This window comes from Papio anubis, chromosome 11 (assembly GCF_008728515.1).
Source record: "Papio anubis isolate 15944 chromosome 11, Panubis1.0, whole genome shotgun sequence".
Taxonomy (NCBI): Eukaryota; Metazoa; Chordata; class Mammalia; order Primates; family Cercopithecidae; genus Papio; species Papio anubis.
In genome coordinates, this window is record NC_044986.1 from 103,819,050 (window position 1) to 103,891,138 (window position 72,089).

General features: G+C 39.4%; 2 long non-coding RNA genes and 1 other non-coding gene across 3 annotated transcripts; all 3 read left to right on the forward strand.

Moving 5' to 3' along the window:
- The first annotated feature begins 231 nt into the window (after positions 1 to 231).
- On the forward strand, positions 232 to 26,473 carry LOC108587525. Its single transcript, XR_002524200.2, has 2 exons — positions 232 to 3,024; positions 26,075 to 26,473. It is a non-coding gene; the product is annotated as an uncharacterized LOC108587525 (long non-coding RNA).
- Positions 26,474 to 49,480: 23,007 nt separating this feature from the next.
- On the forward strand, positions 49,481 to 52,227 carry LOC108587524. The gene is made up of 2 exons (XR_001906210.3): positions 49,481 to 49,532; positions 51,266 to 52,227. It is a non-coding gene; the product is annotated as an uncharacterized LOC108587524 (long non-coding RNA).
- A 571-nt stretch (positions 52,228 to 52,798) lies between these two features.
- Positions 52,799 to 52,872, forward strand: TRNAN-GUU. Its single transcript has one exon. It is a non-coding gene; the product is annotated as a tRNA-Asn (tRNA).
- The last annotated feature ends 19,217 nt before the right edge of the window (positions 52,873 to 72,089 follow it).

The window sequence follows — 72,089 nt, forward strand, 5'->3', positions numbered from 1 at the left end:
ATACATACGTAGAAGGTTTTTTTTTTTTTTTTTTTTTTTTTTTTTTTTTTGAGACAGAGTCTTACTCTGTCACCCAGGTTGGAGTGTAGCGGTGCGATCTTGGCTCACTGCAACCTCCACCTCCCGGGTTCAAGCGATTCTACTGCCTCCCTTTCAAGTAGCTGGGATTACAGGCGCCCACCGCCATGCCCAGCTAATTTTTGTATTTTTAGTAGAGACGGGGTTTCACCATGTTGGTCAGGCTGGTCTCAAACTCCTGACCTCAAGTGATCCACGCCTCAGTCTCCCAAAGTGCTGGAATTACGGGTGTGAGCCATTGTGCCCCGCCTGTAGAAGGCTTTGAATGCAAGATTGGAAGTTTGGATTTTGTCACAGTGGCAGTAGTAGTTATTTACAGATTTTCAGCTCGGGAGTGACATGCTACTTGGTTATTTCATTCAATTTATATAGTCTTTTCACTTTTAAAATACATAAATGGTTTAAGCTTAACCAGGAGATTGCCATTTCATGATGAGTTTCATAGGACTATCATCATCATCATCATCATCATCATCATCTGTTATTTTGTGCCAAGCACCATTCTGTAGTTTAAGTATATTTACTCATTTAATCCTCACACAACCCCATATATAATTACTATTATAATTATTATTCCAATTTTATGAAGACACTAGGCACAGAGAAATTAAATGCTTTTCCTTAGCTTACACAGCCAACAAGCAGAGAAGCTGGGATTTGAACACAAGCTTCAGTCTGTGCTCTTCAACAAATATTCAACTAGATTCAATATTTATTGAATATCTACAATATGACACAACTGTGTTAGATGATGGAGCCAAAAAGAAGGAAAATAGCCAGGCATAGTTGCTCACGCCTATAATCCTAGCCCTTTTGGAGTCTGAGGAGGCAGGATTGCTTGAGCCCAGGTGTTTGAGGCTGCAGTGAGCTATGATTGTACCACTGCACTCCAACCTGGGTGACAGAGCACGATCCTGTCTCGGAAAAAAGAAAAAAAACAAGGAAAAGGTATAGTGACAGCTCTTATGGAGTCTATCCTTCATGAAAACATCCTTGTTAATTATATTTTCCCCTAGTTAGTCATAAATAATCACTATTTACTTATTTATTAATTTAACATTAATCTGTTGAGCACTTACTTTATGCCAAGCTTTGTTCTAGGTGTTTAAAGCCAACGAAATTATCTGCCTTCATGGAACTTACCTGCTAGTGAGGGGAGACAGACAATAAACAAATAAATAAGTAAAATATATATCTGAAGATGAGAAGTGCGATAGATAAAAGAAGGGACGGAAGATACTGCTGGGGTGAAGGTGGGAGTTGCAATTTTAAATAAGCTAGTCAGGTAAAGACTCATTGAGAAGGTGACTTTTGGTCCAGGACCTGAAGATATCTAGGAAGATACCTGGAGAAAGAGTATTCCTGGCAGAGGAGCAACAGTGGCAAAGATCTCCAGGAATGAGTACACCTGGAGTGCTGGAAGAAGAGCAAGGAACCCCGTGTGACCAGAGCAGAGGCAGAGCACAGCAGGGGACCAGACAGAGCACAGTGGGGGACCAATCCAGGACTTTTGAGACAGCCATGAAGACTTTGACTCTATACCAGATGGGAATACACTGGAAGGGTTTGAGCAGAGGAGATTTTAAAAGGATGCTCTTGGATGCGCTATTCAAAGTAGGCATTAGGTATAGGGGTTGGAGGAGAACCTGAAGTAGGAAAGCCAGTTAGGAGACTATTGCAAGAATCTAGAGGAGAGATTATGGTAGTGTACGTCATGATGGAGGTGGTAAGAAGGGATTGGAGTCTGGATAGGTTATAAAGGTAGAACCAATAAGACCTCCTCACAGGTTAGATGTGGGGGTGCAGGAGAAGAGAGAAGAGCCAAGGATGACACCAAGGCTTTGGACCTGAACAATTTGGAAGGATGGAGTTACCATTTATTGAGATAGGGAAGAGAGTGGGATTTACAATTTTTATCTAGGGGGAAAAAGTCAGAAGTTCCATTAGGGACACATTAAATTTGAGATGCCTGTTACACATTCACTTCATGCTCTATAGGCAGGGAGATATTTGAGACTGCAGTTCAGGGAGGAGGTGTGAGCTATAGGTATAACATTAGGAGTTGTCAATACAGAGGAAGTTTGTCAAGCCTAGAGATTACTTGAGAATAACCTAGGAAAGAGACCGACTGAAAGACTGAGCCTTGGGGTGCATCAACATGTAGACTTAAAGGAAAAAAGCATCAGGAAGAAAATCAGTAGAAAATCACTGCCATGTTTGGAAGGAGCACAGGAAGATCTTGTCGCATTTTTAAACTAGATTCATCAGTTTCCCAACACCATATTCTGTTTGTTTATTGAAAACTTGGCAGCCGTGTGTAAAGTGGCATTGTTTCTTTTCACAAACAAATTAGAGCCCATTTAGTACTGTGTTTGAGTGCTATTAAATATTTAGGTAATCAGTTGCAGGACTAATTGACCTTTGGGGAGGTCTTTGTAGCCCCTTCTAGAATGTCAAGTGTTTTGTTTTTAAATAATAAAAAATTGTTGCTTGAGAGTATGCAAATCAAATTCTCAGTCCAATTAATTACATATTAATGTTTCGTTAAGTAAATCTGCTTAAGGTGAAATTGCTCTACGGTCAGTTTTAGCAAGTAACCAACTGATATTCGGGGTCATAGAAGGTCTTTAATGCAGGAATAATGTGAATCAAGGGAAATGTCTGTGAATTATATGGTAAGAGTTGTCTGTTCTCTTTGCATGGAGGTTTTCCAGCTAATTGAGTTCATTACTTGTCCCATTAAAGGAGATTAAGTATGTCAACACTGTAGCTGGATAATAGAAGGTCTGTAGCAAAAGTATGGCTCACGCTAAAGTTCAAATCTTTATTTCTAGGGAACAAGATATAGAGATAACAAAGGAAATGAGGAAACAGAGGTTTTAGCATTCCAGACTGAATATGAAAAGAGGCTCGGCAGGCGACAGGGCGCAGCGAAGAATGAAAAAGGTGGGGGAAATCTCACAAGATATTCTCCACTTCTTCAGGTCTGCCCCTCTGCTAGATACATTTCTGTTCTCCTGTCTTCCCCATCTTGGTAGCCTTATAACACATTCACCATGAAGCAGGAAAATAGGATCTGAAGGCAGGGAACCTAAGGCCGATTCACACTTCAGCTGTAACAGGAAATATCCTCTCCATAGGGCATACACTGAGAAAATGACTTTGTAACTTCACTTCATCCTCTTCATTTACATAGGGTGTACCCCAAGTAGAGGGAATTTAAATTCACAAAAACTGTGACAGGGCCTTTGTGCCCCTATGCTCAGGCCCGCTCGAATACTGTGAAGCTTACTTTCTTTTTTTTCTTTTTTTTTTTTTTTGAGGCAGAGTTGCAGTGAGCGCGATCTCGGCTCACTGCGAGCTCCGCCTCCCCGGTTCACGCCGTTCTCCTGCCTCAGCCTCCCCAGTAGCTGGAACTACAGGCGCCCGCCACCACGCCTATCTAATTTTTTAAAATATATTTTTAGTACAGACGGGGTTTCACCGTGTTAGCCAGGGTGGTCTGGATCACCTGACCCCGTGATCCACCTGCCTTGGCCTCCCAAAGTGCTGGGATTACAGGCGTGAGCCACGGCGCCCGGCCGGAGTGCACTTTCATTTTCCGTAAATCCCTTTATTCCTTCCTTGTTTTGTTTGTGCGTTTTGTCCAATTCTTTGTTCAAGATGCCAAGAACCTGGACACCCTCCACCGTTAACAGCCATGCTATCCCACCTGAGCAACTATTTTATTTTACTAGCCAGAATATTCCTGCTAAGGAGCTATACTAAGGACTCACATGTATTGTGCATCGCAGCCAGATGTTGCCTTCCTGCTGCAGTCTGTATACATATGAGCCAGGTGTGGCAGACACTGCTATTGGCTCCCAAATCCATTCACTCCCTTTCTCTACAGTAACTCTGGAATTTTAGCAGACACGGACCACACAAAATAAACATTAGTTTTTCCAGGCTGTTTTGCCATTCCATTCTGACAACATACCCATTTTGAGATTTGCAAAAACTTTTGCCTCTTCCGTGAAACCTGATCCGAATCACGTACCTGAAAGATGATTTTATTCTCCTGTGAATGCTTACAGGATTTTACCTGCACTTCTGTTATGACATTTATAAAAATGTCTGATATACATTCCTTAACACTTTTTTTTTTGAGACAGAGTCTTGCCCTGTCACCGAGGCTGAAGTGCAGTGGTGCACGTATAGCTCACTGCAACCTTGAACTCCTGGCTCAAGTAACCTTCCTGTCTCAGCTGCCTGAGTAGCTGGGACTAGAGGCATGGAATCCCATACCCAGCTCATTTTTAGTTTTTTTTTTTTTTTTTTAATTTTGTAAAGATAGGATCTCTCTGTGCTTCTCAGTTTGATCTTAGATTCCTGGCCTCCTTCTACTTTGGCCTCCCAAAGTTCTGGGATTACAGGCGTGAGCCACTGCACCAAGCCACATTCCTTAACACTTCTATCTTGTAAGCTCCTTGGACACATGAATTGGATTTTGTTTATGTTCCATAGCCTCATATCAAGTACTTTGCAAGTAGAAGGCATTCAATCAATATTTTTTGTGTATGGCATTGTGGAAATAGCTCCTTTGTTACTCTCTTCCCACTTGTTTTGGACTTCACTCTCCTAATGTTTTATTTTCAAATCTTTATTATTATTGCTTTTTGAGATGCAGTCTCGCTCTGTTGCACAGTCACGCGATCTCTGCTCGTTGCAAACTCTGCCTCTTGGGTTCAAGTGATCCTCCTGCCTAAGCCTCCCAAGTAGCTGGGATTACAGGCACGCACCACCATGCCTGGCTAATTTTTGTATTTTTAGTAGGCACGGGGTTTCACTGTGTTGGCCAGGCTGGTCTCGAACTCCTGACTTCATGTGGTCTGCCCACCTCGGCCTCCCAAAGTGCTGGGATTACAGGCATGAGCCACCGTGCCTGGCCATCTTTATTCTTTTGAATGGAATACAGACAACATAATTAAACTTGAGCAAACAGAAATTAAGTGGTTCTACTTTTATTTTTCTGTCATCTTTTAACATCTTTGCCAAATAAGAGGCTCCTAATTATTTCATTAATTACACTTCTATTTAAGACAATGGTGGAAAGCTTCCTTAAAATATACTCTCACTGTTACTCTTTTGCTTGAGAACCTGTCGTGGGCCTCCACTCCTTTCTGTGTCAAAGCTGAATTCTTCTGAGTCGTTTTTCAGTGAATTCCTCCCGTGGCTATGCAAATGTAATTTCTGCCACTCCCAGGAATAGCCTCCAATGCTGTCTGGTTAAACTCCTCACTGTATGGAGTGAACCCTGTTAACTCCCACTTCTGTTATTTCGTTTTTTCTCTTCCTCCAGCTGATACCACCTTTTTGCTCTAAGTTTCTTGCGGAAATCCTATTCATCTCTTAACTGCCTACTTGAAATTCACCCTCTCCTTGTAATTTTACGGTAGTACATTAGCACTTATTAATTGCTTTCTTTCTTAAACTGCATTTATAATTTACAATGCTTTTCTTAATTTAATTTCATTTAAAATGACCTCTGCTGTTTAATTGTTTGTACTCAACTAAATTATAAGCTGTTTGAATTCAGGAATATATATTTATATACTGATATTTAATTATGGTTAGTTATAGTTACATAATCACCAAGTAGCCACCTAGTCAAGGGCTGGGTACATAATAGATATTCAATAGGTACTTATTGATGGATGGATTTTTTTGGGTACAGAAGCATATTCTATAACCCTGAGTTAAATATAAACTAATTTTTTAAAAATTTTCTTTACATAATATATACATCTAATTTTATTTTTCATATCATTTTAAAATGAACTGAATGCCTATTGTCTACCTATATCACTCAATTTTATTTTTATATTTATTTATTTATTTATTTTTAAAACAGAATCTCACTCTGTCACCCAGGCTGGAGTCCAGTGGCATGATCTCAGCTCACTGCACCCTCTGCCTCCTGAGTTCAAATGATTCTTGTGCCTCAGCCTCCTGAGTAGCTGGGTTTACAGGCGCCTGCCACCACACCCGGCTAATTTTTGTGTTTTTAGTAGAAATGGGGTTCTACCATATTGGCCAAGCTGGTCTCTAACTCTGGACCTCAGGTTATCCCCCTGCCTTGGCCTCCCAAAGTGCTGGGATTACAGGTGTGAGCCACCGCGCCCAGCCAATTTTAAAGTGATTTCTGGGGATATGATCCCTCTTCAATGAAAATAAAAACAAAACCATACCTTGATAACTCTTTCTTGAAAAGTCACTTAACATACAAAATCAGCTTAAAATTAGAAATTAAAGACAATTTGATAAACTTAATTTTACCTATTTAGAAAAGCTTAGCAATCCACTTTTGTCTGAAATGAAGCCTTTTTTGAATTATAGATTTTGTCAACATATTTTATTGAATAATAATAACAAGTTTTTGAGAAAATAAAACCAGATAAATTATGAAGAAAAGATTATGAAGAAGGCTATGCAAGACTCCATTACAACGTAAAGAAATGCATCTTCACTAAGATAGTTTCTCTCAGTGCTAAGTTGTAATTCTTTGGAAACTACTGTATGCTGCAAGCATAAGTACTCCTGAATAAAATACTTACAGAGTCCTAAGAAGTTTATCTGAAGTATAAAAATTTTTTTTTTTTTGAGCAGAGTCTCACTCCATCACCCAGGTTGGAGTGCAGTGGCGTGATCACAGCTCACTGCAGCCTTGACCTCCCAGGGCTCAAGTGATCTTCCCATTTCAGCTTCCCAACTAGCTGGGACTATGGGCACACACCACCATGTCCAGCTTTTTTTTTTTTTTTTTTTTTTTGTATTTTTTAGAGATGAGATTTGGCCATGTTGCCCATGCTGGTCTCCAACTCCTGGGTTCAAGCCATCCGCCCGCCTCAGTCTCCCAAAGTGCTGGGATTACAGTCATGAGTCACCATGCCCAGCCTAAAAACATTTTCATGTGGAATCTAATTTATATGTAAGAAATAGTTATAAGCCCTTTTAATAGATCATTGAAAGGTGAAAATAGGCCGGGTGAAACAGCCTGGACAGAAACCCCGTCTCTACTAAAAATACAAAAATTAGCTGGGCGTGGTGATGGGTTCCTGTAATCCCAGCTACTTGGAGGCTGAGGCAGGAGAATTGCTTGAACCTGGGAGGCAGAGGCTGCAGTGAGCCAAGATTATGACACTGCACTCCAGCCTGGGCGACAGAGTGAGGATCCGTCTCAAAAAAAAGAAAAAAAAAAAAAAAGAAAGAAAGGTGAAAATACGTTTATAATAACAATTATAGCAAACTCAAAATTCACAAGATGTAAATTAAGGAGGCTTCCCATGACTTGATATTAAAAGCAATAAAGTGTTCAACATGTAATTCTTTTTGATTTTCCAAATAGTTTTGTAAAATTTTCATTGCTTTTATAAAAGATGACTATCTAATTAGGTGACATAAGGAAGAGAATATTTTGTTTTCCTGCTAAAGACTAAGTCTAAATTTCTATTATCATCGTAAAAATATTATTATAAAAATGACAAATTTTTATCAGCCTGGAAAAGCCTTAGTTCAGGTTTGATTTCTGGAGGTCACAGATGAAGTTGAAAAAGCTTACTGTGTTCTAGGTGCAGCATTAGGTTCTGGAGTTGCAACATGTTTATAACGTTTACAATACTGTTCAGAATTTCGTAATTGGAACAAATTATGCTAACAAATTTTCTGCAACAGGAAAAAGAAAAGAATTATTTTTTGACTTTAGGGTTCATGGGTTACACTTACATATCAGTTGATAATAATGACTTACTGATTAATTAGAAAAAATTCAGAAGCGTGTATAATTTTCACCTTATAATAAATCAAGAGCTGGCCAGGCGCAGTGGCTCATGACTGTAATCCCAGCACTTCGGAAGGCCAAAGCAGGTGAATCATGAGGTCGGGATATTGAGACCATCCTGGCCAACAAGGTGAAACCCCGTCTCTACTAAAAATACAAAAATTACCTGGGAGTGGTGGCACATGCCTGTAATCCCAGCTACTTGGGAGGCTGAGGCAGGAGAATCACTTGAATCAGGGAGTTGGAGGTTGAAGTGAGCCGAGATTGTGCCACTTACTCCAGCCTGGCATGAGTGGTGTGATCAAAAAAAAAAAAAAAAAAAAAGTCAAGGGCAAACATCCTATAGTCCCTTATAGGGACTCATGCATCCACACTTATGAATGAGATTCATGCTATTCCAGATCAGAATTTTAAGGTTTTTCTTCATGGTCATTAATAAAGTTGCAGAACAAAAGATTCCTTATTCTGATAATGTCATTGTAAGTTATAGAGACTGCGTTTCCAAGCATGAAAATATGTGACATTCCCAAGTGATTTAAAATTTGGAAACATCACCATTTCATTTTAACTACTAGGTTTAAAGTGTGTATTTCTCTTATCTTTAAAACAACTAATTTAAAATACCTTTAAAAGGATTAATAGTATTATGTAAGAGCATAACACTCCTATTCTCAAATTTATCTTAAATATATGTTTCTGAGATTGTTCTGAAGGAGTCTCTGCCTTGATACTTGTCATACTGATTTCAGAAATGAGTCAGACATAAAGTAGAAGTACGAGAGACACCCAATTATATCCAGAAATTGACACCCTACAGTTATTTTAAAGTGCTCTTTGCTTATTTCTGTGGTCTTTTGTTTGGGACCGAATATAGCTGGACCTACATTTGAACTGTATGAGGAGAGAATGGGGCTGGGTGCAATGGCTCATATCTGTAATCCCAGCACTTTGGGAGGCCAAGGCGGGAGAATAGTTCAAGGCCAGGAGTTTGAGACTAGCCTGGGCAAATAGTGAGACCCTGTCTTTATGGAAACTGAAAAAAAAAAAAAAAAAAAATTAGCTGGGCGCAATGGCACACACCTGTAGTCCCAGCTACTTGGGAGGCTGAGGCAGAATGGCTCAAGCCTAGGAGTTTGAGGTTGCAGTGAACTGTGATCATGCCACTGCATTCCAACCTGGATAATAGCAAGACCCCATCTCAAAAAAAAAAAAAAAGAAAAAAAAATGGAAGGCAGGATAGAATGTAAAATTTGTGAAGAAATTTACTACTGTTGTGATGTAATTGTGAATTTAAAATATTTTAAATTTTACTTATCTTTCCAATCTTGTCTTCTAGTTAAAGGGTTCTTTCGTTACCTAAGATTTGTCTTTGAAGTCTAATTTTTATTTTATTTTATTTTATTTTATTTTATTTTATTTTATTTTTAGCAAGACTCTGTTGCCCAGGCTAGAGTGCAGTGGCACAATCTTGACTCGCTACAACCTCTGCTTCCAGGTTCAAGTGATTCGCCTGCCTCAGCCTCCCAAGTAGCTGGGATTACAGGCGTGTGCCACCATGCCCGGCTAATTTTTGTATTTTTAGTAGAGATGGGGTTTTACCATGTGGCCAGGTTGGTCTCCAACTCTTGACCTCGCCTTGGCCTCCCAAAGTGCTGGGATTACAGGCATCAGCCACCGTGCCTGGCTCTAATCTAATTTTTAAATCATTTGATTAAAGTGAAAAAGCCAATAAATGGAAACCTAGAACTTAGCAGTGAAACTAAGACATTCCTCTCTTCTTAGCATATTAAAGCATGTGGGGGGCCAGGTACAGTGGCTCATGTCTGTAATCCCAGCACTTTGGGAGGCTGAGGCAAGAGGATCGCTTGAGCCCAGGAGTTGGAAGCTGCAGTGAGTGAGCTACGATTGAGCCACCGCACCCCAGCTTGGGTGACAGAAGGAGACCCTGTTTCAATAAAAAGAGCATGTGTGGTAGGCAATCTCTAGGATGACTCCCTGTAACCCTCATCTTCCCGTAGTCATGCCTTTGCATAATCCCCTGAGTCAGGGCAGGACTTTGTGACTCAGTTCTAACGACTAAAACAGAATAGAAGCCGTGAAGCATCCCTTCAGAGACTGGTTTACAAGACTGCTGCTTCCTTCCCTTTTGGCTGCCCAGTCTCTGGCTGCCTCAAGGATCACTCAGAGGAAAACCAGCCTCCATGTTGTGAGCTGCCCTATGGAGAGGACTGTGCTGTAAGGAACTCAGGGAAGTCTTCCTCTTTGATTAGTTTGGACCCCAATCCAACATCCCATAAGGAATGGAGGCCTCCCAACATCTGCATGAGGGAGTCATTGAGCACCAGTAGACCCTTGAAATAGACTTGACCATCAGCTTGACTGTAACCTCACAGAAGATTCTGGGCCAGAACTACCCTCCTGGTTATGCGGCCCCCAGAGTCCCCAGTTTCAAAAGCTGGGAGATAAAGAATGTCGTTTTAAGCTGCTACATTTTGGAGGTAACTTGCTTTGCAGCAGTAGATAAACAATATAGAACATAATTTCTAATACTTTCATAACTAAAACCCATTGAATGGAATCCAGAAAACCCAATTTTAGACCACGTTCTACTCAATAACTGGTAGTGTTATATAATGTACAGAGTAGGAGTTCACCAAAACTCAGATGTAGCTTTTTTTTTTTTTTTTTGGAGACAGGGTCTTACCCTGTCATCCAGGCTGGAGTGCAGTGGCACAATCAGGGTTCACTGCAGCCTCTAACTCCTGGGCTCAAGTGATCCTCCTGCCTCAGTCTCTCAAGTATTTGGGGCTACAGGAGTGTGCATACTGTCATGCCTGGCTAACGTTTTTATTTTTATTTTTGGTAAAGATGGGGTTTTGCTATGTTGCCCAGGCTGGTTTCAAACTCCTGGACTCAAACAATCCTCCCACCTTGGTCTCTCAAAGTGTTAGAATTACAGGCACTGCACCAGGCCAGCATCTTATGTTTCTTAATGTGAAATTTCATTTTCTAGAAGTCAGTAAAGATCTAAGCTCTAATGTCAGACTGCCTGGGCTTCAATCTTAAGTCTACTAGCTATTGAGTGTGCACAGGTGCATGAATCTTTTCTCCAAAACTTATTTTTTTGTCTTTAAATGAAGGTAATCGTAGTACTGTTGTGAGAACTGAATGAAGTAATTCAGTAATTTAAAGTGCTTGGTAACTAGTACACATTTAACAATGATAAATTATTATCATCATCATTATTATTACCGTCAGGTCAGATAAGAGACTGACAGCTTTGATTCTTGATATTTTTCTTCCCAGCTTGCAAAAGAGCCCTTCATTCTTTAGAAAATAAAAATACAACTAGTTTGCTTTTTTTTTTTTTTGAGATGGAGTCTTGCTCTGTTGCCCAGGCTGGAGTGAAGTGGTGTGAATTCAGCTCACTGCAACTTCCACCTCCCAGGTTCAAGTGATTCTCCTGCCTCCGCCTCCCGAGTAGCTGGAATTACAGAAGTGTGCCACCACGCCCCACTAATTTTTGTATTTTTAGTAGAGATGGGGTTTCACCATATTGGCCAAGCTGGTCTTGAACTCCTGACCTCAAGAGATCTGGCTGCCTTGGCCTCCCAAAGTGCTGGGATTACAGTTGTGAGCCACTGCACCTGGCTAGTCTCCTATTCTACAGGAAACTATGACTAAGAGTTGTTTCAAGTTTTAACTTAATAGCGAGCTCTATTTAGAAAGTATTTTTATTCTTTAAAAGAATATTTTGATTTATAAATTTCTCATTTAAGCTATGATGAAGTTTTCATAAATTTAACATGGGACAAAAATGCAAGTAGTAGGATTACCAACTTGCATGATACTTTTTAGGTACTTATTAGGAAACCTGAATATTGATAAGACATAAATTGTGTCCATAAATTAATGCTTTCTTCACTGAATACAGCAAAACTATTCATGCAATTATAATGTTTCCTTCAGAATAATAGCTTTCATTCATTCAACAAATACGTATTTAGCACCTCCTGTGTTCCAGGGACTCTTTTGGGTGCTAGAGATGTAGTGATAAACATAACACAATCCTAGCTTTTAAGGAACTTACAGCTGGAGCCAGAAGTACACAGACAACTTTAGGACAGCTTAAGGAATACAACTGAGTATGGGATACAATGAGGTACCAAAAAAATAGGGGTGAAAGGAGGTTCCCTGGTGGAGGTGAAGATCATGGGCCTCAGTCATCAGGCAAGAAAAGTGGACAGAGGAGTTGGGCTACAGTTCTGGGGTTACTGTGTAGATACCTAGAGGCCAAAGAGTGTGTGGCATATTTATGGAGCCACATGTAATTCAGTATGGTCCCATCTTGTAGGGCAGTGAGGAGTGACCAGAGATGCAGCTAGGGAGAAGAACAGGGTTCAGATAATAAAAAATCATGTATACCATACCAAGGGTTTTGGATTTTATTTTATTGCTATAATTTTTGAGAAGGAGTCTTGCTCTGTCGTGCAGGCTGGAGTGCAGTGGCGTGATCTCGGCTCACTGCAGCCAAAACCTTCTGGATTCAAATGACTCTCCTGTCTCAGCGTTCCGAGTAGCTGGGATTACAGGCATGCCCGGCTAATTTTTGTAGTTTTAGTAGAGATGGGGTTTCACCATGTTGGCCAGGCTGGTCTCGAACTGGCTGGTCTCGAACTCCTGACCTCGTGATCTGCCTGCCTCAGCCTCCCAAAGTGTTGGGATTACAGGCGTGAGCCACCATGCCCGGCCGGGTTTTGGAATTTATTGTGAATGCATTGGTGAAGCAAGGACTGGTTTTAAGGAGGGAAGACTCCAACAGGTTACTCCCTTATTCAATAATGTTCCTTTACTCAAAACTTAGATTTTCTCAATTTAAGAGAATGCCTCTTAAATTGCCTTCAGCTCACTCTTTTGAATGGACTCAATGCTAATAAATGCATTTGAGAGTGAGCTTGAACTGAGAGTGGAATGGGAAACAGAAACCTTGTAGAGGAACTGTGTTTAGTAAACAAACTTGATGATGAAGCAGGTTAATTATTATTTGGGGTAAAAATTTTGCTCTGATTATAAAGCCATGAGGCTGAATCATTGCATCTTATTACATTTCATAAAACAGACATTTGTATGCATCTGAATTTGTTAATTGAATGGCCAATCACGTTTTTAACTGGCTTGATAACAGCAGAATACCTCAAAACTAGAATCTCTTCTAGTATCTCTTCTAGTTTTAAGAAAATGGCAGCCTGGGAAGCTTTTGGTTGGGGCCAGGATGCTGCAGTCAGAGCAGGGCTGTGAGCAACCACTGCCTGCTTCCCACACATCGCTCGGCAATCTAGGTTGTGGTCCCACTCTCAATCATCTCAGATGTCACCACCGTCATTTGGGTGTGGGTTTCTCACCTGGCAGTGCTGTCTACCAGTGTTCGGAACATTGCTATATGCATTTGTCTTCTTTAAAGTGTTGGTACAAACACGTCCAGTCAAATTCCGTGATGTGTGGAGTCTTTCTCACTATAGTAAGATGGTTTAAGGCCAATACTGACCATCTTTTACACTCATCCTGTTCATAGTTTATGGCAAGCATATGGAGGAAAGTCTGTATTTTTTTTCTTTTTTTTGAGAAACAAAGCAGAGATTCATGTTTGAGACCAACTTAAAATATTCTACTAACATTATTTTATAGCCATAAAGTGTTTATTCCCCAATTTTTACTTATGATATGTAGCATTAATGACAGTTTTTCTAATTTGAGAGATCAGATGTCTTCACTTTTTTGTGGTTTTATAACTTTATTTCATGTATTCGACAATCAGTGCTTAGTTCTCATCCATATTGATTGTAGATTATTATTATCATTTTTTCTTTAGACAGGATGTGGCTCTGTTGCCCAGGCTGGAGTGCAGTGGTGCCACCTCGGCTCACTGCAGGCTTGACTTCCCAGTCTCAGACAATTCTCTCACTTCAGAATCCAGAGTAGCTGGGATCACAGGCATGTGCCACCATGCCCAGCTAATTTGTGTGTGTGTGTCTGTGTGTTTTGTTTTGTTTTGTTTTTTTGAGATGGAGTCTTGCTCTGTCACCCAGGCTGAAGTGCAGTGGTATGATCTCGGCTCACTACAACTTCCATCTCCTGGGTTAAAGCGATTCTTCTGCCTCAGCCTTCCAAGTAGCTGGGGTTACAGATGCGTGCCACCACACCCGGCTAATTTTTGTATTTTTGGTAGAGATGGGGTTTCACCATGTTGGCCAGGCTGGTCTTGAACCGCTGACCTCAGGTGATCCACATGCCTTGGCCTCCCAAAGTGCTGGGATTACAGGCGTGAGCCACCACACCCAGCATTTTTTTTTTCTTTTTTTTGAGATGGAGTCTCACTCTATTGCCCAGGCTGGAGTGCAGTGGCGCAATCTCGGCTCACTGCAGCCTCCGCCTCCCAGGTTCAAGCAACTCTCCTGCCTCAACCTCCCAGGTAGCTGGGATTAAAGGTGTGTACCACCACACCCAACTAATTTTTCTGTATTTTTAGTAGAGATGGGGTTTCACCACGCCCGGCATTTTTTGTATTTTTTTTTTTTTTGTAGAGGTGCAGTTTCACCAGGTTGCCCAGGCTGGTCTCAAACTCTTGAGCTCAAGTGATCCACCTTCCTCGACCTCCCAAAGTGCCGGGATTACAGGCATGACCATCGTATCCTGCCTGTCTGTAGACTTTTGAAAGTGGCAACAGGTGCATAGGTAACCAAAGTATAGAGCTCATTTGGTGAATCTTCATCCTCATTACGTTTTCTGGATAACCACACATGGATGGGTATGGAACACCCTTATTCCTTTAGCCTAGACAGCTTTGTCAAGCCTGGTATCAACAAGCACATCTGGAGTTCCCACCTCCTTCACAGCAAATTTCCAGATCTCTTTGAATGCCCGAGGGACATACTTCTTGAAGCCTACTCCATGGATGCATTTCTGAATGCTGATGGTGTATTCTTGGGTCACCACCTTGCTGATGGCAGAACAGCCTTTCTTCTCGCCACCCTTCTTTGCAGGAGCCATTCTGCCAGGCCCAAGTTGGAAAGGAAGCCAGATGTCTTTACTTAATAGTTTTTCTCCTTTAGCAGACATAGTCTTATAATCCTATTTATTTCCAGAAAGAGTTTCTGCCAGGTGGAAAAAACATATGCAACAAAGTGAAATAAAAATAAGTAAGGAAACCAAGAAAAAGAGAAATACGAGTAGAAAAGACAGAATGAGAAGAGAGGTTATCACACAAAATATATACAAAGAAGACTATGCTTTCAGGAAGAAAGCCATGCATTTGCCTTAAAACTTCTTAAGGGTCAAGAGGGAGAAAAAAAACACCATTAGTTGTAATTCCCAGTGCCCAGGTGATTTAGAGAAATCACATACCACCACCACCATTACCATCAGCAGCAGCAACTGTGCCCTTGGAGAAGCCTGGTAATTTGTGGTTCTGAGACCAAAGAAATTTTTCTTGCTCCAGGCGCCACTCATCAACCATATATGCTATGAAGTGCTCTATTGTGGGTTACTTAATTTCGCAACACTTTTTATTGAAATAGCAGGAAACAAAAGCCAAAATGTGACAAACTTAATGGAGTTAATAATGACTCAAATCATTTTACAAGGAAGAGGCAAAGAAGCACCTATTTAATTGCTCCAGTACCACTCTACCTCTGCGAATTGACATCAACAAAATAGACAGGTGTACCCTACCTTTCTCCCCACTCCGCTCCATTCCCTAGCTGCAGGGGAGCCTGGGAAAGGTAATTTTTAGCTTCTCAGTACAGGAAGGCACAGTAGAAGAAGGCTGGGGGAGATATTGTGTAACGAGTCTACTATATCCACCTGTATTAGTCTGTTCTTATGCTGCTGATAAAGACATACCCAAGACTAGGTAATTTATAAAGGAAAGAGGTTTAATGGACTCACAGTTCAGCATGGGTGGGGAGACCTCACAATCATGGCAGAAGGCAAGGAGGAGCAAGTCACATCTTACATGGATGGCAACAGGCAAAGAGAGAGAACTTTTGCAGGGGAACTCCTCTTTATAAATAAACCATCAGATCTCAGAAGATGTATTCACTATCATGAGAACAGCATGATAAAGACCTGACCCTATGATTCAATTACCTTCCACTGGGTACCTCCGACGACATGTGGGAATTGTGGGAGCTACAATTCAAGATGAGATTTGGGTGGGGACACAGCCAAACTATGTCACCACCCCAGTAATTTTAGTCCTTTGGATATTGGTTGGTCTAAGAATTGGTTTGGACCCCATTTCTGGCTGATAAGATGTGAGGTGGTATCTTCTGGCAAGGGCTTCCCTTCCTGAATAGACAGAAAAAAACTTCTGAAGGAAATCATTCTCTGACCTTACCCTTCTTCCTCTCTGGAGCCCAAATGCAATGCCTGGCTATGTAGCAGCCACATGGAGACCGTGAGGTGACAAGTATGAGAACAAAAGTCAACACATTAAGGATAATAGGAAAGATAGAGCTGGGTCCCTCATAGTATTGTTGAGCCATTGCTCCAGACCTGTATTGACTTACCTTGGACTATTTTTATTTGAGACAAATAAACATTCATTTGTTAAAACAACCAGAGTTGAACTTTCTGTTTGCTGCTGGATGCATTCCTAATCTAGAGTCTGTTGCAGCAGCCAGGCTAGGACAGACAGCTGTGAAGATGCAGAGACGTGGTCAGACTCAGGATATATTTTGGAAGTAGAACCATCAGGACTTGATGACAGGTTGGCTGAAAACAGGAGAGAAGGGGATGGAAAAAATCAAAGATGTCATCTATGTTTTTTGCTAGATATGACTGATGGAAATGTGTAATCTTGTTTTAATTCAGAAGGTGGGAAAATTCCTACTCTCACTGCTGCAGAAATACCTAAGGAAGATAAAAACACTTTTGTTGCTCCCTTGAAACCTGTTTTCCATTGAGGCAAACAAAAAGTTGGGTTAGATTAATGTTAAATAATGCAGAAGACAGTTGGAAATTCCTAACATCTATTCTGGACACTGTAGCTGGAACATATTGCAGCCTCTCCATGCCTTCTCATCTCCCAAGCCTCTTTTCCATCAAAGTCCAGGTGTACAAAACAAAATCCTTACATCAACTATTATGTTCTGGTTTTTATTGCTTGCAGGAATAGACTATTAGAATACTAATACTTCTAAAGAATATATTAACTTCTCGAGTCAGTAAATAATGCTCCACAGCTGGATCAAATAAGCATTTCAAATCAGAGCTATTTTTTTAAAAAGAATATTTTTTTTTTAATGAAAAATTTTTTTTAGAGATAAGGTCTCACTTGTAGCCCAGGCTGGAGTGCAGTGGTGCAATCATAGTTCACTGCAGCCTCGACCTCCTGGGCTGAAGCACTCCTCCTGCCTCAGCCTCCTGAGTAGTTGGGACTACAGCTGTGCCTCGCCATGCTTGGTATTTTATTTTATTTTTGTAGAGATGGTGGTGGGAGCGGGGGTCTCACTGTGTTGCCCAGGATGGTCTAGAACTCCTGGCCTCAAGCAATCTTCCCTCCTTGGTCTCCCAAAGTGCTCAAATTATAGGCATAAGCCACTGCATCTAGACCATATCTTTCTTTCTATCTATCTATCTATCTATCTATCTATCTATCTATCTATCTATCATCTATCTATCTATCTATCATCATCTATCTATCTATATCTATATATTCTATAATCCTAGCACTTTGATATTTAAAAATTTCAAGTAAAACAGTTACATGATGTGTATATTTTGTATCTATTCTTACATTGCTAAGGCTTTACTTTTGTTGATGAGAATAAACTAGGAATGTCAAATACATTGCCTGCTATAACCACAGTTACTTTTAAAGAAGATGCATCACCCCCCTATACCTCCTGAAAGGGCAGCCTTTAGGTACACATATTGCATGACCTCGTCATCCCCTGTCCCAACCCCAGCTGGAAGGATAATACATAAGTTGGCATGAGTAGGCTTGGAAGGGTAAATGGGTCATTGAAATCCCCCTCCTCACCTCCTGTCAGAGAATTGATATAAAAAACTTAAGTGAATGAAGCAGTCTTCAGCAGAAGGTGAAACTTGAAAGATATGAGGTAAGCCTGGCATGGTGGCACACACCTATAATCCCAGCTACTCAGGAGGCTGAGGCAGGCAGATCGCTTGAGCCCAGGAGTTCGAGACCAGGCTAGCAACATAGTGAGACCCTGTCTCTACAAAAAATTTAAAAAGCAGCCCAGGTGTGGTGGTGCACCTGTGGTCCCAGTGACTCAGAAGGCAGAAGTGGGAAGATAGTGTGAGCCCAGGAGATCAAGGGTGCAGTGAGCCGTGATTGCACCCCTTCACTCCAGCCTGGAGTAAAGAAATGCCATGAGAGCCTCCAGGTAGGTCCTGAGTGGGGAATGGCAAACCAAGTAACTGGCTTGAGCACAGAGAGCCAGGTCACGGTCTGTGATGGTAGAATATTCCCTCCATGTGCCTCTTCTCCTGCCTAGCACTGGGTGGCAGGAGGAGGAAGCCCGGGTTGCAGCAGTGGCAAGATGAGCCTCAATAGCCAAAACCAGTGATAGCCAGGAAGTCAGCAAATTCGTCTGAAAGACCTTCGAGGACAAAGCCAACGTGGCCTCTGTCTCCTGTAAACTCATACCTCAGTGAACTGAGGGAACTAGAGCCAGGCTCTGCCTTTTACAACAAAAACAGCCCAACCAAAGCAGCCCAACCAAAACCCCAAACAGAAACAAATTCTACTATCTTTTATACTGTAAATACAAATAATTACACTTTTGTGTTCTCTCCAAGCTTATGCTACATGAGAGCAAGCCTTTGGGGCTCATGGAATACTTTCATATGAATAATCCCAGACATTACATTATGATCTAGCTTCCTTCCTTCCTTCTTTCCTTCTTTCCTTCCTTCCTTTCTTCCTTCCTTCCTTCCCTCCTTCCCTCTCTCCCTCTCTCCCTCCCTCCATCTCTCCTTCCTTCCTCCCTCCCTCCCTCCCTCCCTCCCTTCCTCCCTCCCTTCCTTCCTTCCTTCCTTCCTTCCTTCCTTCCTTCCTTCCTTCAACAGGATTTGTTCTGTTGCCCAGGCTTGAATGCAGTAGTGCAATCATGGCTCACTGCAGCCTCAACTTCCCAGGTTCAAATGATCCTCCCACCTTAACCTCCCAAGTAGCTGGGACTACAGGTGCATACCACCATGCTCAGCTAATTTTTAAAATTTTGTATAGAGATGGTGTCTCACTGTGTTGCCCAGGCTGGTCCCAAACTCCTGATCTCAGGTGATCCTCCCTCCTTGGCCTCCCAAAGTGTTGGGATTACAGGTGTGAGCCACCACCCCACACCTCAGACATTATTTTCTCTAAAGGAAAACCTAAATTGTACATGAGGCATTTCATTCAAAAATCCCACTGAAACTGAAACATTCTGTGAAACTAAAGAAGGATTTCTAAGGAAGATACTTTTGCAGCCTTCCTCCCCAGTCACCTGGCCCATGTTGTGTGAGGTGGAGGAGAGTAAACCAGGACCCAGGACTTCCAACAGCACATCTCTCTCTCTCTCTCTCTCTCTTTTTTTTTTTTGAGATGGAGTCTTTGCTCTGTCACCCAGGCTGGAGTGCAGTGGCACGATCTCCGCTCACTGCAAGCTCCCCGCCTCCCGGGTTCACACCATTCTCCTGCCTCCGCCTCCCAAGTAGCTGGGACTACATGCATGCACCCACCATACCTGGCTATTTTTAAAAAAACTTTTTGTAGAGATGAGGTGTTGCTATGTTGCCCAGGCTGGTCTTGAACTCCTGGTCTCAAGCCATCCTCCCACCTTGGCCTCCCAAAGTGCTGGGATTACAGGTGTGAGCCATTGAAGCTGGTCTCTGTTTGACATCTCTTTTCTAATTCTTCCACTTTTCTTGTTAACCAAATTTAGCCAAATCAAATACCCCCACAAATTGTGTGTGTGCACAGTGGCTAAAACCTTCTTGTGACTCTTGTTTGCCAAGCTACAAAAGACACTGTACCATCCCTGATACACAGAAGCCGTGTCCAATGACAGGAGGGTGGGATAAGTACATGGGATATGATGACTGTGGAAAGCTCTCTGGGGCAGTAATGTTTAAGGTGAGAATTTCAGGAGAAGAAGAAACCAGCTATGCTGGAACTAGCATTGTAGCAGAGGAAACAGCATATGCAAAGGCCCTATGTCAAAGCATTTGGATATTTCTTGGCATATCCAAGGAATAAAAGAAGACCGAGATGCCTGTAATCCTAGCACTTTGGGAGGGCGAGGTGGGTGGATCACCTGAGGTCAGGAGTTCGAGACCAGCCTGGCCAATATGGTGAAACCCCCGTCTCTATTAAAAATACAAAAATTAGCCTGACATGGTGGTGGGCGCCTGTAATCCCAGCTACTTGGGAGGCTGAGATAGGAGAATTGCTTGAACCCAGGAGGCGGAGGTTGCAGTGACCCGAGATCACACCATTGCACTCTAGCCTGGGCAACAGAGGGAGACAAAAAAAAAAAAAAAAAAGACCAAGTGAACTGGAATATATTGAGAAAATGGGAGAAATGACAGGACATGAGCCTAAGGAAGTATGTAGAGGACAGATAGTATTGGGACTACAGTAACATGTTTGCATTTTACTATCAGTGTAAAGAAAGCCTTTGAGAGGTTTAGGCAGTAAAAGTGTCATAATCTGTATTTCAAAACTGTTGATACCAGTTATACAATGTTCACAAATGGGCAAAACTGATGGCAATAGAAGGTAGAAGAGTGGTTACCTTTGGGGGTGATGACTGGGAGGGAGAAGGAGGGAGTGCTTTTGAGGTGCTGATCTATTTCTTGATCCAGGTGTTGGGTATACAGGGATGTCCAGGTTATAAAACAGCACTAAGCTGCATATTTATGATTTATGCACTTTTCTGTAAAATGTATTCTGTAATATTTTGGTAAAAATTTAGCTAAAAAATGGAATACATGCTTACAATAGTTTGAGGAAGAACAGATTTCAGGGACAAGGCAGAGGGGAGACCCCTTCAGAAAAGGATGTTGGCTTGAACTAATATGGCAGCTGTCAGGCCAGGTGTGGTGCTTCGCACCTGTAATTCCAGCATCTTGGGAGGCCGAGGTCAGAGGATCACTTGAGTCCAGGAATTCAAGATCAACCTGGGCAACAGAGTGGGTCCCTGTCTCAACAAAAAATTTAAAAATTAGCCAGGCATGGTGATGCATGCCTGTAGTCCCAGCTTCTTGGGAGGCTGAGGTGGGAGGATGGCTTGAGGCCAGGAGGTCAAGGCTGCAGTGAGCTATGATCATGCCATTGCACTCCACCCTGGGCGACAGACTGAGATCCTGTCTCAAAAAAAAAAAAATCTAGTAAATTTTTTAAAAAGGTACAGTTGTTGTCAAGATAGAGAAAATTAGACAGATAGGAGATATTTTGGAATGAAATTGCTGGAACTTGCTGATGGATCAGATACTGGCATCTTAAAGAGAAGAATGACTTCTAGGTTTCTGACTTGCACAGCCAGGTGAAGGGTGATGCCATGCCATTCAGTGCATTGTAGGCAGAAGGTCAAGGATTCAGCTTTGGAGATATTATGTGATTTTTAGACACTCCTGAAGCATCTACCAGGTGGTTGTAGCTTCAGGTAGATTGTTGGATCACTAACTGATGCTCAGAGAAGAGATCTGTGAAAGAGGCATAAGTGTTGTTATTGTAGGCATACAGATTGTAATAGAAGCTATGAGAATGTTTGGGGTCATCCATGGAAAGAGGGTGGAGAACACAGAGAAGAAGACCAGGACTATCTTAAAGAGCTGCTTCCTTTAGAGTTGGTTAAAAAAAAAAAGAGAGAGAGAGAGAGAGAGAGAGACAGAAAAGAAGATCAAGGAGATAGGAAAAAAGCAAGCAATTGCGGTGTCAGTCAGAGGGTTGCCTGGTGCTAGGTGGTTAAGTAAGATCATGATAGGGAAGAATCCTTTGGATTTGACAACATGGAGACCACCAGTAACATCTCTAAGTATCTGTCACTTTATTAATGATCCCAAGCTTGTCTTCCTCTGTGAAATGCCCTAATAATTTACCTACTTCCCAGAGTTTTTGTGTTTAAAGCACTTTGCACACTTTGTGCAAGACCTGGCTAAATATGAGTTGTTAGTTTAGCTGAGAACAAATGCTTGCATTGGTATAAAATAAGGTTTGATAACACCCTCCTAATAAACCTGTTAAAGGAATACAGAAGTAATGTTACATTTTAGAAAAGTAGATTTTAAAAACAGGTATAGGAAGTAGGTCTTCCTCATACCTCCATCTGAATCGATTACAGCTGGTAAATCTGAGAATAAGAGGACCAAACCACATCTTCAAGGAAGTGGAATACTCAGTGGCAAGGTTAGGCCCTGCCACCCATTTATTTAATTAAGAATCCTTTAGAGAGGTAGTTTGAGTATTGGTAAAAACAGAGAGATCTGTGTGGCAGAAAACATGATGATAAATTAAATCACCAACATATATTTCAGTTTCTATACAAAACAGTCTAGAATCGGCTCACTATAATTGTATGGCTGGTGGAGATGCTTCAAAGACATGCTGCAATTCAGCAAAAGCTGCCACAGGACCAAACAAAGCCAGTGGCCCAGGATTAGGGGACCTAATACTAGTAAAGATAGAGTCACAGTGCTCCCTACAGTTTTTAAGCCTGAAGGCCAAGACGAGGCCAAGGATGCTGATGCCTTTCTCCAGGTCTTTCTAGTGTTCATATTCTACCACCCAGAAATCTAGTCCTAAGAAGGGAAGTTACCAGTCATTGCCAGGGCTAGCACAGCACTGGGACAATGGGAATATGCAGGAGATAGTTCCTCTATTGCCTTTCAACTGAAGATGGACCAGGCTGGGTGCAGTGGCTTATGCCTGCAATCACAGCTCTTTTGGAGGCAGACAGAGATAGGAGGATTCCTTGAAGCCAGGAGTTCAAGACCAGCCTAGGCAACATAGCGAGACCTCCCCCCGACCCCCTGCCCCCGCATCTCTACAAAAAATTTGAAACAAAAAACAATTAGCCAGGTGTGGTGGCAAGCACTGTTAGTCCCAACTATTCGGGAGGCTCATGTGGGAGGACCGCTTGAGCCCAGGAGTTCCAGACTATGGTGAGCTATGATTGCACCACTGTACTCCAGCCTGGGTGACAGAGCTGTCTCCAAAACAAAAAAGATGGACTAATTGGCCAGGTTCTCAGATAAACCTGGTGGTGGAAGGTAATCTTTGGCAACCAACAAACTGGAAAACATATTACTCATTTTTAATCTAGTTAATAAGAGAAATTGAGAGAAGTTCTAGCACAACTGTCAGGTACTGCAAAGGCACTATTTTTCCTGGTCTGTTCTGCTGGAACTCCCATTCCTAGACAGCCTGGCGTCAGGCACAGCTGAGAGGGAAACCCTGTCAACAGAGGACAGGTCCCTATTCTTACTGAGGGGCAGGTGATCAGGTCACCATGCTACCAGAAGAAATAGCATTGACTGTTGGCTGAGCCACTGGGTTTTCATGCACTGGGATCGGGAGGCTGTGATCAGAGAAACAGATGAGAATCTTTTCGAAAACAGACAAATATTAAAATGCAGGAGGTCTATTTACTTGTCAAGTCAACGTTCAGTAATAAGGGAGAACAAAGTTTACCCTGCTATCAGAAAATAAGAAATCAGAATCCAGTCATATGGGATGGGAGAAGCTCGCAAGCTACTAAAACTGAACTCAGGAAGCAGATAACCAGCTAGGAAAGAGGTACCCTTAAATGCCTGGCTGTATCTGAGAGTGTATCTCCCTTCTTCAGAGCCCAGAGTAGAAGCTAAACAATTCCTTCATAAATCAGCACACATCAGCTTCTAAAATCAGCAAGATGTCTCCAAACATCTTGAACTGACATTAAGAAATGCTGCACCATTGAGAAAATGGTTTCCAAGCATTTGAACTTAAAGAATTAACTTGTTGAAACACATTTTTGATCATTGATAAGTTACTGAATTCAAAGAGAAGTAATCAATAATGAATGGTAAACCAATTAACTAGGAATCATATTTCAATTTTTTTTGTTTTGGCAAACTTGATGATTAGTTGATATTTTTCAAATATTTAGGAACAAGGAACACATATAAATTTCACATTTGTGTCATTAGCATTTTGACCAGCAATTCATTTTTCAATTTCATGTGTGAAGCTAAACTTTCTGATGATCTGTTAATCTTCATTTGTTTGGAATTAGCCTGAAAAGTACTAAATACTGCTTTTTGGATAAAATCTTGAGTGGACCGGAACCAGTTTGTTAAGAAAAAATAAATCTGAGTCCTCTTCATGTTTGAAGTAACTGAACTATTACTTCAACTATTGCTTGGCTATCTTAACAGTTGATCTTGATTTCCACACAATGTGAAAACTTATTATTAATATAACCAAAGGGGAAAAAACCCTTAAATCTATTACAAAATGCTTTAAGAGATAGTATTTGGTCATGATATTTATTAACACAGTTCATAGTGAAGCTGAAATATGGCAATAATCTGGTTAGTTTGATTTATGTGGATAGACAAATTATCTGGTTGTCAAATACATTACAAAACTCATATTTTGCTTTCTATTTTATAGACCTGATTTTAATGATCTGTATATTTTACATTCATGTCACGTTTGTACCTGAAATCTCTAATTAATTCATGTTTTCCATTACACCTTGGAGTAATCATTGCCCAGCTACAGGGAACAGTATGAAATGAAGTGTGTTATGCATCATTAAATGTTAATGATAAAATAAGGTATTATCTAGTTAGTTAATTTAGACCAGGTAAAACTGTACACAGAAACGTTTCTCTCTGTTGCTCAGCAATTCAGCCGTTTCTCTGCACATCCTTCCCTCAAGTTCTCCTCTCCCATTCATATTAATTATTCGAGGTCCCGAAACTTTTTCTTCCAGCAACGTTTGCTCTGATACTCATTCAAAGGTATAAATAATTGATAACAACTTAGAATGTGAGTTTTCTCAGTAGCATTTGGATTTTACCGAGGTTCAAACTTTTAAGCTACAAAAATGTTGAATGCATCAGTAAATGGGTGATGGAAATATTTGGGGAGGATGCACTCTTTACAGTTGTCCTTGAAATTGTATCAAGTAGCCACTTGCCTACTCTGTCTGCTAGGAAGGCAGACAAGAATTCTGCACCTTCCTCTTCCACCCCTTAAAACTCTCCTTTGTTTTACATAACCAGAAAATGTTTATTTTAATTATCTAGATCTTCATTTCTAATTTTCCTTTTTTACTGTAAGAAATGGCATGGTAAAAGGTTCAATAAAACTATAGTATTTTATGCTCAATATTCTAAATTAAGAATTAAAGTCCTACTATCCAGATGCCATTCCAAATGATTAATTTTGTTTCACACTGTTCATAAAAATAATACATTACTTTTGGTGTTGTTTTTTCCCACCAAGTTGCTTAGTTAAAAAAAAAACCATTATTAATTGCTAGTTCCTATTATGTAAGTAGATAAAATATAATTAGAAAAACAACTGGATAGTTTCACTCTACGTTGTTCTCAGTGCAATGTCCAGTTTGCAAATGCTTTATTTATTTGTTAATTTTAGAGGACAGCATTTCAGTGCAATAATTGAAAATAGCTCATAGCCTTTTCTGTGAAGAAACAAAACATTGTTTGTGTTGGTGTCAAGTAAGTTAATTATGCTTTATCATCTTCAAATGGAGCATATAATTGATTTATGAAATTCTGTTATCACTGTGTTGAGACCATTGTTAGTAATCAAGAATTCCAATAGTTTCTTCTTATTCTTCATGTACAAAATCATCTGGGTATTCCATAGGTTTAAAAGCAATTCAATTTGGAACACTTGTACTATCATAAATTGAAGAATTAAAAACTAGATAAAAAGTGTGGAAACTACTGTAAAAGATCACTGACTTCTAAAATATATTGCATTTATTGTAGCAATACTCTCTTATTCAGCAATATGACTATGTAATTTTTCTCTAGTACTTTGTAGAATTTTCATTAATTCCACTTAAAATAAATGGCTTATATGCAGTTCTTTTTTGTGACATGAAAACTGTAACATTTTGGCTGATCAATATTCTTTTGCTTGTTTATTTTTAGGTCTTTACAATTACCTAAGGAATTGCCTGAGGCATTGAACATATTGCCGGATATTTAACTGAAAACAAACAAAAATGTTTTCAAACAAGGATGTAGATTAAAAAGTTATAAGATGACCTCAATATCACCCCCACTCCATCGCCTCTACCACCACCACCAGCCCTGCCACACACACTCTCAGAATGTTTGGTATCATGTACAACTCGCCTAAAGCAAGAGATAATGTCAAAAATTTAAAAAGAGAATGCTACTCCTACATTTCCAGGTAACATAAAGAGTTGTAACCCTTGAACTTCCTGTATATATTAACATTTATTTTCAACACACTAATTGCTCTTGTGACCTTGGACCTCAATGAATTTTATGTATTTAATAAATGAATGCAAGTGTTCACCTTGATTTTAGATTTAAATTTATCTTTGAACCATATCAATTTCTCATAAAACAATTAAGAAACAGCATAAACAAAAAGGGAAATGAAAATATTTCATTTAATTATTTAAGTGTTTGATAATGCTTGGTATCAAGTAGACATAATCAGAAGAGTATTAAATAAAGCAATAGGTTAGGAAGGGGCTGTTAGAGAACATAGACGGTATTACTCTTTAATAATTAGGTACAAAAATAAGGTCTTAATAAATTGGAAATTTATGTTTTCCATTGAATGTTCTTAAAGTGCCAATAGAATTATAGTGAAATTATTTTCTTTGCTGATTCCTATGATAGTATCATACATACCTTATTTTAGATATTCACATTTTCATTCTATTAGAATGAAATACCTGTATGTATTCCATGTGCTGACATATAACAAAATCTGGGATTTAAGAAAATGTACTTCAAAAATGTAAAAATTGCAGATAATTGAAATTTGAGGTATTTATAACACAAATAAGGACCATTTAAAATAGACCAACAGGTAATATTAAAAACAAGTATATACTTCTGTAAAGATTGTGTGTGTTATATATTGTCTATCAAATACTGGACATTTGTGAATTAACTTCTTCCTAATCCTAAGTATTATCTTTCCAAAAACTTGCTGTGAAGGTCATTTATATTTCCTTTCTAAATGGATTTTGAATAAAACATAAGAGCTGTATTTAACATTCTGCATCTTAATTCCAAGACTCTGATTGTATGCCTTCTTTTACGTTATAAACATCAAAGAGAGATGATTTTCTTTTTGAATTCCATATTACCTAGCAATATTTAACACATGAAATGCTAGAAGTGGCACTCATTGATCTTTGCTCTGCATTGAAAGTTGATCAGTACATGGCCTCATGAAAAGAAACATGTTCTTTCTAGGGTTTAATAAATGTTTCACAATGATTTTTTTTAAAGTAGGCCTTAATATCCAATCACTTGCATTCAATGGCTAGATTTGAGTGGATAACAACACCTACCAAATTACAACTCCCAATTTTTATTTCAGAAGGAAGCAATCCTTGAGAGATGAGAAAATAACTTACTTTAAGCTTTATTCATTTTTGTATTTGGCTACCATAAAATATCTTTTTCTAAGTAGCTTTAGGGTTTTTAAAAAAAATCTAATCCAGATTAAATGTTTAAAAAAACCTGGCAAGTTAATTGTAAGTTTTCCCATAAAAGAGAGAAGCACAAAATGCCATGGAGTATATCCAAGAAACATAACATAAACGTAAGACTTACAATGCACAATTTAAAATTTCATATATTGTCAAATGATAAATGTCTGTTCCAGCCATGAATACTTTAACTTCAAAAATCTTTCATAGCCTTAAAAAAGAACTCTCACAGAAACAGAAGCTGGAATGCTATTTGTGAACTAGGCCTTGCACCTTGTCAATATTTTTAGTTCTTAAATTTCTGGAATTTCTAGAGCCATAAAACAGCTATTTCATTTTGAAATTTTGATTTTAACATTTCACTAACACACTGGGAAAGGATCATCTTAACTAAAGGTGTCAAGACTAACGTTTGAGCTTAGTCGTTGAATTTTCTCTTACGTGAAACAGTTTAATCCCCAAGTACTATGAGATAGGCATTTTAAGGCAACTTTTAAAAAAGGAAAATAAAAGAAATCTGCTTTTTGCCGTCTAGGAAAGATACATTTTTCCTTGTGGAAATCTGCAGTCTGAAAAGACAGATACAAAAAGCATGAACTGTTGAAAATAACCTAAATGTTCTTTGAATGTTTAAAGGGCAGCTCATCCTGCAGTGGTGATAGAATAGTCGGCTTACAACACGCAAAGCCGAGCCGCGGGTGGGCAGGCGCCGTCCGTGGCTCGCGGAGTGGATGAACTCGAGGGCGCAGCCGCTGCGCTTGGGGAGCTTCCAGGGCGCCAAGTTCGGGTAGCGCTTCTGATGGATTCCCGGGTCCGGGAGGATCCGATTATCCCGGGGCCCGGTGACACGCACAAAGCTGAGGTTAGAGTTGGCCAGGAAGGGAGGACCTAGTGAGCCGGTGGAACACAAGCGGGAAGGCCTTTCCTTCTAGGAGCAAAACCAGCCACGCGCCCGGGACGTCCGGGGACCCCTTTGGGGCTCGGTTTCCTTCGCTGTGATCCTGAGTCTGCCCTGACATGTTCCCCTCCACCGGCCCGAAGAAATCGTCGCTTCCGGCCTCCAGCTACCGTCACCTTTGCGGGGCTGAGAGCGGAGGACCGGGACAGAGAAGGAGCCGGCGGTCCTGGTCAGCTGCGCAAAATCCGACGGCGCGGGGACTTCGGGCCTGGGGCCTCCATGGCCGCGGCCTCCTTGTCTCCCGGGCCGGCTGCTCCCTACGCTGCGAGACTGAGGGCACTGGGGACCCAGGGACTTCTCTGGCACTAGCGAGGTCCTAACCTTGAGTGAAGAACGCTGTCGAGTGCAAGTGAAGAATAACGGGGGTGGACGCAAGGAGAATGGTCTCGGGGCGCGCTTGCGCCTCTACCCGAGGACCGAGGTGGGGATTCGACAGACACCAGCGGTAGGGACCCGGGACGAGAAGCCCCGACTTTCTGAGTCGTGAGCCGCCTCCAATCGCCCCAGGACGTAACCCCGAGGAGCTTTCAGACACGGGCCGCGCCTAAAGTCGCTGGGAACCGCGAACACCGGAGTCCCGGCCACCTCCCGGACTGGCGCCCCGAGGCCAGGGGACCCGCCTGGGGCTCCCGGCCGAGCCCCGACCTCGGACGTTTTTCCGGGAGCTGCGAGAGGCCTCGCGGCCTGGGCCAGGCGCAGCGGCAGGCATCGATCGCCGGCTCCCAGCGAGTGGCCCCGCGCAGGTGGAGGTGGCCCCGTCACCTCCAGGAGCGCCCCCAAGCCCCGGTGCCCCCAGCGTGCGCCCTCTCCTCCTCCCCGAAGGTTAAGTTCGTGTTTTTCGGTTCTCGGTTACGCATCCCCTTGGCACGCGTGCCCAGCCACACCCTGGGCGAAACTAGAGGGCCTGCGTCCCCTGGGGGCTGCCGCGAGACCCCGAGTGAGGTGTCCCCTCCGGGCCGGGCCGGAGTCGGAGGCCCCCTTTGCAGCCTAGAGGAGTGCGGGGCGGGTGCGGCGCAGGAACCGCCAGGCCGGGGAGGGGGCCACGCCCGGGCCCGGGCCAAGAGCGCGCGTCCCCCGCCCGGGCCCTGCGGCCCTCCCCAGGTGTCTGAGCAGAGCTGCTGAAGCTGTAGAAATGTGCTGGCGCCTGTCCACCGCTGCACACAAAACCCAGCCAAAAGCGGCGAGAGGAAAAGCGAATATGGCGCTGCTGAAAATGGAGCCTCGGCATCTAGAAAGTCTTGCTTTCCTTTCCTCTTCTGGCTCTTAATTCGACGATCTTTTCCCCCTTGCCCTCTCACGAGGGCCTCCTGCGCTTTCCTTCGGGTGTTCTCTACCCCTCGGCCCCTTTCCTGTTCTTATGAATAATCTCCTTTACTCGGTTTTCCTTCTTCCTTTCCACTCTCGGTTCCTCTTTCTCCATTTTGTGTTACAGGCGCCTTGCTTCTTGTTCCCTTTCTGGGCGCGCACTCCCCCGCCCGGCTCTCTTTATTTTGTGTGTGGGTGTCGGAGCAGGGGAGGGGGTGGCAAGAATCGTCAGGCTGAGTATCGAGTTTGTTTGGTTTTTTTTCTTTCCTTCTTATTTTTTTAAAGGTATTATCTTAGGAGCCAAGCATCTCTTTTGGTGGTGCGCTGCTTCGCCTCGCGCCTGGTGCCCCCCACCCGGCTGCACCCGCGGCTTGCGCGGCCGGGTCCCACCAGCCGAGTGTCGCCCGCCCAGGAGGAGCCTCGGGTTCTCCGCAGAAGCGAATACTTTCTGTTTTTGTTTTAAGCTAGAGCCTTGCTTTTGCAGTTATTCGTGGCTGTGGCGTGATTTTAAATAGGTGAGGAATCGGAGTCTCATTTCCCCAGGGGGCTTCCAACGAGGATTTTAAGAGAAGCGTGCAAAGAAGACAGCAATGTCCTTTTTTTTTTCTTGTTTTCTTTTGAACAGAGGGAACCCCCCCGCCCCCGCCAGCTCCACGCGCTGAGATAGTTACGTCTTTAAGGCTAAACTTTTTTAAAATTAGTTTTTCTTTTACACTTATGGCTGACTTTTGATCCTTTTAAAAAAAGGATAAAGTCAAAACAGACTGATGCTTTTGAATACACAACGTCCCCACGTCCCCACGTCCCCAAATTGTGATGCTGGGATAGTTCCTCTAAGATGCGTTCTGATTTTGAAGTTCAAGGTCTCTAAGCTCTGTTAAGCGGAACCATGAAAAATATATTGCTACATTAAAAACAGACGGTGATACTGACTGCTACTGCTGAATCGTAGTAGAAATTTTTTTTTTTTTTGAGTCTGTGCAGGATTTGCCTTGGTTTTATTAGGGAACCTGCTAATAGAAGCAATTTCAAGTGATGGGCTTCCCTCATTAAAAAGCTGGAAGCAATGACATCTTTTCTGAGTGCCTCTCCTTAGTCGTGGTAAAAAAAAATTAAAATAAAATAAAATTAGTTTACATGCAGTGTTTGAAAAGAAAATGATTTTGCTTCCCAAGTTTGTATGTATTTTCTTTTTTTTTTTTTTTTTTTTCAACTGTATTTCACTTTATTTACAATTGTCAGTTTATTCTCACACCTGGTCAGTTTCATCTTCTCACCAGGGTCTGTTAGAACCACATCCTCCAGAAAAAAAAAAAAAAAAAAAAAAAACCCCAAGACAATCCCCCCCAAAATAAACAAACAAACAAACAGGTGTTCATCCCTATGAGATGCTAATGCCCCTGGAATTGTTTGAAAAGAGCAAAATTTTGTAAGGAGTTTCTTTTTTAAAAAATGCGTTAGAGAAGTATTCTTCAAAAAAAAAAAAATCTTAGAATGTTTCCTTTAAAAATTACCTTTGTTGGTTTTTCATTAATTGCCATTGATTAAAATTAGGTTATAAACCTATCTTAATTTCAGACTGTTTCTTTATGAAAGAAAGGAGAAAGTAAATAGGTGTTGGCAAGAACTAAACCAATGCAACTAGGCCCTATTGAGAGCCTAAATCTGTAAATTAGTATCCTTAAAAAACATTAATCAAATTGAGGTTGGTACAGGTAGTTCTCTGCCTCGAACAGCTGATTTTTAAAAGTCTTATAAAACAGGTTAAAATGTGTTTTTAGTCTAGGTTCCTACTTCTTTCTTATGCATTTCTCCTGGTAGATAAATAAATGAATCTAACTTGATGAGTAGGTAGATTTTTCTCCAGATGAACTTTCTAAAAATGGGCAAAGTTAGGGAAGTGATTAATACCCTTCAGTTTAATTGGAATGATTCAGTGCTTATACCCAGTTAATCCTATTAAGATGCTATTTCCTGCTCAGGGGGATAAATTAAGCACAACTCAGATTGTTTTAGATGGACAACTTGGTATATATTCTAAGCGATGGGGGCTGGAAAAAAGTATCACTTCTCCGAAAAATATACATTGTGTACCAGTAATGTTCAAAGTACTTTGAGGAAATGTATTGATGAGATGGGTATAAATCATAGTGAATGTTGTTAAGGAGTTTACAGATTATAAAGAGCAATTGATCTTTCTTTATTTTCTCTTATTTAGAAAACAAACATTCATAAGAAAAAAATAAAATTAGATCTCTTCTTTTGCCCACACACAAATTCAGTTTCAGATCAATTACAAAGTTAAATAAGAAAAACAGAATTAAAAAAATATTGAAAGGCCAGGCGCAGTGGCTCACGTGAGGTCTGTAATCCCAGCACTTTGGGAGGCCAAGGCGGGCGGATCACGAGGTCAGGAGATTGAGACCATGTTTACCAACATGGTGAAACCCCGTCTCTACTAAAAATACAAAAATTAGCTGGGTGTGGTGGCGCATGCCTGTAATCCCAGCTACTCGGGAGGCTGAGGCAGGAGAATCGCTTGAACCCGGGAGGCAGAGATTGCAGTGAGCTGAGATCACGCCACTGCACTCTAGCCTGGCGACAGAGTTATCTCTGTAACTCTCCATCTCAAAAAACAAAAATTAAAAAAATTGAAAGGAAATATAGAATGTGTAGTATGAAAGGATTTCTTAAAACATTGAAATGCACAATCCATTAAGGAAATGGTAAATTGGATGACAGTCATGCTCCAAATAATGATATGTCAGTCAATAAATAGTAGTCCCATAAGATTACAATATTGTATATTTACTGTACCTTTTCTGCATTTAGCTGTGTCTAATTATACAAATACTATTGTGTTATAATTGCCTACAGTATTCAATACAGTCACATGCTGTACAGGTTTGCAGCCTAGGAGCAATAGGTTTGTACCATATTTTGTATAATTACACTCTATGATATTAGCATGACAAAATTGCCTATGGACCTATTTCTCAGAATATGTCCCTATAGCTGAGTGCCATGTGACTGTATATAAAATTTTTAAAAAATACTTCTTATATGACAAAAGATATCATAAAATGTTACAAGATAAACTGAGAAGATATTTTCAAGGCATGTACTTGGTGAAGGATTAATATTCAAAGTGTATAAATAACTTATATAGAAATAATTTACTAATTCATGTATAAAGAATTTCATAAATAAAAGATGTGGGCCAGGATATACACATGTGAAGTGAAAGTATAGTACTATTAATAGGATGAATACATATCAACTTCAAAAAATGTAATTTCCTTTGGGATAGAAAGAAAGAAGGAGGGGGAATAGGAAGAGGCCCCAGGGGGCAACAATCTTTTTTTTTTTTTTTTTTTTTTATACGGAGTCTTGTTTTTGTCCCCCAGGCTTGAGTGCAATGACTTGATCTCGGCTCACTGCAACCTCCGCCTCCCGGGTTCAAACGATTCTCCTGCCTCTGCCTCCCAAGTAGCTAATTAAGGTGCCTGCCACCATGCCAGGCTAATTTTTGTATTTTTTAGTAGAGACGGGGTTTCACCATGTTAGCCAGGCTGGTCTCAAACTCTTGACCTCAGTTGATCCTCCCGTCTCGGCCTCCAAAAGTGCTGGGATTATAGGCATGAGCCACTGTGCCCGGCCCACCACAATTGTTTATAAAAAGATCAGAGGCAACTATGGGAAGATGTTAACACGTTTTGTTCTTTGTAGATTTTTAAAAGCTTGTTATACTTTATTTAAAAATCTCTAACATCAATTCCTAGTCTAAAGAATGAACAAATGACACATTTCTTTTCCTTCGTCAGTGATAATCTTGTAAGATGGTGTTCACGTGCTTTTCTTTGATGGCAAAGAAAACACCATTCCCCAATGTTTTTCCTGGGCAGTGTTTGAATATTATGTGATACTTACAGCAGAGATTTTCCTAGTTTGGCGTCTCTCTGGTGTAAGCTTGTTTTCTGAGTAGATTTAAATGAGAAGAACAGAAACATATTTGAAACTATGACTAGGTATGAGAGCATTTATTCTCTTATAATGAAATCGTGAAATATGTTTTTAAAAAGTGAGCAAACAAAAACCTCCACGCCATTATAGAAACACTGTTAAAAAAAACTATTGAATAATTTGAGGCCTAGTGTGTAATAATTATTATTCAAGTGTGTCTAATTTGTTGTGCTAAGTGTCAGGAATTGGTGTTGTGGAAGGATATATGAGATCTCATTTTCTCCTTTTATATGGCAGGAGTTTATACAGTATTTACATCTGTCATTGATACTTTTTATGAACAGAAGTTTTGTTTGCTTATTACTTCCACAGGGATTATTCATATGGAGCACTGGAAAGATGTAACATTTCATTTACTTTGATACCTTGTGTTTATTTTAGGTCCACAAGCATCATGAAGCCAAGTGGTTACTGTTTTGCTTATTTGGTGTGAACTGAGTGAGCCAAGTTTGCATACCAAGTGATTCTCATGGTGGACAATACCAATGTGATTATGCCAAATGCATCGCTTCTGATGCATCACTCTTTGGGCATGTATAGACCCTGCTGATTTCTGCCAAAGCACTCTTCTTAAAGTTCCAAAACATTACCCAAAAACCTCTATGGCCCCCTATTGCCAACAAAATTAAAGCCTTTCTCTTCATTGGCATTAGAAGCCCCTGTAACCTCATTGCTTTTCCATTTCCAGCCTCTTATCATTACTACCAAACAAACTCTGTATCCTGCAGCCACCAAACTGTACTAGTTGTAATATGTTCACTAAGAACAGCGGTCTCTCATTTGTCTCTCTTTTCTCTCTTCTTATATCAAGTAGAATATAACAGACAACCCAGCTAACACAGAGGCTCATTTTTCTTATGTGACAAGAAGTCTGTAGATAAAGAGATGCTAGTGTTTTCTTGGGGGTTCAGTGATATCAGCTCTGTGATTCAATAGACCTTCATATCATAGTTGCAAAATGGCTGCCATAGTAAGTACAAATACCATACTGACTTCTGAGTGGGAAGGCAGCAGAAAAAAAATGTGTTATTGGTGAGTCTTACTCACGTCAAGGAAGTATAATATTTTCCAAAATGCCCCACCAAAGGATTTCCTCTTACATCATATTAGCCAGAACTGGGACATATTATCACCCTTTATCTGGGGTACAGGCCCACATTTCCACATCAAAGGGAATTTGCTCAATGCCTAAATAAAACTGGAATTCAGTTAAGCAAAGAAGAAATAGAGGAATGGTTTTTGGGGTAGGCAGTAAACACTGTCAGCTACATCTCCCTGAAAGCCATCACTCCCTTAAAATATCTTTGAGTAATGTCATCAGTGACTTCTGAACTTTTTCATCCAATGGACAGTGTTTATTTTCTAACTGACTTGAACTTTTTGTGGGGCTTAGCCACACCCTTTTTGAAATTTATGTGTTCATCAAGTACCCACTCATCACTTACTATGTATTAGTCACTCTGCTGGGCAAAGAGAATGAAAAAATGAATCATGCATGGTCCTGAACCTTCACAAGTTTATAGCCTAGTGGGGTGGACAGGTGAATATATAAGTGCAAAAAAATGTTATAGATACTGTGATAAAATTATGTGGGCCGGGCGCAGTGGCTCATGCCTGTAATCCCAGCACTTTGTGAGGCTGAAGCGGGTGGATCACCTGGGGTCAGTATTTTGAGACTAGTCTGGCCAACATGGTGAAACCTCATCTGTACTAAAAAATAACAAAAATTAGCTGGGTGTCGTGGCAGGCACCTGTAATCCCAGCTAATGGGGATTATCGCTTGAACCCAGGAGGTGGAGATTGTAGTGAGCTGAGATCGCGCCATTGCACTCCAGCCTGGGCAACAAGAGCGAAACTTTTTCTCTAAATAAATAAGTAAATAAATACTATGTTTTGTGGGTCTTTTTTTTTTTTTTTTTTTTTTTTTTTTTTTGACAGAGTCTTACTCTGTCACTCAGGCTGGAGTGCAGTGGCACAATTATAGCTCACTATAACCTTGGCCTCTCTGGCTCAAGCAATCCTCCTGCCTCAGCCTCCTGAGTAGCTGGGACTATGCAGGCTAATTATTTTATCATTTATAGAAATGGTGTCTTGCTAAGTTGGCCAGGCTTGTCTTGAATTCCTGAGCTCAAGCGACCTTCCCAAACTGACTTCCCAAAGTGCTGGGATTACAGGCATGAGCCACCATGCCAGGCTTAGAATGATGAATGAGATAAAATGGGGCACAAAGAAAGGAGCAGCCATTTCTGGATCTCAGGTGCGATCTCTCTTTTCAGGGAAGGACAGGGGTGATACAGCCATTAACAAAAGCAATCTCACTTTCCTGGTTGGTTGTCTCTTTGCCTCCTCCCCTGGAATAATACAGACCTCTATAGAAAATCACAAGCAGGGTAGGGATAAGGGAGCTGGCCTCCTCCCTTCCCTTGGCCTGACAAATATGCATGGAATTCCTAGGAATGTTCAACCTTTTTTTTTTTAACTTCATATTAGAATCCAGCTCATATGGAATCCATGTAGAATCCAACTCAAACAGAATCCACCAGGCATGAGAATTCTGGAATGCCCCTCCTGATTTATTTACTTCATCTGTGTTCCATGAAGGGCACCGGGTCTCACACCTAGACTTGGGAGCTCCAGGTCTTTACTGTCTTAGGTTTCAGGTCCTAACCACTCAGGATGGCAAGAAGGGCGTATTTGGGGAGATCCAAGCCTGTCTGCTTGGCTGTAGTGTAGGACTGCGGGGGGGAAAGAAAGGCACAGTAAGGATCAAAACAAGGCTGTAGCAGTAGGTAAAGATGAGTTCATGCCAATGTAGGAGGCTTGAAGATATTTGGTAGGTCATAGGTTCCCAAACTTTCCAGCTCACTGCATCTGTATCATCTCCGTAATTTGTTCATGGTGCCCTCAGCCAGAAGAAATAATTCAATTCCATTCATTAAGTAGGTAAGTCTAAACAACACATTAGTGGTCATTTGTGTGGTGTTTGATAGATGGGGCTGTATTGCTCTCAAACATTTAAAATATCCCATGGCAACCTTGTGAGTTTGTTCCCTGTGCTGTCCCAGGGTGACTTGATGTGCAATTTGAGAACCACGGTATAGGTCATGAAAGATTTTTCATCTGCTGAATTAAATATTTGATTTTGTATTTGAGAAAGCTCCACCTTTCTGTAGATTGGAGTAAAGGCATGGTGGGAGGTAAGGAGACCATGAGTTAATGGTAGTCATTTAGGAGAGAAGTGATGGGGATATAAAATGAGACATACTAATGAGCATGCTGCTGGATCTAAAATATGTTACTGAGGTAGAATGGAGAGGAGGATTTCCTTATCAATTGGTTTTTGTAGAGAAAGAGATAGGATGATTCCTAGACTGTAGGCTTGGGTTAAAGGGTATATGATAGCAGACACGTAGAAAAAATATATCTTTGGGAGAAAGAGTAACATTTTTTGGCATGCTGAATTTGAGATATGTGTAAGGATGAGATGGATATAGGGCATTGGAGCTCAGGAGCAGATCTGAAAAATAAATATAAGTTAATAAATTATGAATATATAGATTGGGCTGACAACATAAGAGTAGATGAAATGGCTCAGGATGAGTGTGGAACAGAAAGAAGCCTGCCCATATGTGATGGTCAATTTTATGTGTCAACTTGACTGAGCCACATGCTGCCCAGGTATATGGTTGGACATTATTTCTGGGTGTGTTTGTGAGGGTGTTTCTAGAAGACGTTTACATTTGGATTGGTGAACTGAACAAAGCAAATGACCCTCCCTAGTGTGAGTGGGCACCAACCAATCCTTTGAGGGCCTGAATTGAACAAAAACGGGGAGGGACATTGAATTCACTATTGGTGTGATTGAGCTGGGACATTGGTCTTCTTCTATCCTTGACGGTCTTGGTTCCCAGTTCTTCAGCCGAGACTGGGAACCACACCATTAGCTTTCTGGCTCTCAGGCCTTCCAAGTACATCATTGGCTTTCCTGGGTCTCCAGCTTGAAGACAGCAGACTGTGGGACTTTTTCCTTATAACAATATTTTCTTTCAATTTTAATTTTAATTTTTGTAGAGATGAGGTCTCACTATGTTGCCCAGGCTGATCTTGAGCTCCTGGCCTCAAGCAATCCTCCTGCCTTAGCCTTCCAGAGCACTGGGATTACAGGCATGAGACACCATGATTGCTCTGGATTCCTTATATATTATAATGAATACATCATGTTTAGAGAGCCAACAAAGGGCAGGGTCCTGCCTAGGAGACAGAGCCAGGACACGTATCATGAAGCTTGTGTAAGGTGATATATTTTGGGTGGAGCCAAGACTCTTCCCCTACTGTTGTTCTGTTCAACAGAGACCCTGGGTCTTTCTTTTTTTTTTCGTGGTGGCGCCCCCTGGATAGAACCTCAGAGAGGCAGCATCACAAAGAGCTATGCAAGGAATTGGTTCTGCAGTGGAGACAGTGCAGGGCAAAGTGTGGGGGATTGCGGGGAGAAGGAGCGGGTAGGCGAGAGGTGGTAGCACACAGTGCGAGGATTCTGTGCCATGCCAGTTCAGCCTGTGTTCAAAGCAGCTGTTCTTTCTGGGCTTCCAAGAGAGGAGCACTATTTTTATGCCCACGTTGTAAGAAACAATGAAGTATGTACTGGTTAACAGTATCAAATGCAATGCAGTGATTAAATAAGGAGTGGAGAAGATCTATGGAATCTTACAATTTGAAGGGCCCTGGTGACTTATGTAAATACCTTTTTTTTGCAATAGAGCAAGTCAGAACCCTAAGGATCTCAGGGTATAACCAGGGAGACAGCCATGTAAAAACAAAACAAAACAAAACAATGCACTGTGATAAGGTGTAAGGTTTAATATAAGGTGGGATAACTTTCTCTCACCTCTCTTATTCACTAGCCACTTCCTATCAGCAACTGTCACTGGTAGGGTGGTTTCTGATGCTCTGAAATGTCCAGGTGCACTGGCTTCCAGCCTAGCTCCTCTCCTTCCTCTGCGTGTTCTTCCTGAGCAATTTCATCCAATTTAGGATTCTAACTAGCACCTGTAGACCAGTGATTTCTCAATCTGTATTTCTAGTTTACTGACTTACTGAGCTTGAGTTCGGCATTTCGAACAATGGGCATAGTACCGGGCACAAGGAGGTCCTCAGTAAATGTCTACTAATTCATTTAAAAGTTGATCCTAACAACATAAACTGATGATGTGGGAGTAAATTTGGATATCAAGTAAACTGAAGTTTACACAATGAGTAAGTAAGGAAATACTTCCCAATAGATTTGACATAAAATTTCAATACTTTTTTTTTTTTTTTTAGAGACAGGGTCTTTCTGTGTCACACAGGCTAGAGTGCACTGATGTAATCAAGGCTCCCTGCTGCAGCCTCTAACCCCTGGGCTCAAGGGATCCTCCTGCCTCAGCTTCCTGAGCAGCTGGGACTACAAGTGCAGTCCATTATACCCAGCTAATTTTTTTTTTGTTTTTTTTTTTTGAGATAGGGTCTCCCACTGTTGCCCAGACTGGAGTGCAGTGGTGTGATCTTGGCTCACTGCAGCCTTGATCCCCCGGGCTCAAGTGATCCTCTCACCTCAGCCCCCTCGAATAGCTGAGGCTACATGCACACACCACCATAGGTGGCTAATTTTTGTATTTTTTAGTAGAGATGGGATTTCACCATGTTGCCCAGGCTAGTCTTGAACTCCTGGACTCAAGCAGTCTGCCCATGTAGGCCTTCCAAAGTGCTAGGATAATAGGCATGAGCCACCATGCCCAGCCTGCCCATCTAATTTTTAAATTTTTTGTAGAGATGGGAGTTCTGCTATGTTGCCCAGGCTGGTCTTGAACTTCTAGCCTCAAGTGATCCTTCTGCCTTGGCCTCCCAAAGTGCTGAGATGACAGTCATGAGCTACTGTGCTGGGCCTAAAACCTCAGTAATTAACTGGAAAGCAGATGAGAGTTTCACTATGGAAATTGGGTTAGGTGCAGCTAATCACAGTGAAGAATGGATTAAACACGGATTTACAAATCAGAATCCAGGTTCTGCTGTTAACTTTGGGAAATTCAGCTAATTCTCTGTGTCTTTGTTTCCATGCTAGTAATGCTTTCTTTTAAAATGTGTTTATGGTTATTAAGATGTAATTCACATACCATAAAATTTATCCATTTAAAGTGTATAAGTCAGTATATTTACAGACTCATATAACCATCATCATGAATTCCAGCATGTTTTCATCACCCTAAAAAACACCCTCATGCCCTAATTCCCCATTCCCCATTACCCCAGTTTCTGGCTACTGCTTTCTATCTCTATGTGTTTACTATACTGTACATTTCATTTAGTGGCATCATATAATATATGGTCTTTTGTGTCTGGCTGCTTTCTCTTAAGCATAATGTTTAACCATAAAAAAAGTTAGCATAATGTTTTCAAGATTCATCCATCTTATAGCGTGTGTCAATACTTCGTTCCTTTTTACGGCTAAATAATATCCCATTAATTGGATCTATCAAATTTTGTTTATTCATCCATTGATGGACATTTGCATTGTTTCCACTTTTTTGTTATTATGAATTATGCTGCTATGGACAGTACTGTATGTCCTGCATGGACATTACAGAAACTTTTCTGTGTGGCCGTATGATGACTCAATGTTTGACATCTTGAGGAGCTACCAATTGGTTTTTTGAGTGGTTGCATCACTCTGTATTCCCACCAGCAATGTATAAGAGTTCCAATTTATCCATGTCCTGGCCAACACTAGTTATTGTCCATCTTTTTTATAATTGCCATCCTCATTGGTATGAAGAGATACCTCATTGTGATTTGATTTATATTTCCCTAATGACTAATGATATTGAGCTTTTTTTTTTTTTATGTGCTTATTTGCCATTTATATATCTTCCTTAGAGGAATGTCTACAAATCCTTTTCCCATTTAAAAACTGATTATTTTTCTTTTTATTGTTGCATTTTAAGAGTATGTATTCTGGATGTTAGAACCATATCAGATATATGATTTGCAAATATTTTCTTCAATTCTGTTGGTTTGTATTTTCACTTTCTTGTTAGTATATTTTGAAGCATAAAAGTTTTTAATTTTGGTGATGTTCATGTCCAATTTATTTTTTCTTTTGTTGGTTGTGTTTTTGGTGTCATATCTAAAAGAATCCATTACTCAATCCAAGATCACAAAAATTAAGGTCTGTATTTTTTCTAAGAGTTTTATGGCTTTAGGTTTTACATTTGGGTTTTTGATCCATTTTGAATTAATTTTTGTATATGATGTGAGTTAGGGATCCAATTTCATTCTTTGCATGTGGACATGTAGTTGTCCCAGCACCATTTGTTGAAAAGACTCCTCTTTTCCTCTTGAATTGTCTTAGTGCCCTTGTTGAAATAGATTAGCCATAGATGTAGTGACTCCCAATTCTATTCCATTGAACAATATGTTCATGCTTATTCTAGTACCACAACTATAATCCCAGAATGAAAAGGTGAATTGCATAGTAGAAATATCTATTCTCAAATTACTTCATAACTCAAAAGACTTGTGGGCAATTCAGTTCTGGGTTTTCTTTCACATCTCTTTGGAAAAAAAAGTCTCTGCCTCAACCCCATCTAAAATAACTAAATTGTATGCATAAACCTAAATTTAAATACTCACCTGCAGGGCTCTTTTATAGAATTCTACTTATGTTGATGATGTGGGCTTTGGCAATCTCTTTTTCACTGTATTCTATGAAATAGCTTAAAAAGTAAATTATGAATTGAAGCATTCAATTATTAGAATGCATAATACTAGTCTAATTTAAAAGTTAGTCTTCAATTTCATGCAAAAGCCTTCAAATTATTAATTTTAGAAAAAATATGTATTTGTTATATCTTGTAGACTTAGACAAAGGATTTAAAATTCCTCTACTTTAAATGCAAGGATTCCCATAATGAAAAATCTCTTGACTCTAGGGCCATGGCATCTCGGAATTCAATTTATCGTCTTTGTGTTTTGGTTACTGACACTCTTAATTTTACAAATGTTTTAAAAATATTATCTAGATAAGGAGATATGGTAGCATGATGAAGCTCTCATGAAGGGGAAAAGTGGTTCTCTTGGAAATGCCATAGACAGTTGTATTTGATTCTTTAGCTCATAAGAAAATATTTTTTCTCTAAGTAAACAGTCACAAACTCTTTACTGGTTTTGCCAAAGGGAAGCCTGTGGCACAATGTTTCTATTGAAGTCACTTGCTGAATTATACCCTCTGTCAACTGAAAGGATTTTTGATCTTTGTGATTATTTAGACAGTGCTAAATTTTTGAAAATTTTCTGTTTCCTATGTCTTATTGGTCATGCTTGGGAACTGTTTTGTGAGAGGCAACCCAGGATAAGAGAAGCAACACTTGGCTAAAAGTTGATATACCCCAGTGGCTTCCTGTGAGTCTCAGTTTTGCATATTCAGAAATACAGGTTTATCAGCTTACCAAGAGGTAAACAGGTATGAAAAACCTGGGTTTTCATAACCAAATGTAAAAGGAGTTGGTTTTCAAACCACAAAACTCAATGACTGTTCATTGAGGGCTCCTTCTCACCAAAGAATAAGAATCAGTTTTATACAATAGTTGTTCTCCTTTCTGATGGGTATTTCTCAGGAGATGAAACAGCAGATTAGAAATATCTGGTGAATATGTACCTGGAATATGAGAGAGAGAGAAAGATATACAGTTAGGGAATTTTAAAATAAAACATTTAATTATTATTTCAAGAATATTACTATTTCAATAATTGGGACTATTCTTACTGTATGAAGTTGAGTAGTACTGAGAAGTTCTGCTTCTGTCAAACTCATGATCAGCATCACACACCTCTTTGTGGTTGTTGTAGCCTCCTTTTTCATTTTGCCATTGTTTCAGGTTGACGTTGCAGTATCCAGTTTGCTAAATGTGTTCAATAGAGGTAGCTAAAGTGCCTAACCTGAATTTAATCATGAGAGAACACCAGACAACCTGACGTTTAGGGACATTCTACAGGCATTCTACTGGCCTGTGCTCCTCAGAAATGTCAACATCATGATAATAAATAAGAGAGATACAGAGAGAAAGAGATACCCAGGAATTGTTATAGATTAAAGAAGACCAAAGGACATGACAACTAAATGCAAATCATGGTCCTGGATTTTTTTTATTTTTATTTTTATTTTTTTAACAAAGGAACTCATGGGAACAACTAGTGAAATCTGAAGGTCTATACTTGGGACTGGGACCTCATTCTAATAGTGTATCCATGTCAAGATCCTAACTTTAGGCCAGGCACGGTGGCTCACACCTATAATCCCAGCACTTTGGGAGGCTGAGGCAGGTGGATCACTTGAGGTCAGGAGTTCAAGACCAACCCCATCTCTACTAAAAATACAAAAACATTAGGTAGGCATGGTGGTGCACACCTGGAATCCCAGCTACTTGGGAGGATGAGACAGAAGAATCACTTGAACCCGGGAGTTGGAGTTTGCAGTGAGCCAAGATCATGCCATTGCACTCCAGCTTGGGCAACAAAGCAAGACTTTGTCTCAAAAAAAAAAAAAAAAAAAAAAAAAAAGATCCTTACTTCGATAATTGTACTGTGGTTATGTAAAATAATACATTAATTTAGAAAACCCACTGAAGTATTCAGAGGATATCATGTCTGCAATTTACTCTCAAACAGATCATGAAAAAAGCACCCAAATATATAAAGCAAATACTATGAGACTTAAAGGGAGAGATAGATTGCAATACAGTAATAATAGGGGATTTCAACACCCAACTTTCAGTGATGGACACATTATCAGACAAAAACAATCAACAAAGAAACATCAGGCTTAAACTACACCAAAGACCAAATGAACCTAACAGACATTTGTAGAACATGTCATCCGACAGCTACAGATTACACATTCTTCTTATCAATACATGGAGCTTTCTCCAGGATAGTTCGTATGTTTGTCCATAAAACAAATCTGAACAAATTTCTAAGAATTGAAATTATATCAAGTATCTTTTCTGACTACAATGAAATAAAACTAGAAGTCAAAAACAGGAAGAACTTTGAAAACTCTACAAATACATGAAAATGAACGTGCTCCTGAATAACCAATGAGTCAACGAAGAAGTTAAAAAGGAAATTAAAAAACTTTTTGAGACAAATGAAAATGGAATCACAATATACCAGAGCCTATAGAAAACAGCAAAAGCAGTTCTGAGTGTATTTATAATATAAACACCTTCATCAAAAAAAATGAAAGATCTCAAACAAACAATCTAACCTTGCATTTCAAGGAATTAGAAAAACAAGAACAAACTAAACATAAAATTAGTAGAAGGAAAAAGGTAACAAAGATTAGATCAGAAATAAACAAGATAGAGATTAAAAAACACAATACAAAGGATCATTGAAATAAAGTTGCTTTTTTGAAAAGATAAACAAAATCAACAAACCTTTATCTAGACTAGGAAAAAAAAGAGGAGACTCAAATAAATAAAATCAGAGATGAAAAAGGAGATATTACAACTGATACCACAGAAATACAAAAGGATCATGAGACTTATAAACAACTATAAAGCAAAAATGGGAAAATCTAAAAGAAATGGATAAATTCCTGGACACATACAACCTATCAAGATTGAATCATGAAGAAACAGAAAATCTGAATGGACCAATAGATCTAAACATTTCTATTTCTTCCTGAATACATTTGAAGAATAATGATTGAATCATTGAATCTACCAAGATTGGACCATGAAGATCCAATAGCACGTTGGTCTCGTTATTAGACCAGCAAGTAACAAGATTGAATCAGTAATAAAAAGTCTCTTATCAAAAAGTCTCCCTCAAAGCCCAGGACCTGATGCCTTCACTGCTGAATTCTACCAAATACTTAAGAAACTAATACCATGCTGGGTATGGTGGCTCACGCCTGTAATCCCAGAACTTTGGGAGGCTGAGGCCGGCGGATCACTTGAGATCAGGAGTTCGAGACCAGCCTGACCAACATGGTGAAACCGTGTCTCTACTAAAAATACAAAAACTTAGCTGGGCATGGTGATGGGTGCCTTTAATCCCAGCTACTCGAGAGACTGAGGCAGGAGAATCGCTTGAACCCGGGAGGCAAAGGTTGCAATGAATCGAGATCATGCCGTTGCACTCCTGCCTGGGAGACAGAGTGAAACTCCTGCTAAAAAAAAAAAAAGAAAAGAAAAGAAACAGAAACTAATACCAATCTTTTCAAACTGTTCCAAAAATTGAAGAGGTTGGAATTCTCCCAAACTTACTTTGTGAGAACAACATTACCTGACACCAAAACCAGAAAAGGACAGATACAAATAAAGGAAACTACAAGCCAATCTCCCTGATGAACATAGATGCAGAAATCCTCAACAAAATATTAGCTAACCAAATCCAACAGTTCATTAAAAAGATCAGAACAGATCAGGAAAAAAAGATCGTACATATTGAGAAAGAAAGACAAAAGAGTAAAGACAGCGTTTAGGGAATTTGGTTGAATTCTTTGTACTATTCTTACAACTTTTAAGCCTGAAATTTTGTCAAAATTAACACATTGTAAATGAATGGAAGATTTTTAAAGTTTCAAAATTGTTTAAAAATATTTAACTATACAGTACATGAGAGTTATTCTGTAATTTAAAAAAAATAGAAACAGTATGGGCCCGTGGTTTAGAGAGAAGTCTAGAAAAGGAAGCCTGGGTTTGATTCCTTGCTCTGTCACTAGCTGTGTGATCATGAGTAAGTTACTTTAACTTCTAAGTTTCCTTACCTGTAAAAGAGGGATAATAATACTGAAACCTACCTCATAAGGTTGTTATGAAATTTAAATGAGTAAATATTTGAAAACGACTTTCAACAGTGTCTAACATAAAGTGTTGTATAAAGTGTTTGTTAAAGTTTTTGTTTTTGTTTTTGTTTTTGTTTTTTTTACAAATAACTGATTTGGATTTTTATTAGTCTTTTCTTTGGCCAACTTGGGATTCTTAAAGTTTCCCTTGATAAACTCTTGTGCTAATTTTTTGGTCTGCTTCATATTAGGAACCTGTAAACTGTTTTCTTTTCTTTTCTTTTTTTTTTTTTTTTTTTTTTTGAGACGGAGTCTTGGTTTGTTGCCGAGGCTGGAGTGCAGTGGCACGATCTTGGCTCACTGCAACCTCCGCCTCCCAGGTTCAAGTGATTCTCCTGCCTCAACCTCCTGAGTAGCTGGGATTACAGGCATGCCCTACCATACCTGGCTAATTTTTGGGGGTTTCGTCATGTTGGCCAGGCTGCTCTCAAACTCCTGACCTCAGGTGATCAGCCCGCCTTGGCTCCCAAAGTGCTGGGATTACAGGCATGAGTCACCATGCCTGGCTGACTGCAATGGTTTTTCATAAAAAATATTTAATATAGTTCTTTTATTTTCACTTATCAATTTTCAATTATCCAACATATTTATGATTGACTAAGTCAAATGCTACAGTAAGTTTAAAGATGGATAATGTTTCTAACCTCAAGGAGTACACAAATTAGAAGGGGGAATTAAGCACAGAAATGGTTATAATGTGAGATTTGGAGAAGTAAAAAGTGGGAGAGGGCTTACAAGAACGAAAGATTACATCTAGATAGTGAGAGCAGGAAAGGTTTCATAGAGGATGAGGATAAAGTTGAAGGAGGAATAAGATTTTAGTAGGTGAGATAGATGGGCAGGTGTTCCAAGTAGCAGGATGAACAAAAAAGCAAGACAGAGCAGGTGGTACCTTGGGCTACTTATTTGAAGTTTAAACAAATTTAAAGTTAAAATGTAAACCATTGTAAGCCGTCGTTTCCTTATCCATAAAACAGACATAACATAGTGCTTGTCTTACAGAGTAGATGAGAGAAAAATGATGCCTGTGTCGTATTTAGCACAGGGTCTAACAGTAAATGTGCATTATACATGCTATCTATCATGCTGTATTATTTTTGGTACACATTTGTTGGAATTTAGGTTATGGCAGGGAAACAGGTACATGGAATGTATTGGATTAATACTGAGTGGTGTGAATGGGGGTGAGAAAGAGAGGACAAAGTTAAAGTTGAGAGACATTGCAAAGGTCGAATCCATGCGACTGACCACAGATAAGAAATAAAAGAAGAGGAAACTTGGGCTGCTAGATGAGTAATCATGACCTGAAAGAGCCACAGGGAAAATAAACCAACTTTTTCTATACCCCATAAATTCCGGGCACTGGGCGAGTACTTGATTCCTGTGATTTCATATTTTAAAATCATCCTTTTGGTGGAATCATACTGTAAATACACAGGGCACTTGCTATTTACACTATTCTAAGGTGAATCATTCCATAATTCTACAAAAATTTTTTTTTCAAATATGGGTTTTATATCAAGTTTGCTTAAAATCTAGATCAGCACCTATATCTATAAATCCCAAAGATAATGTTTCTGTGTTTTCAGAATTATAATGATGCAACAACTATTTATTGAATGAACAGTACGCTGAGTACCAACATTTTACTAGGAACAATTGTCTTCATGAGTTAGTTGCCTTTAATTCAAGGTAGCGAGGAGGGAGCCATTTCTGGGGCATTTGGTCTATACCCCCCATACCTGAAATTTTACTGGAATTGTAGAAACGGAGAACAGTGTTTTCATCTTTTTTTTTTTTTCCTCTGAGATGAGGTCTCGCTCTGTCACCTAGGCTGGAGTGCAGTGGCACAATCTTGTCTCACTGCAACCCCCATTTCCCTGGGCTCAAGGGATCCTCCCACCTCAGCCTCCGGCGTAGCTGGGACTACAAGCATGCAACACCACACCCGGCTAACTTTTTGCATTTTTGGTAAAGAAGGGGTTTCACCATGTTGTCCAGGATGGTTTCATCCTTATGTCATGCCCTCTATGCCACTGCCGGGAACACCTGGAGACCACCAGGAAGTGTGTGATGCTGCCTGGTGACTTTTCCTGAATAACTCATCTTTACGTTAATGCAAGAGGCTTAGATTCTTTACTTTAATCAAAATTGTACCTTGTGATTGAAGTAGGATTTTTTTTTTCTTTCATTTATTTTAAACAGAACTATTCATCTTTAACTTTGTTTTAGAGACAGGGGCTTTTTCTGTTGCCCAGGCTGGAGTGCAGTGGTATGGTCATAGCTCACTGTAACCTCAAACTCCTGGGCTCAAGCCAACATTTTGCCTCAGCCTCCCAAGTAGCTAAGACTACAGGCACATGCCACCAAACCCAGCTAATTTTATTATTATTATTATTTAGTACAGACAGGGTCTTGCTGTGTTGTCCAGGTTGGTCTTGAACCCCTGGCCTCAAGCAATCTTCCCACCTTGGCTTCCCAAAACCCTGGATTATAAGTGTGAGTCACCATGTCTGGCCTGAGTTTAAAAATTTTAAATGGTATATTTGTCTAACATTTTAGAGGTGAAAAAACATAAATCCACATGTTATTTTCTAATAGGCCTATTAATTAGGTAGGGCAAATATTATTAATTTTATAGAGGAGGAGATAAAGGAGCACTTACCCTGAATCACGCAATATTTAGTACTCTTCCTCCTCCGTCTGCCTACCTTGTTGAGTTCATTCCGTACTGTTTTCTTCTCCCCTGTGTCTCTGAGTTCCTCAGTGGATTGTTTGACCAGCCTATTCCCTACCCACAGTCCCTGGCAGTCACAGCTGAGGAGTCAAGTCTTCCTTGGGCACCTACTTACTTTATTATTTTGAAGCAAATGGCAAGAGGATATTTGTATCTATTCTAAAATTTTTAATGTTGATTTTTAATAGATGAGTTCAGAAAGATAGGCGAGACTGCCAATTTATCAGCATTTTTACTGTATAGATTGAATAGCAAAGAACTGTTGCCTCAAGTTGCTTCTGTAAACACATCATGGAAAATTGAAGACCATGGCTCCCTTGCTAATAGCACTGCAGTCAGGAGATGGAAAATGTGATACAACTTAGGCAGTTTACTGAGATAACCATAAGGTCTTTCAGCAGAAGTTTCCCCAGTATACCAAAGAAAGTTAAAGTTCTTCTCCTTCTCACCCCTCTACCCCTCAACCATTTCTAGCTAGATCCAAGATTCTATTGGTCTGGACCCAGATGAAATCATTGATACTGTTTGCAAATAACACTCTTCTACTAAGAGATCTGCAGTGAATTAAAATTTTAGCTCTGCATTATTAAAGCTATAAAAATGGTTTGAAAGTATTTCCATATACAAAAGAGAGGTTCATGAAGGAAAAAAACAAAAAAAAATTAAATTTTCGTTAGAACCCACCAGGCAGAATATTGGTGCATTATTTTGCCCCATTTAAGAGATAATTATCTGAATAATTTCACAAGATTTTCCAACTAAGTGATACAACTTTAAAAAATAATAAAAAAGAAATATGCTAATATACCTTAATACTGATTGCCTTTTTTTTTTTTTTTTTTTTTTTTTTTTTTTTTTTTTTTTTGAGATAAGGTATTGCTCTGTCTGTCACCCAGGCTGGAGTGCAGTGGCATAATCACAGCTGACTGCAGCTGCAACCTCAACTTCCCCGGCCTCAAGTGATCCTCCTGCCTCAGCCTCTCAGGTAGCTAGGACTACAGGTACGCACCACCACACCCAGCTAATTTTTGGATTTTTTCTAAAGATGGGGTCTTCCTATGTTGCCCCAGCTGGTCTTCAAGTCCTGATCTCAAGCTATCCTCCCGCCTCAGCCTCTCAAAGTGCTGGAATTACAGTTGTGAGCTACCATGCCCAGTTGAATGCTAGTTTCTGTGATGCTGCTTTTGGCTTGTTAAACATAACTGACCTTAGTCCTCCAGTTTTGTATGAGAAGAATACTTTTGGTGAGTAGAAAACGTTTTAAGCTTGAGGCTGGTTGGAAGGGTTCGATTTACTTTTACTTATAAATCAGTTGTAAAATATGACTTGCATTTGTTTTGAGAATTAATTTCATAGTTCTCCTCTTGCTCTTAGTAACATCTGTGTAGTGTTGTCTTTTAACTTATTTCTTGGTGCCACCATCTTCTATTTATTGGGGTGACTTCTGTAACTCACTTGATTAAAAAAAAAAAAATTCCAAACTTTTTTTTTTCTTTTTTTTGAGATGGAGTTTTGCTCTTGTCGCCCAGACTGGAGTGCAATGGTGCGATCTTGGCTCACTGCAACCTCTACTTTCTGGGTTCAAGCGATTCTCCTGCCTCAGCCTCTCGAGTAGCTGGGATTGCAGGCGCCTGTCACCACGCCTGGCTAATTTTGTATTTTTAGTAGAGACGGAGCTTCACCATGTTGGCCAGGCTGGTCTCGAACTCCAGACCTTGGGTGATCCACCAGCCTCAGTCTCCCAAAGTGCTGGGATTACAGGCGTGAACCACTGTACCTGGCTATTTAAAAAAAAAAAAAAATTCTAACTGGATTTTTTGTTTTTAACAATTCTGTCACCATACTTCTGAAATACAGAAACGAAGAAGAATTCAGGTCATGCACAATCATGCTAATGGCAATCCTGTGAGTTGCCTATGCTGTTGGGATGAAGCTGGAAGAATATTATCTGAAAGCCTTGGATTCATGATATTTGGAAGGTCTATAGATCAGTGTGGTCCATTGTGGCTTGCCTGTTAAGACAGGCGAATCCTATTTGCACAGATGTTCTTGCTTTTCTCTCTTCCTCTCCAGGAAGAAAATAAAATATATATGCCCATTAATCTGCACGGATGAGCCCCATTGATAGAGCATATTCTTGGGAAAAGTACATTTGCAATTCAGTTGTGTATAATATACAAAAAAGGGGACAAAATGCCCAGTCCATTTTACTTTTAGCAATTATAAAGACTCAAGTGCTAATGAAGCTATAGGACTCATTTATCTTGGGTTATCTTAAAATTAAGAAAAGATAATGTATGTTTCTAAAATTAATCCAGTGGGCTTAGTTTGGCTTTAAAAACTGAACATAAATATTATGGCCTCAGATGAGATAATCACAAAGATTTAGATGACACTGTATTCTTCTCCCTTATTTTTGTTAGTGGTCATTCTGCATAAAAGCTGTGTTTGATATATACCATTGGAATAAAATGTTCAGAGTCCATTCAATATTTTAAATATTTATATGCTCCTTTGAAGTAGTTTCAAGTGGAGAGGGAAAAAAAGGCAGAGCTAAGTAACCGTGGAAACAGCCATTTTATGTAAAATGTTAAAAACTACACAAGCAGGCTTGAAAACAGTTTTAAAACCAATAGTGGTACTTATATAGACAATTTTTTAGCCTAGAATGAGTTAATATTCCTTTCTGAGTTCGTTTTCCTTATCACCTGTCTCTCATTATCTCTCTTTTTAGAAGTCAAATGCTAGTATGATGACTGAAGTGAGGAAAAGATATTGGAGCTGAAGAGATTTACATGAGTAGAACCGTTCCTAATACTACTTTAAACAGAAGAATAAACATTGAATGAAAGGGCAGTGAGGTACACCAGTTGCAGTCTGTTCTAACTGGATAGTCACAAAAACAATAGAGGAAAGAACACTCAGTTTGGTGTTGGGAGAAGAAAAGCCAGTACCTGATAGTTTTAGCAGGTACATAAAATATTACCAAGTAGAAAGCAGCATCGTCTAATGAAATGAGACTTCCCATACGCTCTGTAGAAGCATTTCCTAGATTGTTTTTTCAAATTCAAAAATTTCAAGTGCACTTCCAAAAGTTTGTTGAAAGTGGCGTGGTGCAGCTTGGCGTGAATTCACAGCTGTTTAACATCTCAACGCTTTCAGAGAACTCGGCTTCTAATTGGTTCCAAAGCCAATTTAAGTTGTCTTATCACGCAACGGGAACTCAAAATGCTGATTGGACTAAGATGCGTCGCTTACAACGTCTATAAATCATGATAGCGATTGTTCTTGGAGGGATTCTGTACAGAGCAATTTACTGACTGTTAAAAATTTAAACATCACGTTCTCAAGTGGAAACTCGCAATTATTTGAGGAGAGAAGAAGGGAGAAAAAGAGCGTTCGGAACTTAGAAGAGTACGTTAAAAGGCACCAGGAAACATTCACACAAAGGGAAAGATTTTCGTTTAAGTATTTATAGGAATGGAACATGTTTGCCTGCAGTGTTTCTGTGCTAAAAATTTTCAGGAGTTAGTTATAGATCATTCCTTTTTCTTCTTTAACTTCTCTTTCCTCAAATCGGGTTTTAATTATCCTTCGAGATGTGTGTTTTAAGTGGTATGTCTTCGATGTGGGTGTGTAAGCTAATTCCAGGGAGGAGGGCAAATTTAGCAATAAACTACAACGCACTGGAACTAAGGAATGTTCCTGTACCTTTTTTCCCCTGATGTTTCTTTCCAGTAACAAAATGTTAGTGTGAAATCATTGTACTGTATTTAGTACAAAACAAATAGGGATTTCATTTATGCCTTTAATAATACCTGAAAATAAAAATAAAGCAGGCAAATAAATACAATGCAGATGACCTTGGAAATACTACACAAGTAAATCACGAGAGATTAGCCAGCGAAGCACTGGACAAATTGTTTGAAACAAAGGGAAAGTTTCTCAGCTCACAAGATGAAAGCTTTGATTTCCTCATAAAACTGTTAAGAAATAATTATTTTCCTGAAATACAACGTTCCAAATGGGAATTGGCGAGGGGAAGCAACAGTATTTTAACACATTTTGCAATCTGCAGTGCTGTTTGATTTTGTTGTATAATTTTTCGATATGCTTAAAAGGTGGAAAATAGAATTAAGAGGGTTGGAAACATGAAATTAAACATTTTGGTTCTGATAGTACCAATCAGAAAGCAGAAAGGAACAGCCGCACACTGCCTTTATTATTCTTCATAAAGGCTGTGGCAGAAGAGACAGACAGCATGGGAGTCTCTGTGGCGCAATCGGTTAGCGCGTTCGGCTGTTAACCGAAAGGTTGGTGGTTCGAGCCCACCCAGGGACGCGCCCTCGTTTTACGAGCTGGTCGCGGGAAGTTTTGTAGAAATCGAGTTCAGGCCTCCGGGCTAAGCTGGGGTGGATTTCCAGGGACCAAGCGGAGAAACCACCGACCCTTACACTGCGCGGCCAGCCGGCGAGCCCTTCGGTTTCGTCCCGTGCTGAGCTACCTCTACCCCGCTGTCCTCCCCCGGCTGCAGGTGAGCGCGGCCAGCCCTTCCCCGGGGTCGTCGCAGGGATCTAGGCCTCGCCAGGGTCCCGGAGCGGGGACGCGCAGAGGCCGCGCGGGCCCGTTTGCCGCGCGCGACCGCCTCTCCAGTTGTGCGCGTTCCCGGAGGCCCGAGCGTACACAGGGAACGCGGCCCGGGCTGGTCTTGCTGGGCTTCGGGACGCCTGAAATGTCACGGGGCCACCGCAATGCTTGCATTTCAACAGTGTCAAGTTCGAGCTGCAAACTGAAAACTCTCACATTTTGTTGAAGCATGGCCGCCCTTTTGTCTGTTCCCTGTCAGCGTAAACATCTCCGTCTGCGACTTAAACATTAATTGTTCCTGGTATTAATGCCTACAGAAATAATTTTTGTTGCAGTAAATCTTTCGTGTGGACAATATTGTAAGAATATATATTATATTCACTTTTTCTACTAAAACGCTTGAATTTATTAGAGAATAGAATAAGCCTGCAACACTTCCCATCGATGCAGAAAAGGAGAAAAACCTCTTTTAAAATAGTATGATTGTTAAACCTAAAAAAAAGGATGAGAAAGATTAAAAGTGAAGCTGCTACATAATTCGCTTCAACTTTCTACTTTCAACGTCCCCTACTTTTATTTCCCCAAATGCAAAGCCCTCTCAAAATAGTTTCCTTTTATTTTATTACTTTGAGAAATAATCCTAGTTTCATCATAACAATTATTGTCTTGGTTTGGACTACAGAAAGTTGAAAGAGAATTTTGAAGAAAAGTGTAAGAACTAGTATAAATGATTCCTGTGGATATATTGTTTTATATTCTTCGTTATATTTCAGTTCAGTTGACATATTAATAAAGGCTAATTTTATTGAGCGCTTTCATGGAGAAAGGTATGTAATCTTCATAAGCCTTCCAGGTCCTATTACTGCCATTGTACAGATGAGGCAACTGAGGCACAGTGCGACTGAGTAATCAGCTGAGTAATTTGCTTGAAGTCACAGTGAGTTTGGAACCTGGGTAGTCAGGCCCATGCCCAAGCTCCTCCCTGCTGTACTGCCTGCTTGGAAGTTCCTTCCTCTAAAATACAGCTACCTAATTAGTTAATTTAAAACCAAAATGATACTTGAATTGGTTTTTATGAAGTTTCGTTAATATTTTGCTCCAAATCTCGTAAAGGGAGTAAAATAAAAAGCAACACAACATTTATGGCGTGCTAAAGGGTATTGTTAAATTATGCATTCATTGGGCTGGTCAATTTTATTCAAATGAAGGCTGTGTGTGAACATGAAGTCTTCCTGGGGAATGTGTCTTAGGGAAACAATTTGTTAGCATTTAGGTACAGAAGGCAAGATGAGAGAGAGAGACAGGCAAAACCTGGAAGGAGATAGATTCAGGCCATGGAGTCTAGAAACTAAGGATTCTTTGACCCCAAGCTGATGTTTGGGAATTGGGACATCCACGGAGACCCCTGTTTCGGGACACTTTTGTGAGATAGTACCAGAATTTGTACTTGACTAGGGGCCTAGGTGGCAGTTTAAAATTCGATCTTCAATTTCTAAGTACATTCTATTTCATCCTATTTTGGGTATTAATATGATTAAGAGACCAGAAAATGAAGGAGAATTAAATGGGAATGGAGGTGCCCCGCTGAGTGCAAAACTCCCCTCTAATGTAAGCAGAAGCAGTTGCTGTTATTATGTGGACAAGTGCTTAGGCCATTTCCTTGGCTCTTGTAGGCAGGTAAGATAGGTAGGCCCCAGCGTGGGTGGCTGACACCGGTAGTCTCAGTACTTTTTTGAGGCCAAGGCAGGAGGATTACTTGAGCCCAGGAGTTAGAGACCAGACTGGGCAACAGAATGAGATTCCATGTCTACACAAAATAAAACATTAACCCAGCCTGGTGATCACTTCATTGCACTCCAGCATGGGTCACAGAGCAAGACCCTATCTCAAGAAACAAAAAAAGGTAGGTGGGCAACAATTTGGAAGAATTGCATAAATATTTATAATTGCATTGGCTTTATAAAATTTCAGTGTGTCATGGTTGTAGATGTTGCAATAAATGCTATTTCTGAGGAGCATCTTTCTGTCCTTAATTTCTTGGCTCTGTAATACCAGCCAAACCCAGATATATGTCAAGATCATTTAAAGCTTTAATTAAAGGCTGAATAGCATTTAAAACGCTATATTGTATATTTGAGTATGTAAATATGTTCCTAATATTGCTAATAGAGTTGTACACTTAAACTGCATATACAAAATCAGAGGGAAATTCACTGAAGTAACATAATAAAAGGTGAACCAATTGCTATGATTTAAATATAAAAACTCATTAGACAGTGTACTATTCATCTAATTTAGGAAAGGACAAAACAGATGATAGATAAAAATTAAAGATCTGTCACAAAAATCATAGAAATCATTCATTTAAAGTATTTTTATAATGCAAGTGTTTCTTTAGAACATAATGCAGGCTAGGAGGAAGCCACATGGTTTAACATGTCTCTGCTTTCATTTCTAACACTTATGTCTGATGTCATGCAATGCAAAGTTTAGGAAAAAAAGCCTGAAGAAACCGAACTGCTCCGTTTCTGCATGCATAATACATGATAATGAATAATGCAAATATGAACTTTTATTTCTCTGAATTTTGATGGACACAGGGCCTAAAATGTTCTTCAATTTATAGCTACAATTGAAAACAGCAATGAATTGAGGGTAGAATAAGCTATAATACATTTAACCAGAAAATAGTTAAAGCACTTGAAACATTTTAAATAAGTAAGAATGTTAATTTTATCAACTGTATTATTTCATTTTAAGTCCTCGGTGTTGATCCCTTTTGGTAATGTCAGTGTATTCTGTGTTTTTACATGTTGAAAATAAGCTTTGAGCTTACAGGAATAGGGTGAGAATAAACTATGTTTATAGATCACACCAAATACTTAAATCTTAAGTTATTTTTAAAACCTACATTTTTAAGAAAAATCTCAATATTTTAATTGTCTGAAATACGAATGAAAAGGAAACTTTTTGATTAAGCATAAATAAATATAGAAATGTACAAGAATTATTGAGTATAACTGAATACATTTTTATAAAGTTAACACATCTTTGTAAACAGCTCTCAACATCCCAGAACTCCGCTTTATGTTTTTTTTTACCAGTCACCAAAATATAAGTTTTACACTATAAACATACAGATTATTAGGTTAAAATGTGAATTTTTAAGTTTTCATTGAACAGTATTGAAAAATAAATTTACGACTAAATCCTGTGTCTTAGTCTGCTCTGCTCAGCCTACAATAAAAAAACACCACAGACTGGGTGGGTTAAACAACAGATAAAATTTATTTCTCACAGTTCTAAAGGCTGAAAAGTCTGAGATCAAAGTGCCAGCAAGGTAGGTTTTATTCTGCTGACTCTTCTCTTGGCCTGTGGGAAGCTGCCATCTTGCTGTGTGCTCATGTGACCCCTTTTTTGTGCATGTACCTAGGAGAGGAATTTCTAGCTCTCTGATATTCTACTCATAAGGACACTAATCCAATCATGAGAGCCACAGCCTCATCACCTTATGTAACACTAATTACTTCTCCAAAGCCCCATCTCCAGCTTCTGTCACATTGGGAATTAGGGCTTCAGAATATATGTTTTGGGGGGGACAGAAACATTCAATCCTTAACACCGTATCAGAGGAATACTTACAGATGAAGATTAGAAAAAATAATAGAAATTAGAAATCAATTTTCCATGCCTACTCACTTATGACCTAACCATCTATGATAGACTTGGTAAGAAAAAAATTGTGGTATTAAGGCGAATATGAGAAATTTGCTATTTACTTGAAGGGTTTAATTTTGTCTATAAACAAATAAAAAGTGCTCTTATCCCTTTCCATCAAAGATACAAAACAAAAACATCCTTTTAGAAATGATTATGGCATTTAAATTAATTCAATTTTATTTTTGGAAATAAAGTGTAAATTTTAAAACCAAGATGAGACTTGATCTTCAGAGTTACTGTAAGATAAGATAACTCAATAATTTCCCAGATAATATAACCAAAAATCTTAAGAATTTTAACCTAGAGTTCTATATTGGAGGAAAAAAATTAGTTGTCCTGTCATTTTGAAACTATAAAAAAAAGAGGAAAATCTAGAGCTATATGAAAAAAGCTATATTTAAAGTTGTGGAAAGTCCAAAAATACCACTGAGGAAACGCATTCAAGAAAGGATCAGTGTACAAGAATCTCAAGAAAAGTTTTACTTTGTTTAAACAAAATTATTCATTGTTATTATTAAAGTGGTATATGCCTAAGGTTATAATAATAAATATCTATAAAAATTTCAGTATAATTATGTTTATTGCAACTTTACTTAAAATAGTGAGAAATTATAAACAAGAGAAAATATCAAACACTAATGGAAATAGTGAAATAAATTGTGGTATATTCTTTAGACATGAGAATACATAAAAAGCATTTATACAGATGTTTAGTGTTCTTCAGAAATAATGCCTTTGTGCAATGTTAAAATGTGGCATTAGGCACAAAACACTGGATACAAAACTGTCCAAAAAGTATAATCCCTATTTTGCAATAAGACTGAATTACTTACATAGGTGATCTATAATTATTTCTTGATAGTCAGTTAAATACATCAAAATGAGAGGATCTGATTTTTTTTTTCTTTTTTATGCTTTACCTCCCAAGTTGTCTACAACAAATATATATTACTTTAATTTGTTAACTTTTTTCTAATATAAAAATACCTGAACTCATACTCTATATGCAATTTTGAATGCTGTTTTTCTATCTTAAAATTTATGTATTTGTTTGAGTTCCCCAAAGAAACAGGAACAGTATATATTTCCTGTAAGGAATTGGCTCATGTGATTAGAAAGGCTGAGAAGTCCAAGATCTACAGCTGGCAAACTGAAGACCCAGGAGAGCCAATGGTTTAGTTCTAGTTTGAATCTGAGCTGATTGGACAAGGCCTGTCCACATTGGGGAGGGCAATCTGTTTACTCAATCTACCAGTTCACGTGGTAAACTCATCCAGAAACACCTTCACAGACACACCCAGGAACAGTGTTTTACCAAATACCTGGGCACCCTGTGGTTCAGTTAAGCTGATACATAAAATTAACCATCACAAATTATATTGATGAAGACCAGAGAGCCCAGAAATAAATCCCTAAATATACAATAAAACAACTTTCAACAAAAGTGTTGGGATTTTTCAATAGGGAAAGGATATTCTTTTCAACAAATGGTGTAGGAAAACTGAACATCCCATGCAAAAGAATGAAGTTGGACCATTATTTTATACCATATGCAAAAATTAACTCAAAATGGATTACAGACCTCAATATAAGACCTACAACTCTAAAACTCTTAAAAGAAAACATAGGGGGAAGGCTTCATGGCATTGGATTTGACAATGATTTATGTATTTGTTTGAGTAGATATGACACCAAAAGCACAAGCAATAAAAGAAAACGTGGATAATAGACTACATCAAACTTTAAAATTTCTGTGCATGAAAGGATCCTGTCAAAAGAGTGGAAAGGTAATTCTCAAGATGAGAGAAAATATTCACAAACTATGTATCTGATAAAGATTCAACAACCAATAAAAAACTAAACAGCCAAAAAATGGCCAAAGGGTTCATGGCAGCTGACATTTCACATAAGATTTATGTATTTGTTTGACTAGATATGGCACCAATAAGCACATGCAATAAATGCTCAACATCGATAATAGCGCTAGGGAAATGCAAACTCTAAAACTACAGTGCATGAACCGATCCTGTCACATACATTAGGATAGGTTGTTATCCAGATGAGAGAAACATAATCACATAACTAGGTGTCTGGTGACGATGTGGGGAAATTGGAACCTTTGTGCCCTGTTGATGGGAACTTAAAATTACATGGCTATCATGGGAAAGCAGCAGGCGATTCCTCAAAAAATTGAAAATAGAATTATCACATGATTCAGTAATTCCACTTTTGAGCATATACCCAAAGAAATTGAAGACAGAATCTTGAAGAGCTATTTGTACACTCATGTTCATAGCAGTGTTATTCACAATACCCACAAAGTAGAAGCAACCCAGGTGCCCATAGAAACTTGGTAAATGATGAATGAATAAACAAAATGTGATAAACACACACACACACAATGGAACATTATTCAGCCTTAATAGGAGGGAAATTCTGACACATGCTACAACATGGAGGAAACTCGAAGATGTTATGCTTAAGTGAAATATATCACTCACAAAAGACAAACTGATGATTTGTATGAATTGTATAATTCTACTTGTATCAGGTACATAGACTAGTTAAATTCGTAGAGATAGAAAGTAGAATGGTGGTTGCCAGTGGCTGGGGGAAGGGAGAAATGGAGAGTTGTTTTTAAATGAGTATAGAGTTTCAGTTTTGTAATATCAAAAGAGTTTTAGGGACTGGTTGTACAACAACATGAATGTACTAATTCTACTGAACTCTACCCTTTAAAATGGCTAAGATGGGACATTTTATGTTATGTACATTTTAATCACAATTAAAAATGAAAATATAAATTATTTTGTGGGGATTTTTCCCCCTTATTATGTAAGACAGTGTGATATTGAAGCAAGGATAGATAAGCAGACCAATGGAAACAATTCAGAACCCAGAAACAGATTTAAGCACATTTAATTAAAAAAGCAAGTTGAAGGCCAGGCCCAGTGGCTCACACCTGTAGTTCCAGCACTTTGGGAGGCCAAGGCAGGAGGATCAGTTGACGCCAGGAGTTCAAGACTGGCCTGGGCAACATAGAGAGACCCTGTCTCTACACATTAAAAAAAAAAAAAGAAAGGGGAAGGGAAGGGAGAGGAGGGGAGGGGAGGGGAGGGGAGGGGAGGGGAGGGAGAAGGGAAGCCCTCAAGGAAGAGGAGCACAACTCCTGACTCCTTAAGTGACTTCCTTCCAAATAGTTCAGTATGGAAAGGAGAAAAGAGTAACTTTAAGTGAAGAAATCTGACAAGTACTACCTCAGCTAGGTGATCACGATCAATACCAACAGTGTTAAGTCATGTTGATGGTATGTACCCTTGATAGGATGTAGCTCTTCACCTCTGTGGTCTTCCTTCCAAAAATTTATATTCCCACTCTATTCACAATGAAAACAAATTTCAATAGAGGGTCATCCCACAACGGGGTACCAAACCAAATCCTGATTCCTTTATATTTCCCCTAAATTTCGCTTTAAAACTGTACATTTATCTTGTTTTTCTATTCTACTCCTCATGTACTTTTCATAGGCAGCTAAAAACAAAAACAAAGCAAAATAAAAACAATTAGTACTTTCAACAGTGTGCCTATAAATATCCTCAGCCAGACCTATGAGAATTCCTTATGTACGTTTTCTGTTTTCCATGTTCCTGCAGAAGACATTTCACCACTGTCTTCTGTGGAGTTTGTACCTCCTGTTAATAAATTATAATATGTCCCCTTTCCTTCAGCCTCCAATAGCTATTTCATTACTGTGTTTTAAGCCTTCAATAATGGGCTCTTTAAGGACTTCCATCTTCTGCCTACCACCTGGTCCCAAAGGTAAGACTGCAAGTTTTTTTTTAAGGCAGATACCACTTCCAAATATCAGGTTCTGTCTTAGTTATCTGCTGTTGCATAATAAACCACCATAAAACTCAGTGAGTAAAAACAACCACCATTTTTTTTATCATATGTCTTGGTTTTTAAATTTTTAAAAATTTTTTATTATTTGGTTTGAGATTGGGTCTTGCTCTGTTGCCCAGGCTGGAGTGCAGTGGCGTGATCCTAATTCACTGCAGCCTTGGCCTCCTGAGCTCAAGCCGTCTTCCCACCTCAGCCTCCTAAGTAGCTGGGACCACAGGTGTGTGCCATCATGCCCAGCTATTTTTTAAAGCTTTTGTAGAGTCAAGGTCTCCCTACATTGCCCAAGCTGGTGTGGAACCCAGGACTGCATTTATTACCTGGCTTGTGAATGTGCCCACTCTAACTATGGCGAGTGGGGACATGGTAACACTTTGGATCTTTTAGTATCAATGTGAATTCAAACCCTTGAAATGTCAGGAAATCCTCTTCCCCCAGTTCACCCACACAAATGGCTATATGTCCCTTTGGAAAAAGGACTGGGGACTCTATCATATATACTTGCTGTGGGTGATAGAATTCTTCCTGGGACCTGGTCTATCCTTCAGTCAGTGAGTTCCTAGCCTGAGTAGTGGCTCGGATCCAGAATTGAGGCAGAATATGGTCATTTTTATTGGGGTGATTGGTCTCAGTCTCCTGAAGATTCATGGTTGATTTCTTTTCTTTTCTTTTTGGAGATGGGGGTCTCACTCTGTTGCCCAGGCTGAAGTTCAGTGACATGTGTCGTCATGGCTTGTGGCAGTCTCAAACTCCTGGGCTCAAGGGATCTTCCTACCTCAGCCTCCCAAGTGGCCTGGAGTACAGATGCATGCCACCATGCCTGGCTAATTTTTAAATTTTCTATAGGGATGTAGGCATCTTCCTACATTTCCTGGGCTGATCTTGAAACAATTCTTTTGCCTCAGCCTCCCAAAGTGTTGGGATTACAGGCGCGAGCCACCACTCTTGGTCTCGATTTATCCTGATTGTATAATTTGAGTAATATGCTTATTGGCTGCTCATCCAAGATGTCCCTACAGATGCTATGTTCCATTAACCAGCTTCACATCTCTGTGAGTCAGACACCTCTCCCTCTTTCAGTCCAAACTTGCCAGCCATTAGAATAATAGCCCACAATCTGCCCTTATCACTGCAGGACACTATCATCCCCATTATTATCAGGGAGCCCAGTTCTGTACCAGTATCCCCAATCTCAGCCCAAGCCACAGGGGACAGCCACACTGACCTTCACAGAGCTGCTGGTGCCCCTCATCCCGATGACTTCATTGCTTTATTAAACAGTGTCCTCTGGCCCCTCCCACAGTCTATCATTGGTGAGTGGGTTTTCCAGCACTCAACAGGGTATATTCACTCTAGACCATTTTCCTAACCTTTCGATCCTTTATTTTCCTGTCTGTCATGGAAGTTCCAGCACTTTCTCTCACATAATGTGGCCATGTTTTCTACAAGCTTCTGAAATCTTGTAGTGTGTTGTCACCAACTCCTAGGTTGCTTGTCAGGGTTAAATCCTGTTTCACAGGACAATGCTCTGTCTTGGTTGGCCCTCCTTTATTCAGCCTTATCTTGTACTCTCTTGGTTTGTGATGGTATATGTCAGCTTGGTCCTACATTTCCTTTTGAGAGCATCTCTTCCCTCTCTCAGGAGGCTGGCTCATGTTATGACTCAACCCTACTCATTTATCTGATGTCCAAAAGAGAAAGTAGAAGTGGATCTGAAAGGAGTGCTTGTGGCCTTGCAAGGCAGATGACTGCATCATCTTCAAGCAAGCAGGCTGTGCTGGCCTTTGACAGGATGAAGTGGGCCACTTCTGTAGGCCCAGAGTCTGGGCGGAACATGGGAATTCAAGATGCCCCCATGCCATGCCTTAAGGTCAACTTCTTCCCAACAGGCCCTCTCCTTTTTCAACCTCTTCCGAAGCTCTGTTACTCTTATTGTTGAGGCTCAGGCTTGATTCTTAGCCTTTTTTGGTGTTGGCTCATAGATGAGAATCTCTTTATATGGTGTGGAAGAGGCCATCTGACTTTCCTGCTTACCCTTAATTGGTGATTAATTAACCTAAGCCTTTCATTGTCTTCCTCTAGGGCATCCACTGTTGTCAGCAGCAGCCAATTCCCTAATCCTTGTAATTACCACTTTTTCTATCTCTCAAAATCCTAAAATACTTCATCTGCCAGTACATTCCCTTTTGCTGGTATCCAATGCCCGCTCACACCGGGAACGTTTTAATACTTGCACCACTGTCTCATGCCAGAGGCATCCATGCTCCATCTATCCCCAGTGATGGGTCTTCAGTACCTGCCCGCCAGTGGGTGATCTGGCTGTGCCTGCAATCTCTCTCTCTCTCTTTTTTTTTGAGACAGAGTCTCGCTCTGTCGCCCAGGCTGGAGTGCAGTGGTGCGATCTCGGCTCACTGCAAGCTCCACCTCCCGCGTTCACGCCATTCTCCTGCCTCAGCCTCCAGAGAAGCTGGGACTACAGGCGCCGGCCACCACGCCCGGCTAGTTTTTTGTATTTTTAGTGGAGACGGGTTTCACCGTGTTAGCCAGGATGGTCTCGATCTCCTGACTTCGTGATCCACCCGCCTCGGCCTCCGAAAGTGCTGGGATTACAGGCGCCTGCAATCTCATTTTAAAGCCACTTTCCTAGGATCACTTCCAGCACTAGCGCTGCAGGTCAGAAGCCCTGAGACTCTGAGATTTGCATGTAGGAGTTTATTGAAGAGTGCTCTCAGAAGCAACTCCTTTGAGGAAACCAGGGAGAAAATAGTAGTGTGCAGAGGAAAAAGCCGAACTGAGATGCAGCTGCATCAGTAGCCTCAGCTGGTTCCAGGGGGAGCATCGAGGCTGAAAGAGCATTCAGAGATGTATCAGTCCAAGGCACCAGGGCTGGGTCTTTGAATCCCTGCATTGAATCCAGTCATTGGATTGTGGGCTGCCCTTGAAGAAGAGACATAAATGTATTGAGGCAACTTCCTTTAACCAAGGTCAATTCCAGAAAATGGATTCAGCTGTGAGCCATCAACAGCCAATAATTACTCCCAGCAACAGCCTTGAACCTGAAGGGGACCTGGGTGAGGGGCCATAGTATCCATGGGACAAGTCTCCTAGGAGTGGTTAGTTTTCTTATTATTTTTCCTTATATATATATTATTTCTTCCTGTCTTTTTAGGTCATTGCTGTTTTTTTTTCTTTTTTGTTACATATTTGGTTTGTATACTTTAATTTTTTAAAACACGGCAAAGTCATTAAGATTTATATTTAAAAGACAGAGATTTTGCCATGCAGTTATATGGTTTGGCTGTGTCCACCTAAATCTCATGTTGAATTGTATTCCCGACTGTTGAGGCAGGGACCTGGTAGGAGGTGATTGGATCATGGGGGTGGATTTCCCTCATGCAGTTCTCGTGATAGTGAGTGAGTTCTCACGAGATCTGATAGTTTAAAAGCGTCTGGCAGTTCCCTCAACCCTTGCTTTTTCTCTAGCTCCTGCTGCCTTGAGAGGAAGCTGCTTGTTTCTCCTTCGGCCATGATTGTAGTTTCCTGAGGCCTTCCCAGCCATGCGGAACTGTGAGTCAATTAAACCTCCGTTCCTTATAAATTACTCAGTCTCAGGTAGTATATTTATAGCAGTGTGAGAACGGACTAATACACGTAGTTATTCCTCTTTACATTATTTTCTAAATAGTCTGTATTTGTTGCTTGCTTTTTGACTTAGAAGTTATTTAGGAGAGACTTAATACTTAACCTTTTTCAAGTGGTTGTTTTTTGCAAAGTTAATTTTACGAATTTATGGTTATGTCATGGTGTAGTCAGAGAATGTAGCCAATATAGTATCTACTTTTGTCATTTATTAAAGTTTTCTATTTTCCATTAGAAGTTTTGTTTCCATTTTTCTTGCATATACCAAGGAAGATACAAAATAACAATGCAGTTGAATCTGACAAACACATTGGTGTGTAATGAAATGCATAGTGTGCGGGATATATAGAAAAAGCAGAGGATATGTTTTTTCCTGTTTGTCTGTCTGTCTTTATATTACTAAAGTTCTTGGCACGTAAAAAAATGAATATGAGAACAGTATGAAAGTGAAACGGTTCTCTTTATTCCTTTGTGCCTTTGCATACTGATCAGGGAAAAGCAACCAGGATAATAAGTTTTTGCATTGCTTTTCCTGAAATGTTGACTATTTACCAATAGATTTTAAAAATAATTTCTGAGGCCAGGCGCAGTGGCTCACACCTAAAATCCCAGCACTTTGGGAGGCTGAGGCTGGGGGATCACCTGAGTTTGGGACCAGCCTGGCCAACATGGTAAAACCTTGTCTCCACTAAAAATAGAAAAATTAGCTGGGCGTGGTGGCACGTGCCTGTAATCTCAGATACTCAGGAGGCTGAGGCAGGAGAATCACTTGAACCCAGGAGGCGAAGGTTGCAATGACAGAGCGAGACTGCCTCAAAAAAAAGAAAAAGAAAAAAAAATATATATATATATGTTTTTTTATAAGTATGTATTTATTGCTTTAAAAATCAAGCAACAGAATTGTTTTTTATGAGTATGTATTTATTGCTTTAAAAATCAAGCAACAGAATTGTTATTGTAATAAGCGTGAGAGGGTTTCCCAGGCAACACTGGATTCTGATTGGCTAAGTTAAGGTAAAATGAAGCAGCGCACAAGTTCTGTGTTTTAGACTTGAGGCTCAAGTGTACTTACTTAGTTTTTGATCTCAATAAAATAGTCAAGAAAAATCATACAACATTTTGATTATGTGGATTTTGGCAAAACGGAGATGGAGTGGATATAGGGCAAGAAGTACTTCATGATTCTTGATTTAACTTCCAGTGTTTTGAAAATCAAGTTAAAATTTCTGAAATCTTATACTCTAATTGTATTAGCACAATTTATAAATTACTGCAACTTTTCACTAAAATCCTGTCCTTCCTCAGTCTTCATTGTATTATATATGTAACCTATATTTTCAGGAGAGTTTCGTGTGCCAAACTACCAATGATGAGAGTTACATATTTCAAAGAAATATTCTAAGTTTTTCAAGTAAAACCACAAGTAAATTACCCATTGTACATAGAATGTTGCCACCTAGGTATTTTTTCAAAAGAATAGAAAGTATTCTCATTTTGATGCAGTAGCTTGTTTTCCTTAAAGAAATTGTTGCCCTGTTTGAGTCTGTTGGTGATAATTCAAAGTAGGTTATATATTATCTTTAGTTTTAAAATACTTAATAAATCTAGATTGAAGCAGTTTGAAGACTAAGTGTTTACTGTAAATATAGTTGTAAAATAGAGTGAAGGAAAAATACATCACATATATGGATTGAGGTATATGTTATCACTAATTTTTTTTTTTTTGGTAATTAGTTAGTACATGCCAGATGAGGTGTCCCTAAATTGGGTTTCACTGAATGACTTTTATTGGGGTAAAAAAAATCATAGAAGTACAGTCACCTGCAGATAAAATATTGAAACACTGAGTTTGAAACTCTTCTCTGAATATCTTGTTCTCATTATGGCATAAACCACACATCATATTGTGTTTTACACTGTTGTTACTATTTTATTTTTCTTAGATATTAAGAAAAATTTAAGTGTAGTTTATTAAAGATAATTTGAAAATATAAAAAAGAAAATAGTTAAATGTAGTTCTAACAATATTATGCATATAATTTTGTACTATCATTTTCTCTTGATATCTTGTACTAATTTTCCCATATTAATATGTAAAATATTTTTCACTGCTGTGTAATATTTCATCTAGTATGTATACCACAGCACACTTAACTATTCCACTATCACTAAACATTTAAGATGTTTCATTTCTTCATGGTCATATATAATGCTGAAATGAGGGTCTTTGTATATAATGATTTTTTTCTTTCATATTTGGGAAGAATTTCTTGTGTGACGTTTTTATAAGCTACACCACTGAGGCAGAGTATTAATATATTTAGAGTTCTTGGTATCTGTTGCTAAACTGCCTTCAAAAAAGGCAGTATCAATTTGCACTCCCAATGACAATATATGAGAATGTCTGTTTTACCATACTTGTAGCAGCAGTGAGAATTGTCAAAACTATTTTCTAGTTACTTTAATAAAAATATTAATACTGTCTCCTTATTGCTTTAATTTGTATTTCTTTGGTTATTAGCAATGCTGATAATTTCCTCAAGTTTGTTAACTTGCTTTCTTCTGTGATTTGGCTGGACACACTTTAAAAAAGCATCTTTATAATAAAGCTACTTATAATGTACAGTGATATCATATAGATAGTATTGTGATAATATATTATACATTGTGTATTGATATAACACACACCATACAATTCACCCATTTAAAGCAAACAGTTAAATGATTTTTTAATATATTCACAGGGTTGTGCAACCATCACCACAATTAATTTTACAACATTTTCATCACTCCAACAAGGAATCATGTACCTATTATCAGTCACCCCTTATTTCCCCCCAAACCCCTTTACAGACCTAGGCAACCACTTATCTCTACTTTCTGTCTCTATATGTCTACTTATTCTGGATATTTTATATATGAAGTCACACAATATATGATCTTTTGTGACTGCCTTCTTTCATGTAGCGTAAGTTTTCAAGAGGTAACCATGTTGTAGCTTGAAACAGTGCTTTCTTCTTGATTGCCTAAAAATATTTTGTTGTACAGATGTAAGTCATTTATCAATTTATCAGTTGATGGATATTGGAGTTGTTTCTGCTTTCTGACTGTTATAAATAATGCTTCTACGAACATTTATGTACAAGTTTTGGGATGGACACATATTTTCATTTGTCTTGGGCCTACAACTAGGAGTGTAGTTGGTGGGTCCTATGGTAACTCCATGCTGAGTATTTTGAGGACTTGCCGGAGTGTTCATACATGCTTTTATGCATGTTAATCTATTGGTGTCTTGGTGCTGTTCTTATAGATTTGCATGAACTCTTTATATAAGGTCAGTGTTAACCTTGTATAATTGCAGAAAGTATTTTAATCCCCATATTGCTTGCCTTTAATTTGGGTAATGAATTTTGTGTGCAAGTATTTTTCAGTTCTACATTGTCAGTTCAGTCAATATTTTATTTTGTAACTGGTTTCATTGTTACTAAGCTTTTTAAAAAACCATTCCTTGGCTGGGCAAGGTGATACATGCCTGCAGTCCCAGCTACTCAGGAGGCTGAGGAGGAAGGATTGCTTGAGCCCAGGAGGTTGCAGCTACAGTGAGCCATGATGGTGCCACTATACTCCAGCCTGGGCGACAGAGCGAGTCCCTGTCTCAAGAAACAAAAAACAAAAAACAAAAACCCTATTCCTCTGAGGAGTTTGAACCATATTAATGTTTATTTTCTTGTAATTTTCTATATTCTTTAAAAATATTTCATTACTTTATTTAGGTTATTTGGGTGGATGGTGTCAGATTAACATTAAAATGGATTTTTACTCCCAATTATCTAACCAGTTGTACCATTACCATTTTTCTTAACACTTCCTCTCTTCCCTGCTGAATTTGTCTTGATACTGCCTTTTTATTGATTATTAATTTTTTTTTACATGTTCTAATGTCTGTTTTGGTCAGCATGCCTATTCCTGCACCAGGACCACATTGTTTAAATTATTGAAGGTTTAGAATATGTTTTGTACCCAGGAAAACAGCAATATTTCCTTCAACCCAGCACCTCATATTTAATAATCGTTTTCAAAAATTTCTTAGTGACTCTTATTTTTTTCCAGATGGTTCCCAGCTTTTTCCAAAGTTTTGTTATGTTTTCTAAATACCGTTGGAATACTTATTGTGCTTGCATGAAATGCTCAGTTAAACTTTAAGAGACTTGACATTTTAATAGCAGCAAATTTTGTCATCCAGGAACCTGGTATATCTCTCTGGTTATAGTTTTTTGAAAAAGCTCAGCCAAGTCTTATACTCATTTTATGCAAATCACATATGGTTTACTCCCCACTGGAGCAGATCCAGGTTCTGAGGGGCCCAAAGCTTATATGATTTTGGGGGGTTTTCTTAAAGAAAATGAATACAAAATTACAAATACAAAATTAGGTACCTAATCTTGGAAGGAGCCTGGGCAAGCAGTGGGCTCTGGGGCTGCCTTTATTTTCTAGGCAGTTGGCCTCTTTTCACAGGTATGTCTTTGCTGATCTTGTTATTATATATTTGTAATATATTATCTTGTGTTCCCATAGGAATTAAAGAATCTATGAACTAAACTTAGAAAATACTTTGAAAAAATCTGTTTTCTACTTTTCCATTTTGGAATTTCTATACAAATAATCTTACTATATGTGACTAGCAATAACTTTATATCATCTTCTATAATATTTTTTTCTACATCTTAAACTTGTTGAGAAAAGGATCCATATATTGAAGATCATTAATAAATGTTTTTAGTGATGACTACTAACCTAAATAAAGGAGTGTATTTACTGAGGCCATAGCTAGATGAATTTGCTCCTCACCAAGTTTCATGCTTCAGATGCAACATAATTTTGCCCATAATGCAGAGTGTAGGCTACAGACCTGTATATATAGAATAACATAACTTGCATCATAGACTGGGATACAACCTTTTTTTTTTCTTTTAGAGACAAGATCTCACTCTGTTGCCCAGGCTGGAGTGTAGTGGTACGATCATAGCTCACTGTACCTTTGAGCTCCTGGAGTTAAGCAATCCTCTTACCTCAGCCTCCAAAGTAGCTAGGACTGCAGGTGTGTGCCACTATGCCCAGCTAATTAAAAAAAAAAAAAAAAGTATTTATTTATTTTTCTTTTAAGAGAGATGGCATCTTGCTCTGTTGCCCAGGCTGGTCTCGAACTCTTGCACTTAAGGAATCCTCCCACCTTAGCTTCCTGAATCACTTAAGATTACACGCACAAGGCACCACATCCAACTTTACTATAGTTTTAATGCTGTGAACTCAGAGTATATGTATAAAGACTTCAACAGTTTTCATTCTAGAAATTATTCAAGAAACTATGTATTTGACCTGGTTTCTTGGATCAAAAATAGCCAAATGAGAAGAAAAGCTTCCTAATTAAATAGTCCTGAACATAAGTTAATGACTAGATTTAAAGAGTCTCGCTAGGGATTTATTCTATTTACAAAACAAAAAATATTAGAAAGGTTGTTTAGTATATGTATCCTACTACTACTACAGCATTTTATAAGATAAGGGATCTAATTTTCACAGGTCATTTGAAAATTGCATATTTTAGAAATTTCAGAAGATACATCATTTATCATTTCTGTTTTACTCTTCGATGTTTTTGAATTCTAATATAGAGATTGTAGGACAACAGAAGAATGGACAGTTCAACTTATTAGTTAAATTAACTGTCACCTGTGTAGCTGATACATATTTTGGAAAACTCACAAAATCCTGTAGTACCCAAAGCATCCCACCAAGTGCTTTAGAGGTATGCAACACATTGTGGTTTATGGCACTGAGAACACCAACCCTAGTCCCTAATTATCCAAATAATCAAGAATACGGGGACGTTTTTAGTTAAGACCTTTGGTTTTAATAACCGAAGATACCTATTCACAATAAAGAATTCTCAGATAATTGTGATTATAACTGCTAGTTAAGTTTAGTTGCATATTAACTAAATGTTTGAGACATGGGATTAAGAAGGGACGTGGTAAAACACAAGCAGCTTTAAGTGATTTAATTAGCACACCAAAAAGGTGGAGGGAAAAGCTCACAGGCTCACCTTAAATTGTTTTCAGGCCAGGTGCAGTGGCTCATACCTGTAATCCCAGCACTTTGGGAGGCGGTGGCGATGGGGTGGGATGAGGCCGGATTACTTGAGGTCAGGAGTTAGAGACCATCCTGGGGAAAGTGACAAAACTCCGCCTCTACAGAAAACAAACAAAAATTAGATGAGCATAGTGGCAAGTACCTGTAGTCTCAGCTACTTTGTGGGGTGGGGCAGGAGGATCACTTGAACAGGGAGGTCGAGGCTGCTGTGAGCAGAGATTGCGCCACTGCACTCCAGCCTGGGTGATAAAATAAGACCCTGTCTAAAAAAAAATTGGTTTTTGTTAACATGATTTAATACCTATTAGATTTTGTCTTTGTCTAAACATAAGGAAATAACAAAAACCCTATACTTTATATGTGCTTTCGGAATTGGGAACCACAGAAAAATCCATGAAGGTTTAGGATGTTTTCAAGTGTGTGGAGGTTTTGAACATTTCTTTTCATAAATCTCACCTTTTTCCACCTCCAAATGGACTTTTGAGGAATAAAAATGGATTACTGTGAATTAAGGCAAAGAAAAATATTTATTGAGATGCACAACATACCACCCAGATCAAAAGCCTATAGTTGGAACAAGACAGTTAAAAACATGACAAAACATAATAACCTTTCATTGCATTAAGAGGCGAGAAAAGAAAGAAATGAATGACCGTGTAATGTTCTATCCCTTCCAGTGGAGAACTTCTGCATGGAATATTGTGATTAGCATGGTGATTGTGTCAGCTTTAAGCTTTTATCACTGTCTAGGTTTTAAAGCAGGGCATGCAATATTATATCTTAAAAGCACTTTAATTTTTAAAAACCCCAGAGAGCCTTTAAGTGAGACTTAATTAAAATTCAAATCAACCTTAGATGTATGTCCAAGACAGTTTTCAAAAGACCTGTACAACCTATGTTCCTTTGATTCCATTCCCTTTCCAGTGTTATCTCCAGCTGCTCTGGGCAGCACGCACTTGGCCAGCGAGTTTGGAAATCCATGAGGGCATTCTGGGGTTGACACAATAATTTGATATAGGGTATCACTGACACTTAGAGGAGGGGACCAGGTTTGCCTGATGGCCCCAAAGCTTGATTTGGTTCTGCACAATGAAAAATGTTCCGGCCCTGCTAGTTTCAAAAGATGCCCTGAACAATATCCTATGACAAATATGGCAGTAGTACTTTTAATACAGATCTAAGTCAGCAGCCTTCTGTGTGAAGGAATATCGAAAAGTTTTAAAATAAGCTACACAAAAAAGCTCCTTACTTAGGAAAAAGTCCTTATGTAGAGGAAAGCTTAAACGACATAAAGATATTGCATAAGAACCATCAAACAACTTACTCTTTCTGTGGATCCTGGCTTTGTTAGAAGTTTTGTTTTGTTCATTATAGGGGGTTTTATTGGCATTAATTTGATGTTTTAAAGGTTGACGTTACAATATTACTGATCTTGATGATTGAGTTTAAATTTAAGGAACCCTTAAATTTTGTGCTCGAAATCAGTGGTTGACTCGTCTCTCTGTTGGCATAGCTCTGGTGTTCACAGTTTACAGGGGAAAGGATTTTAATGCAGCTGCACA